The 70,578-nt window shown below is 49.5% G+C and overlaps 2 protein-coding genes across 2 annotated transcripts; both read right to left on the minus strand.

Moving 5' to 3' along the window:
- Nucleotides 1-4,946: 4,946 nt before the first annotated feature.
- On the minus strand, nucleotides 4,947-26,958 carry Trim14 (tripartite motif containing 14). The gene is made up of 6 exons (XM_036179859.1): nucleotides 26,599-26,958; nucleotides 24,740-24,835; nucleotides 14,367-14,600; nucleotides 12,812-12,974; nucleotides 9,148-9,240; nucleotides 4,947-5,926 (listed from the first exon to the last, which is right to left on the minus strand). The coding sequence occupies exons 1-6, from the start codon at nucleotides 26,797-26,799 to the stop codon at nucleotides 5,391-5,393; spliced, it is 1,323 nt and encodes a 440-aa protein (XP_036035752.1). The 5' UTR covers nucleotides 26,800-26,958; the 3' UTR covers nucleotides 4,947-5,390.
- Nucleotides 26,959-27,623: 665 nt separating this feature from the next.
- On the minus strand, nucleotides 27,624-58,040 carry Coro2a (coronin 2A). The gene is made up of 11 exons (XM_036179469.1): nucleotides 57,840-58,040; nucleotides 41,831-41,947; nucleotides 39,198-39,347; nucleotides 37,989-38,168; nucleotides 36,991-37,107; nucleotides 35,476-35,580; nucleotides 34,734-34,830; nucleotides 33,266-33,378; nucleotides 32,867-32,957; nucleotides 31,602-31,870; nucleotides 27,624-30,446 (listed from the first exon to the last, which is right to left on the minus strand). The coding sequence occupies exons 1-11, from the start codon at nucleotides 58,038-58,040 to the stop codon at nucleotides 30,315-30,317; spliced, it is 1,572 nt and encodes a 523-aa protein (XP_036035362.1). The 3' UTR covers nucleotides 27,624-30,314.
- Nucleotides 58,041-70,578: the final 12,538 nt, after the last annotated feature.

Here is a 70,578-nt window from a genome sequence, read left to right on the forward strand (position 1 = left end):
GCCGCCCTGCTCTGACCGTCCGGTGTGCTGGGGGTAGGGGTAGGCGTGATGACCTCCAGGCCTCCCTGTCACAGTGGCCACCTGTGTCCTGCCCATCAGAAAGAGCCAATGAGGTTGTTCCAGCCAGAGAAGGCGGCCCAGAGCAAAAGTAGCTCCTTTAGGTTTTCTGTGTGGCTCTGTTATTGTCTTAATCCTTCAGTTCCTACCCTACAAAGCAACTCCAGGAAGCTGAGGTCTTGATTCCTCTCAGACGGCTGACTTCCCTCCTACCCCTCTGGCCTGGGTTCCTCACAGTACTAAATAGTGGTCACTTTGCTTTAGACTGTCTGAGGCCCTGTGGGCAGAGGCAAGCACTCCTGTCACTGTGAATAAAGGTTGGGAGAGAGCAGTTGATTTCCCTTTGGCAAGTCCTCAGGGTATACTCGGTGTCAGTTACCACAGAGGTCTAGGGACATGGCTCTAAGCAGCCAGTCTCTTCTCAGAGGGCTTGTCCTCAGACGAGGCAGGTGCACACTAACCCATGGGACCGTTGGTCAGTGAGACAAGGTTAGGAGGCGGATGTGAATCAGGGAAGAACACTGAATGAGGGGGTGGCATGTGGGGTGTGGAGCTTGCACCTCTTAAGTGTGAGGGGGAATGGAGAAATCATCCCTGCCATAATCACCAGAGTGTCTTGTCACATATGACAGATTACAAACCCAGACACAAAGACTCCATTGTTCAACTTCTTCAAGCTGCATGAACTTTTTATAGAGGTCCATTGTCACATTTCACTTTGTTCTTTGGATCAGTGCTGAGATTAATCATTTTCTTCTTTTCAAACATCTTCTTGTCCTCATTTTATTAAAAAAACAAAACAACAACAACAAAAAAACCTTTTTTTTTCTCCTGAGACAGGATCTTACTCTATATCCCTGGCTGTCCTGGAACTTGCTGTGTAGACCAGACTGGACTCAGACTCCAAGATCTGCTTGCCTCTGCCTCCTGAGTGCTGAGATTAAAGGTGTGCACCGTCACACGTGACCTGCATTTATTTGTGTGTGTGTGTGTGTGTGTGTGTGTGTGTGTGTGTGTGTACACGCCTACAAAGAGTGACTTGTGGGAATCGGTTCTCTCCCGCCACCGTGTTGGTTCAAAGTGGGAAAGTGGGGTCACCAGGCTTGGCAGCAGTCTCCTTGACCAGCTGACCTGTGCCATTGCCCATTAGTGACTCCCACCACCATTTGTGTGTTTGTGTATGTTTTCAGAGGTCAGATGTCCTGCTTTATCACTGTCCACTTGGCTAAGACAGCATTAGCTGTGCAGGCCTCTAGCAGGCTCCAGAAATCTGTCTCTGCCAGGCCTGGCTTTTCACGTGGGTGCTGAGATCCGAACTCGGGCCCCAGTGCTCAAGCAGCAAGCACTCTTCTCTGTCCAGCCATCCTGAGCCCCTTTCAAGCCCTTTCCTTTTTTAAAGATTTGGGGTTTTTTTTGTTTGTTTTGTTTTGTTTTTCGAGACAGGGTTTCTCCATGTAGTTTTTGGTGCCTGTCCTGGATCTCGCTCTGTAGCCCAGGCTGGCCTTGAACTCACAGTGATCCGCCTGGCTCTGCTGCTCGAGTGCTGGGATTAAAGGCGTGCACCACCACCGCCCGGCCTAGTTTGTTTTTCTGTGTATATGTATATATGTACATTACCAATGGAGGTCAAAAGGGCATCAGATCTCCTTAGTGGAATTACAGTTATGAGCTTCTACACATATGAGAACTGAACCCAGGATTTCTGCAAGAGCAGAAAATGCTCTTAACCTGCTTCTTTTCAAGGTGTGTGTGTGTTTTGATGTTTCCAGGCAGGGTTTCTCTGTATAGTTCTGGCTGTCCTAGAACTCACTTTGTAGACCAGGCTGGCTTTGAACTCAGATCTAACTTCCTCTGCTTCCTGAGTGAAGTCTTGTACCACCACTCCCCGGTGTGTGTGTGTGTGTGTGTGTGTGTGTGTATGTGTGTATGCCCACAGAGGCCACGGGTGTTGGATCCCCTGGAGCTGGAGTCATAAGCAGTTGAGCTGCCTGATAATGGGTGCTGGGTCCCAAACTTGAGTTCTCTGCCAGATCAGTTTGAGCTCTTAACCACTGAGCCATCATTTGCCTATGTTATTTACTGTATCATTTCTATTTGAAAGTGTATATTCAAGACTCTTCTCAGTGTACAGTTAGCCCCGAGAGGTTTATTTGTAAATTAGGACTTCTCTTTTTTGGAACCTTAGAATAACGTCTGGGGTGGTGGGAGTGAGGGGTGTTCTGGTTTGTAGCTGGATTGGTATCTAGGCACATTCCTAGCCTACTCACAGTGGGAAAACTTGGGAAGTTTGGAAGACGCGCCTAAGCACTTGCAGGTGGGCTGTGCAGTGCTGGCCCGTGACACTTCCGCAGACAGGGTCCACTGAGCTGACCTTCACTGTAGAGCGGTGCGGGCACTGACCTGGGAAAGTCTCCCAGAAGTTCCTGCTAGTTTAGCCTTGTAGATTGAGCAGTGGCTGAAGGATGAACTGTGCAGGCTTGGGGGATGCCCGGAAGCTGTGAGGTGAAGGTTTGCTAGGAGTGGCAGGTGGGGAAGGAGGGTTCGGAGCCTTCCATGTTCTTCAGGGAGTGGTGAACAAGGGTTTAGTTGCTCTTTTCTCCATGTATGTGTTTGGTCTTGCCTGCATGTGTGTCTGGTGCCACCAGGAGCCAGAGGGCAGTGTTCAATCTCATGGGATGGATACAGATGTGAGGCACCATGTGCTTGGTGGGAACTGAATCTGGGTCTTCTGCAGGAGCAGCCAGCACACTCTTAACCACTGAGACATCTCTCGAACCTCTACATTTTGTGTGGAGATGTATGGGCAGTGTGCACTCTGTCTAGAGGTCAGAGGACAGGTTTTAGGAGTTGCTTCTCTCCTTCCACCATATGGACCCTGGGGGTTGAATTCAGATTGTCAGGCTTGGAGGCAAGCACCTTGACCTACGGAACCATCTCACCAGCCTCCCCCCCCTTCATTGCCCCCTAGAGAATTTCTGATCAGAACATGATAGAATCTGGCCTGGGCCCTCCACTCACAATCATAAAGACCGTGCTGTCTTGAGCAGACTGTCCCTCACAACACCCAAAGCTTCTATCCACTGACACCTGTATGGGGTTACCACAAGGCCCACGTCACTGACAAAGTAGGATTTGGGGCAGAACAGGTAGCGCTATAGTCAAGAGCCCTGAATCCTCTAAAAACTAGAGACCACAAGATGCCTCCCTGGCGCTAAAGGATGACCACAAACACGTCCCACAGTATTTTTGTGGCTGAGAGTTGGGTTTCTTCCATGAAAAATGTAGGGGCCATTGGGATGGCTCCGCAGGTAGATGGCTGTCGTCATTCTGGTAACCTGAATTCGATCCCCCGAACCCACGTGGTGGAGGGTAAAACTGACTTTCACCAATTGTCCCCTGACATCCACATGTACCATAATACCTAAGGTCCCCTTGCCCCTTCAAAATGCATGTGAAAAAGAACTTGGTTATCTTCATGAGTAGTGAGCAGCTCCCCATCACTGGAAGTGTTCAATTTAGGACCCACTGACTATTTCAAGAAATTTGTGAAGGGGATGGCAGGTGAATGAGGTCTTATCCAGGCCTGATGCTATGCACTTGACTTCCAATGAAGAACACAGTTACAAGGGAGAGTATCCGTATTTTATTAACACATATATTAGAAAACTTGTCATTTAAAAATAGGGTTGTCTCTAGTCAAAATGGTCTGAAACCATGTGCCCAAAGGAAATGATACACTAGCTTCTCTGGGAGAGAGTGCCCAGAAATCACAGCAAGTGGCCCCAGGTCTGAGAACCCTCTAAAGAGCCAGCCCCTGCCTAGCCCAGTCTCAGGAAAAACCATCTGCTGGGGCTGGAGTATAGCTCCACGGAACACACGCTTAGGATGTGCAAGGCCACTGGTTCTAGCCCAGGCACCACGGGAAAATAATTTGTGGTTTTCCTTTGAGGTAAATTCTGTAAAACTAAGAGCATCAAGACACATGCTTTCTACCCTCAAGAACACAGCTGCTGGGTATCCATGGTCCAGCACTCTGACAGGTGCAAGGGAGAATCTGTTGATGTTAACAGATCCTAGCCCGACATAGTTATTAAGGCAATTTCATTAGCTTTGGCTCGTTTGCGCTTCCGGTCAGTAACCCACACTTTACAGGTGGGGGTCACAAGTAGAAAGTGTGTTGCCCGAGGCCACACAGCTGATGGGAAACTAACCTTTCAGCCAGCACAAACCCTGCCCAGAACCGGCCTTTGTGCTTTATACTCAAATCACAGCTTCTCCAAACAATCCCATCCCCCGTGAAGGGTGCGAAACCTGTTTCAGAGACCAGTGAAAGTAATATAGAGGTAGCTTCGGCCCAAGGAAGAAGGTGAAAAAAAAAAAAAACCAAAAAAACTGAGGCAGCTACTACAGAGAGGGAGGGAGATGAGCTGCCATGTCCACAGTACCGCCTGCTGGGAGCACAGACCGACTGCAACACTGGTTCCATTATCTCGGCCAGTCAACTGACTCAAGTGTACCGATTCTGCCACGTGTACAATGGGATCACTTCCCACCTTCGAGGGTACTTTCCGAACCATTTTTGGAAGGAAAAACACGGATGTTCTTAGAAAGCAGCTGGAATGACAGGCCTCTTAGGTTTTTTTGTTTGTTTGTTTTTTGGTTTTTTTTTTTTGGTGGGTGGGTGCTTCTTGGGGCAGATAAACCTGAGTGAGACAGGCAGAGACGGTTTAAGATGCAAAACTGGCCCAGCAGTGATGGCGCAGGCCTTTAATCCCAGCACTCAGGAGGCAGAGCCGGGTGGATCTCTGTGAGTTCAAGGCCAGCCTGGTCTACAAAGTAAGATCCAGGACAGGCACCAAAACTACACAGAGAAACCCTTTCTCGGGGCGGGGGGGGGGGGGGGGGGGATGCAAAACTGAACTAGCTTCTGACTGACGTGTTTGAAAAGACTGCCAGCAGCTGGACGAGGGTAGGTCGTCAAAGAGCAGCAGGCTGGGAAGGCTAAGGAGAAAGGCTTTCCTGTTTTGTTCTTGTACCTCTCAAGAGACCGAGCTAAGTTTCAGGTTGCTCACCCTGGTTTTAGTGTATAAGATGAAGATGGGAGAGGATGCAGGGCAGGAGACGAGAAACCTTTCAAGTGCTCTGGATTGAGGTGACCCAGATAATCAATCTGAAGTGCTGGAGAGCAGTTGGCTCAAATGGGGACCTTTAAGGTGCCTCTGTTAGGAAACTTTCACTGAAATTTACTGTGTGCCAGAAGGTTATAGGCGCTGCATGATGGTGTCGCAGACATAGGCAGCGTGGGGTTGCCTGGACGGAGCCTGTAGACTAGCCTAGGGCAGCCGAGGGATGCTGATGGCCCCCTCCCAGAGGCGCAGGGCCGGATAGAGTGGCTCCTGGAAGGCTGCGTGGAAGGTGTGCAAATGGCTCATGCCACCCGCCACGTCGTAGAAGGCCAGAATGCCAGCTTCGTAGTCCAGGAAGATGCCGAGCCGGTGGGGGTCGCGGCGGGGCTGCAGGCGGCTTCGCTGGCAGTCGTGGAAGGCCCAGTACTCCAGGTCGTAGCGCTTCACGCACCACGACTCGCGGTTGCAGCCCAGGCGGGAGGCGGCGGAGGCCCCGTGGCGCCGCAGGGACGGGTAGGCGGCGCCCACCCACCAGCCCACGCCCGCCTCCTGCACGTCCACCTCCCAGTAGTGGCGTCCGGCTGCGAAGCCGTCGCGGCCCAGCACCTGACGCAGGGCGTCGAATCGTGGCGCGGGGCGCGGCCCCAGGCGGCCCAGCAGCGCGCAGCGGACGGTCAGTCCGTCCGTCGACAGACGCAGGCGACTGTGCATCGTGTCCGGGTCCAGCGTAGGCGTGCGGGCGTCTGCGGAGGGAGCCCGGGAGACTGCGGTCAGAGAGGTGGGCGGGGCCGCGAGGCCGCGAGGCCCCGCCCACTCCCTCCCTTTCCTGTGTGATCCCCAGCCTAGGGTAGGTACCGTTGGGCCAGGCCAGAGGAAAAGATACAAGGCTTAGTACACGCTCCATACGGCTTGACTTTGGATTGTGGAATTTATTGCTAAAAAATAAATAAATAAAAAGTAAGCCAGGCGGTGGTGGCGCACGCCTTTAATCCCAGCACTCGGGAGGCAGAGGCAGGCAGATCTCTGAGTTCGAGGCCAGCCTGGTCTGTAAAGTGAGTTTCAGGACAGCTAAGGGTACACAGAGAAACCCTGTCATGAAAAACCAAAACCAACCTTCCCCTCCCCACCAAAAAGAAAACAAACAAACAAAACAAAAACTTACTGCCGAGAAAGGTGGAGCACACCTTTAATCCCACCACTCGGGAGGCAGAGGCAGCGGTTCTCTGAGTTTGAGGCCAACATAGCAAGGTCTACATAGCATGTTCCAGGACAGCCAAGGCTACACAAAGAGACCCTGTCTCAAAAACTGAAAGAAAGATAGAAAATCCCATGACTATTAGAACTCGGTTGCATGTCCCTTTTATCCCTTAACTTTGAGGGTTATGCTTGGCCATAGGTATTGGTATCATGCCACGCATATTCTTAGGCAATCTGCTTTTTTTTCTTGTTTGTTTGTTTTTGTTTTTGGTTTTTCGAGACAGGGTTTCTCTGTGTAGCTTTGCGCCTTTCCTAGAACTCACTTGGTAGCCCAGGCTGGGCAATCTGCTTTTTAAAACATACTGGCATATTCTTGAACCATATCAAACGTATTTGAGTGGTGATCCTAGTTCGTGTGTGTGTGTGTGTGTGTGTGTGTGTGTGTGTGTGTGTGTGTGTGTAACTTATTTTTTATGGGCATGAGTATTTTTAATGTCCATCACAGTGCAACATGTGCAGTACCTGTAGCGGCCTCGAGAGGGCGACAGATGCCCCGCACTGGTGTCAGAGCCTCCATGTGGGAGCTGGGAACCGACCCCAGTGTTCTGCAGGAGCAGCAATACTCCTAAACACTGAGCCATCTCTCCAGCCTCTGAGGCTGGGCTTTTTCTAGGCTAAAGAGTTGGAAGTTGGAACAGTAGCCGTCCTTTTGGCTTAGTAAATGAGGAGTCAGGAGGAAGACTTGTAGAAGTTTCAACATCTTGGTCTGAGGGAGGTGACGCAAACGTGTCCTTTGGCATGAATTGATCGGTTTGTGCTCCCTTTGTTCTGTGTACTGTTCTTTGAATGCGTTTTAGTTTTCAAACGTTTCTTTTAAAATATGTGGTCAGTGATTCCATTTTGAGAAATTACTCCTGAAGCTATGCAGAAAATAAGGCATATTTATCCACTCATTCACTAATTGAACAGAATCGATGGTTTAGAGGTAGGCCCGATCTAAGTTTGAAGCTCACGTGGGCTACAGAGTGAAACCCTGTTTCGCAAGTGGACAAACAGAATGATGGAGATAAAGAAGAGAGTGAATGTAACAGCAGCTTTAAGTAGGGTTATGTGAGCATAAGTAATGAGCGAAAGCTGCTTGTCTTGATGAAATGAATGTCTGTTGATGTGATGCCCCATGGCCTTTGAAAGAGCCTCACTGAAGTGGAGCATGGTTGCTATACTGGCACAGAAGGTCACCAAAGCTTATAATTTGGTGTGACTTTAAAATACCTGACACAGTTTTTTAGTTTTTTGCTTTTCTTTTTCTTTCTTTCTTTCTTTCTTTCTTTCTTTCTTTCTTTCTTTCTTCTCCTCCTCCTCCTCCTCCTCTTCCTCCTCCTCCTCCTCCTCCTCCTCCTCCTCCTCCTCCTCCTCCTTCTTTTTTTCTAGACAGGGTTTCTTCATATAACAGCCCTGGCTGTCCTGGAACTCACTCTGTAGACCAGGTTGGCCTTAAACTCAGAGATCTGTCTGCCTCTGCCTCCCGAGTGAGTTCTGGGACTGAAGGTGTGCGCCACCACTGCCTGGCAACACAGTATTTTTAAATGTCTGAAGAAGTAATCTGCGGAAACGCTGATGGAAGTTATCCTGGGTAAGATGGCTGTTTTCTTTTTGTTTGAATTCTAATTTCCTTCACAGCGAGTGCACTACATATATAATTCCCTTTGTCTTCCTCTTCATCTCTCTTTCCTCCTCCTTTTTCCCACTTGCTTGTGATGCTAGGAATTAAAGCCAGGTGTGCCTCACACACCAGACCAGCATGTAAATTTTTAGGGGAACAAATAAGAGATGGTTCACAATTTTCCAGTAAATTAAAGGGGCTGGAGAGATGGCTCACAAGTTAAGAGCACTGGCTGCTCTTCCAGAGGTCCTGAGTTCAATTCCCAGCACCCACAAAATGGCTCACAACCATCTGTAATGAGATCTGGTGCCCTCTTCTAGCATGCCGGCATACATACAGGCAGAACACTGTAGTGTATGCATAATAAATAAACTTTTTTTAAAAAAAGTATGTATAGCATGATACCATGTTGTATGTATTCTAACTGTGCCAAATAATAATAATAATAATAATAATAATAATAATAATAATAATACTGCTTTATGTTACTTTATTTTTGGTTTTTTGAGACAGGCTTTCTCTCTGTAGCTTTTGGAGCTTTTCCTGGGACTTGCTCTGTTCTGTAAACCATGCTGGCCTTGAACTCACAGAAATCCACCTGCCTCTGTGTCCCGAGTGCTGGGCTTAAAGGTATGCACCACCAACACGACCCAGCTCTGCTTTGATATTTTAATAGGCACCTCGGTTAGCCATTTGTCCCAAATTTGAGACTTAACACCTACTATATAGCTAAGGCTAGCCTAGAATTTGAGATCTTCCTCCCTGAGCCCCTGAGAACTAGGATTAAAAATTGTATGGACACCGGGCCTTGGTAGTTTATCCCTTTAATCCTAGCATTTAGGAGGCAGAGGCAGGAGGATCTTGAGTTCAAGGCCAGTCTTGTCTAAAAAGTAAGTTCCAGGACGGCCAGGGATACACTGAGAAACCTTGTCTTGAAAAACCAAAAAAAAAAAAAAAAAAACGTATGGAACCACACCTAGCAAAAATCTTTTCAAAACCTTGTTTGGAAATGTGTCTCTTAACAGGAAGTGGGTGGGCTCATTTCCTGTCCCTCCTCCACCCTTGCTCCTCACCCAAGCTCCTTCTCCCATTCCCAGGTCTTACATTTCAAGAAGAGTGATCTCTCTGGGGAAGAGCTGGTTTTCCACAGGGTGCCTGGCTTGGTGCTGGAGGAGCCGGAAAGCTGGCAGTTTATGTCTGTAAGGAATTGTGAGATGTGGACAAACGCCCAGGGACAAAGCAGCACAGACAAACACGCAAAGCGAGACAAAGCGGGAGCAGGTGACCCCCAAGAATCACATGCAAACTTAGAGAAAGATACAGACTTTGGAGGGGGAGGACCCCCAACACAACAGCCTCCCATTGGTGGCAGCAGGGGCCAGCCTCAGCTCTCAGCACAGGAGGACAGGAGGCAGCCTTCCCCAAAGCCCTGCTCCTGTAAGTAGCTCTAACTAAAATCATTGGCGCGCGCGCGCGCGTACACACACACACACACACACACACACACACACACACACACGAGAACTAGTTAGGCAGAGGAAGAAAATCATGGGAATGGAAGTGGGCAAGAGAGGGTAATGGGGGACTGCAGAGATGGTTCGGCCATTAAGAGCCCTGGTTGTGGACCTGCGTTTGATTCCCAGCACCCACAAGTTGGCTCACAACCGTCTGTTCCAGAGGATCTTATGCCCTCTTTTGACTCCTCGGGCACTGTGTGCATGCACAGTCATGCATTGGGGCAAAGTACCCATACACATAAAACAAAAAATAAATCTTAAAAAGAGAGAGAGGGTAATGGGAGGGAATATGGCCAACATATGTGCATGTGTGAAAATGTCATAATGAAACCTATTTGTATGTATAATTAATATGTGCTACTAATAAAGCATTCAAACGGGTAAAATCGATCACACACACAAAGCCCAGCTAAGCCTGCAGAGAGGTCCAGTTCTCAGAAAGAGCAAAGGGAGGAGGTTGTTCCAGCAGGAGGACCCCTTAGGAAACACCTCCTTGGGGACCCCTGCCTGGGTCTTGCCCATCAGGCCTCCTTCATCACCTGGGGAAAGCCTCACCCTCCAGAATGCTAGAGTCTGTCCTGTGAGATCTGCACCAGGGAGCTCCAACGTCTCTCGGGGTTCTCCCCAACTCTAGAAAACTTCCTTCAGCCTGTCACTCTCAAAGCCCTGAGCTTCTTATTCTGGTGACTCTGTCACATTGACACAGATAGAGTTATCGGGGAAGAGGACCCTCAGCTGAGAAAATGCCACCATCAGACTGGCCTGTAGAGAAGTTTGTGAGTTTGTAGGGCATCTCCCCCTCTCCCTCTCTCTCTCTCTCTCTCTCTCTCTCTCTCTCTCTCTCTCTCCCTCTCCCTCCCTCTCTCTCTCTCTCTGTCCTGTTTTATGAGACAGGGTTTTTCTGTATATCCCTGGATGTCCTAGAACTTGCTAGGTAGAGCAGGCTGGCCTCCAACTCACAGAGCTCTGTCTGCCTCTCACACACACACACACACACACACACACACACACACACACACACACAGTGCTGAGATTGAAGGTGTGTGCCACCATGCCTGGTACTGGAGGACATTTTCTCGATTAATGATTTATGTGGAAGCACCCAGGCCACTGTGGGTGATGCTACCCCTGGGCAGGTCGACCTGGTTGGCATAAGAAAGCAGGCTGAGCAAGAAATGTGGAGCAAGGTAGTAAGCAGCACTCCTCTGTGGTCTCTGCATCAGTTCCTGCCTGAGTTCCTACTTTGCCTTCCCTCAGTGATGGCCTGTTAACTGTAATGTGAAACAGATCCTTCTGTCCCCAAGCTGCTTTTGGTTGTAGTGTTTATCACATCAATAGAAATCAAATGAAGACATGCCTGGTTCCCCCAACCCCAGCTCTCCTTACCTTCCTCTCTACTCTATGCCCGTTCCTGTGAGCTAACCCATAACTGCCCTCCAGCATGACCAGCTCACTCTGGCTTCACCTCAGGCTGTGAGCTAACCCTTTTTCTGCCCTCCAGCATGACCAGCTCACTCTGGCTTCACCTCAGGCTGTGAGCTAACCCTTTTTCTGCCCTCCAGCATGACCAGCTCACTCTGGCTTCACCTCAGGCTGTGAGCTAACCCTTTTTCTGTCCTCCAGCATGACCAGCTCACTCTGGCTTCACCTCAGCCTTTGCATTTGTTTTTCCTTTTACCCAGAGCACATTTCCCAGGCATCATGGCAACAGTGAGAACAGAGAACACTTAGATGGAGCTGGTTATATCTGAGCCTGTACAGCAGCCTCCCAAGCAGGATTTCCATTCTACAGATGTGGAAACAGGCCTAGAGAAACCACTGGGCAAGGAGGCAGAATGACATCAGAGCTGTGTGTCACCCCTGGGCTCCCTGTAGGTCTTCAGGGCCTACAGAATGCCACTCCAGTTTGCCCAGTGAGGCCTCCCCAGTGCCCGCCATGCAATGGTTCCTCATCTCCATCTCCTCTGGGTTTTGTTTTTTCCTTCAAGACAGGGTTTCTCTGTGAAACAGTCCTGGCTGTCCTGGATCTCACTCTGTAGCCCAGGCTGGCCTCGAACTCACAGAGATCTGCCTGGCTCTGCCTCCCGAGTGCTGGGATTACAGGCGTGTGCTACCACTGCCCGGCTCCTCTGGCTTTATTTTGCCTCATAGCAGTTCCTGTGGCCCCAAACACATGCTGTCCGTCTTCCCCTCAGAGGGCTGTGAGAGCCACAGAAACAGGCACATGACAGGCACATGGCCAGTACTGAGCGTGAATTACCACCACAGCTGAGGGGAAGAGAGGAAAGGACCCAGTGCCAGGGACTTCAGAGTTAGCCACAGGCTTTGTGGGCACTTCAGGGCTGGACCCCAAAATGTGTACTAGCCTGCAGATGTTTACTGTGGTTGAGGAGGGGCTCCTGCGGCTATCCCGTGAAGCCCCAGGCAAATGATCGGGCAGGTCCTAGATGGAGAAGGCAGAGGTGAGGTGACAGAGAGGGGAGTGAGCTGGAGTTGGTAGAAAGGCCTCTGGTGTGTATCCAGCCGTGTCAGCCACCTGCAGGGATGGTGCCTGCCCTGGGCACAAGAGGCAGGGTAAGAGCCAGCAAGGTATCGGTGTGAGCAGACCCTGGAAGTGGTGGCTGGAGAGCGGCAAGTGGGCCACCGGCTCAGGAAAGGCAGAGGTGGCGTCCGTTGTTAAGGATGAGTTGGAATGGGGCATGGTGGCACACACCTGCAATCTCCTCAGGAGACTGAGTCGGGAGGATTGAAAGGCCAAGGCCAACCTGTGCAACTTGACTCTCTCAAAATAAAAGGAGAGCTGAGGATGTGCCTCAGTGGCAGAGTGCTTGCCTAGGTTCCGTTCCAAGTTTTGGAGGTGGGGTGGGGTGGGCACTAAGCCGGGAGCCCCTAACTGTCCAGCCAGGGCATCATGTGGGGAAGCCGTGACTTAAGTTGTCGGCTGCCTCTGCTTCTCTGGTTTATGATTTGTCAAGTTGCTGGGGCTGAAGTCATCATGAAACAAATCTCTGGGGAGATCTTCAGGAGAGTCTCTAGATGGGGAGGGGCTGTTGTAGGAAATGCTACTCCATGGGCTGGGGTTCCACACTGGATAGAAAGGCAAGAGCAAGCCAAGCGCCAGCACCCATCTCCCAAGCTTCCCAGTTACAGATGCAATGTGACCAGCTGCCACCAGTTCCTGCCACCCTGAGTCCCTCCCCATGACAGGCTGCGGGGAGTAAGGACTCAAAGTCTGTCATTAGGCAACTCACTTTCCTTCAGGCGAGTGTCCATTGGTGTCTGTAAAGTGTCCTGGATGGCTCCCATAAACTCCTTAAAGAAGTTCTTGACAGGCTCGAAGGACAGGGGCACTGGGTGGCTCAGCTCCGAGGGCCTCATCTGCTGTCCCATCTCTGACTTAGTGGCTATATATGCCTGTGTAGACGGGTACAGGGTCAAGATGGCTCCAGGGGCTGCAAGCTGCATCTAGCCTCTACTGCACACCCAAGAAGAAGCGCAGCAAGCCAGGACCCATTCTGCCTGGCCACCATGGTCAGGATGAGCTGTACCACAGAGCAGTGCCCTGGGGAGACTGTGCAGCAGCCTGAGATAGGAGGCAAATGGAGCGGCTGGTATCCCTTCCCCCTCTCCCTCTTTACCCCCCCTTCCCCTCTCTTTCCCTCTCCCTTCCCTTCCCATGGGGTCCCTAGGAGGGCCTGAGCAAGAAGGATAACTAGGCCACTGTGAGGGTCGGCCTCAGTGCAGATTCACTCAATCTTTGCAGACCTGGGTTCCATTCTGTTTTATCTTGTATTGTTGAGACAGGGTTTTATGGAGCCTAGGCTCACCTTGAACTCCTGACCCTCTTGCCTCTACCTCCAAGATGCTGGGATTATAGGCATATTTCACTGTCTCTGACCAGGCCCAGGTTCTGTTCCTACCAGAGTGTGAGCTCTAGTGAGTCCTACTTCCCTTAGCCTACATCTCACCTACCAGAAGCTGTACTACAGATCTCTAGTAAATATTTGAGCTATGATTCATGTGTTGGTTGAACAAGACTGGCCCCCATAGGCTCATATATTTGAGCGGCATTACTTGGGAGGGATTAGGAGGTGTGGCCTTGTTGGAGGAAGTGTGTCACTGGGGTGAGCTTTGAGGTTTCAGATGCTCAAGCCAGGCCCACTGTGTCTCATAGTCTCTTCCTGCTGCCTTTGGATCTGGATGTAGAACTCTCAGCTCCTTCTCCAGCACCATATATGCCTGCATGCTGCCATGCTTCCTGCCATGATGACAATGGACTAAACCTCTGAAACTGTAAGCCAGCCCCAGTTAATGTTTTCCTTTTAAGAGTTACCATGGTCAGCCAGGCAGTGGTGGCACACACCCTTAATCTTAGCACTCAGTGGGCAGAGGCAGTTGAAGCTCTGTGTGTTAGAGGCCAATCTGATCTACAGAGCTAGTTCCAAGACAACCAGGGCTACAAAAACAAACAAACAAACAAACAAACAAACAAACAAAAGAGTTGCCATGGTCATTGTGTCTCTTCATAGCAATAAAATACTGACTAAGTTAATTCACAAAGTGCTTGCAATTTGGGGGCGCTGGGAAATGGTACTGTTAGGACTATTTATAGTTCAAGATATATATTAATTATCTTAATAGTGTATACTCCCTGACCACCTGTGTGGTGGCAATAAAGTCTACATACTAGCCAGGGAAAGCCCTGTGCAGTTCCCCAGTGTGTAAAGATCATGTTTGATGCCACAGTGCCCCAGGTGCATTATGGGTAGCTGGTGGCAGCTGTAAGATCAGAACGCCCAGCCATACCTGCAGCAGCTGGACTGGGTTGGGCTCCAGGCTGATGACCCACACCCTGGTAGAGAAATCATCCATGGCCTCAATTTGCTTCCTGCAAGACTCTGCTTGCTCCCTGTACACCTGGAGGGTGAGCTGTGTGTTCTTATCGATGAATTTTTTGGCTAGTACTTCCTCTTCATCAAGGAGTAATCTGAGTTCTGTGAACTTCTGTGTCAGCCAATCTTTACTTGAGTCTGCATAAGCCTTAAAGAGAAAAAAAAAATCAACTGTAGACAATATACTTGCCAACCAGGAAGTCTAGAATCGAAAATATGTACAGAGTGAGTCTAGCAAGGTGGCCCGTCAAACCAAGAGGCCACTCATAAAAAAAAAATAATAATAATAAAGTTTTCCTAAGCACTGGCAAATAGTTTTGAGACAGGGTTTCTCTGTGTAACCCTGGCTGTCCTGGAACTCACTATGTAGACCAGGCTGGCCTATAACTCAGAGATCTGCCTTCATCTGCTTCTGCCTCCTGAGTCCTGGGATCAAAGATGTGTGCCACCACATCCAGCTGAAGAGCCTTTCCCCGTCCTCCTTCCTTCCTTCTTCCCTCTTTTCCTCCTCCTCTTCTCTTCTCTCTCTATTGTTTAAAAATGTCTTTCAGCCAGGCGGTGGTGGTGCATGCCTTTAATCCCAGCACTCGGGAGGCAGAGGCAGGTGGATCTCTGTGAGTTCGAGGCCAGCCTGGTCTACAGAGCTAGTCCAGGACAGGCTCCAAAGCTACAGAGAAACCCTGTCTCGAAAAACGAAACAACAACAACAAAAAAAGTCTTTCTTTGTAGCCCAGACAACCTCTAACTCCTAATTTTTCAACATCAGCTTCCTTCCTGAGGGTTATGATTGCAGGTATATACTGTCATATCTAGCTTAAAGTTTCTCTGTGAGCTGGGCATTTAGCAAAAATATGCGGCATGCCTTGGGGCCACAGGATATGGTGGTGCACCCCAAAGATGGAGGCAAGAAGATCAGAACTCAAGGTCATCATCAACTATATGGGTAGTTCAAGGCCAACCTGGTTATGTGAGATCTTGTCTAATAAAGCAAAAATAAAAACAAAACCTTTGGAGATGGTATGGGAGGACCTGAGGGAGAGGAAAGAATTTGATCAAAATATATTGTATGAAAAAACATTAAAAATGGCCGGGGCGTTGGTGGTGCATGCCTTTAATCCTAGCACTGGAGAGGCAGAACCAGGCGGATCTCTGTGAGTTCTAGGCCAGCCTGAGCTACCAGAGTGAGATCCAGGACAGGCACCAAAACTACACGGAGAAACCCTGTCTCAAAAAACAAACAAACAAACAAACAAACAAACAAACAAAACCAAAAAAAGGGTAGCAAAATGTCTAAAAATAAACATAGCAAAGACTGCATAAGGGCTTGGAGTGTAGCTCAGCGGTGGAGAACTTGCCTAGCATGCAGAAGGCTCTGGGTTTGATCCCCAGCACCTAACTTTAAAGTATAAAATTATACCCAGAGACACAAAAAGCCTTAACTACTGCTTCTCTTATGGGGACTGAGCAGAAAATGTATTCACCTGTACAAAAGACTTCTGTACTCAGCCTCGGAGCAAGCATTTTTACATAGAGGATAGCTGGACTCAGTTTTCTGTATCGAACACTCAAGTTTGCTAATTCTATAAATCATGTTGAAATCATACAATACAAAATGCATATCATTAAAAAGAATGCCTTGATACGTGCTACAGTATAGAGAAGCCATAAAGACACAACCCTAAGTGAAATAAGCCAGATTGAAATCACGACTGCCTTATGAGAAATATCTAGAAACAAGCCAACACAGTGACAGGAAATAGAGAAGAGGTCACCAGGGGCAGAAGGGGACTGGGCGGAGACTGCTTAATGTCTTCTGCTTCCTTTCTCTTTTCTTTCTCTCTCTCTCTCTCTCTCTCTCTTTCTCTCTTTCTTTCCCTCCCTCCCTTTTGTGTGTGTGTGTGTGTGTGTGTGTGTGTGTGTGTGTGTGTGTGTGTGTGTTTTTCTCTGTGTAGTCCTGGCTATCCTGGAACTCTTTAGACCAGGCTGGCCTCGAACTCATAGATCTGCCTGCTTTTGCCTCCTGAGAGCTGGGATTAAAGGTGTGCTCCACCATATCCTGGTCTTTTTTTTTTTTTAGTTGATTTTTTAAAAAATTATTGTATGTGCATGTCTGTATGTGGGTATGCACTCATGAGTATGGATACAGGTCGGGGACAAAGACATCAGATTTCCTGGATGTGCATGTCTGTGTGTGGGTATGTATGTACTCATGAGTATGAACACAGGTCGGGACAAAGACATCAAATTTCCTGGAGCTACAAGTGGCTGTGAGCCACCTGGCCCAGGAGCTGGGAACAGAACTCAGGTCATCTGTCACTGAGTCATCTCCTGCTCTGTTTTCAGTCTCTATTGTTTTTGTTGTTGTTGCTAGGTGGGGTTCTGTGTTTGTTTTCAATAGGATATATCTCCTTGGCTGGCCTGGTGCTCACTCTATGCCCCAGGCTGGCCTTGAACTCACAGCTCTCCTCCTGCCTTTGTAACAGAGCCCCAGACCTTAGCACAACTGACTCCATGATGGAAGTGCATTCAGGTCATGAAACTTGGCACATAGACAGCACCACCTGATAAAAAGAAAACAAAGCCTGATCCATCAAAGTCCACTGTTCTGGGAAAGTCTCCAAATGCTCTAACCTGCTTTTTAGCTTCTGAAGTTCCGCTTCTGGCTAACTGTTCTTATTAACTGAAGTATGTCAACCCAGAATAAAAGCTCACCCGAGAAAGCCTTGGGGCTACACAGGGATCCCAAACACCCAGTGTAGTCACCGGCTTGTCAATAAAGACTTTCTATTGAGCCAGGCGATGGTGGCGCACGCCTTTAATCCCAGCACTCAGGAGGCAGAGCCAGGCAGATCTATGTGAGTTCGAGGACAGCCTGGGCTACAGAGTGAGTTCCAAGAAAGGCACAAAGCTACACAGAGAAACCATGTCTCGAAAAACAAAAAACAAACAAACAAACAAACAAAATTGGCTTAAACACACGTCTGAGCGGTCTTCTCTGGTGGACACCCCACTGCACCTCACCCAGCCAGAATGGCTATTTGAGATCATGAACAAGTTCTGGAAATAGATAATGGTCACGTTTGCACACAAGACAAATGTAGGTCATGCCCCAGAAAGGGCACTTGAAGAGTCAGCATTATGTATGTATATTTGACACTAGAAAAGGGCATCAGGGCTGAAGAGACCAGAGGACCTGAGTTCGATTCCCATCACCCACAAGATGGCTCACAGCCCCTTGTAACTCTGCTTCCAGGGATCTGTCACTCACTTCCAGCCTCCATTGGCACCATGCACACATGTGGTACACAGCTACACATGCAGACGAAACACCATACAATAGAATAAAATTTAAATTAAAAAGCGAGAATGCTTTCCTATCTTTACTTACACATGAAGAAAGCAGAAACATCTGGAAAAATGAAGTCTAAGAACTGGAGCAGCTCCTTCCCTCATCCAGACATTTGTGCAGCCCACACAGCAGAGTGGGTCCTGTAAGGACCAGGCTTCCCCGTGGCACTGGGTTGTTTGTTTGTTTGTTTGTTTTTCCAGTGCTAGGGTTGAGCCTTGCAGAGGCCAGACAGCCTTTAGCTACTGAGGTGCACACCCTCCCTTTTCTTTTTAAAGACAAGGTTACCCTTATGTAGCCCAGGCTGGTCTCAAACACAGATCCTCTTACCACTGCCTCCCAAGTGGGAGGATTACAGGCCAGTGCCATCATACATGTCCACATGTGCTCTCTTGACAAGACAGCTGTGATTTAGCAAGAGATGGGGAGTTTCTGTGTGTCTCCTACAGAAGCCTTTAAGCAGTCATTAGGTTCTGAGCCCAGCTTGAGAGCCCAGGGCCTTATTTGTAACATGGCGGCAAAGGGTTAGTGGACCTGGCTACTGATGTATCTTTAATGAATAGCCAAGGGAAGAGAAGAAAATATGTTTCTGTCCACAGCCATACCACACTGAATGGGACTGAGTCAGTGTGATCTCAGAAAGGAGGCAGCATGGCCTGGTTGGTACATGGATAGGAGGATGCATGTCCCAAAGCCTTGAGTGATGAAGATGTGTTAGAGGCAACAGAGTGAACCAGGCAGGTCCCTGGAGAGACACCAACAGGATTCACTGTTCCTTCCAGCTGAGCTGAGTTCCAAGCAGTCCGAAGATCCATTTTGTCACAAAGACTATCTCAAATAAAACGACACTGCACTCCCCTGTCTCTGTGGGGGCAGGAGGAGGGAGCTGCTGAAGGGTCAGCAGAGAAGGGGCTGCCAGGAAAGGACAAGGGTGCTGAGTGGTAGGGGATGCAGGGGTGGGGTAGGCAGAGAGAGAAGGAAGGGGGGAAGAGGAGAGGAGAGGGAGATGGGAGAGGAAGTAGAGAGGCAGACTGAGAGGGAAGGGGAGGGAGAAGGGGAGGAGGGAGGAGGGAGGGAGAGAGGGAAGGAGGGAGACACAGAGAGGAAAACCAGGAAGTTGGCTGTCAGTTTGGTGCCCTCGAGTCAAAGTGAAAGTGTGTTCCACACTGAGCTTCAGAGTTTGGAGCTGGCCTGGGTGGGCTGGTGGAGGATAAGCCCCTGCAGAACCTAGTGGAGAAATGCGTAAGGACAACCAGCAAGAAAGGATCTGACCAGCCAGGAAGCCCTGTTCAGGGAGCCCGAGGGATTTAGTGGTTGGGAGGATAGCTGCTAAGTGACTGTCTTCCTTCCAGAGGCAGGGAGTGGGGGTGAGGGGTGGGGGCTTTGAGGAGAAGGCCAGCAGCTGCTTCCTGCACAGGGGGCATGACTGGATAACCTCACTGGGGGCTTTTGCGGGAGGTGCAGCCAAGGTGACAGATAAGCCCTTCTCCAATCCTTCCCAGGCCATTTTAGTTATAGCCATGGCCAGCAAAGGGGGCGGAGGAGTGCCTGTGCCCAGCCATGTGGTGGAGGCCAGTAGTAGAGTCCAGGTCAGCAGCATGGCCTGGCTACATCCTCATGTCCGCATTTCCAGTCTGGCAGAAGTTGGCTTATGTCACCTACACGTCCACAGACACATGTTCTGTTTCTGTTTCTGTGGCTTTCGGGGACTATGAAGGCACAGAGCCAGGAGCTGAGGGGAGTTATTCCAGCCTCAGCCTGTGTGCCTCAGGTCCATCTCGGGCCCTTCCTCAGCTCTGCAGGCTGAGGTTCTTAGACATCCTCCAGTCACCATGAAGCAAAACCAGAGGGAAGGCAGAGGGCAGGGGTGAGGGAGCAGCAGGGTGTGCTTCCCAGCAGGGCGATGTCCCAGGGGTGGCTCACGCAGCGTCCCTCTCACCGGTGGCCTCGGCTGGCTTGAACTTGAGCCATCCCCCTGCCTCAGCTTCTCATGTGGGCTGGACTAAGAGCTCACCATTTTGCCCGGCTTAGACATGCATCTCTAATGGGCCTTTCAGTTCTAACAGATGCACACTCTAAGTCCCTTCCTGTGTTCGCGCCGACAGGCCATCAGCAGTCCTCACCCACACCAACTCTCCCTCTCCTACTTTTCCAGTCATTTATGGAAGCATCAACGTATGTGGAGAAGCGGTGGCGCACACCTTCAGTCCCAGCACTCAGGAGACAGAGGCAGGCAGATCTCTGAGTTCGAGACCAGCCTGATCTACAGAGCGAGTTCCAAGACAGCCATGACTACCCAGAGAAACCCTGTCTTGAAAACAAACAAACAAACAAACAAACAAACAAAAACACAAGCAAGCAAACAAACAAACAAAAAAAACCAAAAAGCAAAACAACAAAAATGCTAAACAAGGGCTGGTGGTCACCAAGCCTGTCACCTCAGTACAATCCTTGGGACCCGCACGGTGGAAGGAGAGACCCAACTCCTGAAAGCTGACCTCTGACCTCCATATGTGAGCTGTGGCAGGCATGCTCACACATACTTTTACACACACACCAATCACATGTAATTAAAAAAAAACAAAAAACCAAAACAAACAAACAAACAAACCACGCCGGGCGGTGGAGGTGCACACCTTTAATCCCAGCACTTGGGAGGTAGAGCCAGGCTGATCTCTGTGAGTTCGAGGCCAGCCTGGGCTACCAAGTGAGTTCCAGGAAAGGCACAAAACTACACAGAGAAACCCTGTCTCAAACAAACAAACAAACAAACAAACAAACCCCTACATAAACAAAGAAATAAAGCAAGGGTCTGGGGAGATGTCCCAGTGGATTATTAAACCCTTGCTGCTCAAGTGTGAGGACCTGAGTTAGGTTCCCAGGACCACCATAAAAAGCTGAGTGAGGGCTGGAGAGACAACTCAGCAGCAGTTAAGGGCACTGGTTAATCTTGCAGAAGACAGGTGGTTCGCAGTAGTCTGTAACTCCATTTTCAGGAGATCCAGTGCCCTCCTCTGGCCTCCATGGGTATTGCAGACATGTGGTGTTCCTACATGCATGAAGGCAAAACACTCATATTCATAAAATAAAAATTTTTTTTTTCCAAGAGCTGGGAATGACAGATGGCACCTGTAATCCCAGTTTTGGGGAGGTGGAGATAGGCAGACCACTGAAGCTCTGGCACAAGACCAGTCATCCCAGCTGAAGCTGGGAGTTCTGGGTTCAGTGGGAAAGCCTGTCTGAAAAACTAAGGAGGGAGAGGAAGACACTTGAGGTCCTGAGTTCAATTCTCAGCAACCACATGGTGGCTCACAACCATCTGTAATGAGATCTGGTGCCCTCTTCTGGTAAGCAGATAGAATACTGTATACATGATAAAATCTTTTTTTTTTTTTTTTTTTTTTTTAAAGACACCTGAAGTTGACCTCTGGCCCCTTGATCACATACACACATATACACACTCACCTGCATGAACACATGTGTACACATATACACAACGGTAACCTGGAAGACACAGGCTGGTAAAATTCTATCCCCCAACAACAAATAAACTTCCTTGCACAAAATGTGGGTAATTCAGAAAGCACAGAGTTGTGTTGTCCATGTCCAGTACAAGTAAGAGGAGACTCTAGGGCTGCATCTAGCCAGGCTACCTCTGCCACATGAATGTCCTGGCCCCTGAAGAGCCTCGGCAGGGAAGCACACAGCCTTAGAGGGTGTGGGCTGGAGATTGATAACTACCACTTGAACTGTCCCCTAGAAAGGAGTGGTGATGGACTGGGTCACTGGCTTCTTCCGCATAGACTTTGGACCATATCTGAACTTTATTGATCTGTTTGGTTACTTTCCAAACTAGAGAAAGCTGTCCTCAGACCTCTAAATTCAGAGTAGTCCTATCTGCCACAGACGAAGCCTGCCAGCGTTCCACAGAATGCTTGTGCCCTGTCTCAATGTAAAAAGCTGGGGATGTAGCTCAGTGGTAGAGTGTTGCTCTTGCAGAGGTCCCGAATTTGGATCCTAGCGCCCATATTGGGCAGCTCACAACAACCTGTAATTCCAGCTCCAAGTGGTCTAAAGCCCTATTCTGGCGTTTGTGGGCACCCAATATATGTGACAGACACAAATGAAAATAAATTAAAGCTGGGCGGCGGGGGCACACACCTTTAATCCCAGCACTAGGGAGGCAGAGGCAGGTGAATCTCTGTGAGTTTGAGGCCAGCCTGGGCTACAGAGCGAGTTCCAGGTCAGGCACCAAACACTACACAGAGAAACCGTGTCTCGAAAAACCAAAATAAAATAAATTAAAACCATACAGAGTTCGACTGCTATGTGTTGAGTATGTTGAATACTGTAGCCACTGATAAAAGAAAAGGGTCTAAATAAGCCCCATGGTCATGGCTATGGAGACTTAACACCATGGGGGTAATGTCCTTCAAGCTAGCCTCGAACTTGTGATCCTTGGGTCTCAGCCTCCCATGTTCTAAGTGTCTGGATGTTTTTTCGTTCTTTCTGAGACAGAATCATCCCACATTGTATGGCCAGGCTGTCCTCCAACATACCATGTAGCTCAGGCTGTCCTCAAATTTGTACCAAACCTCCTGCTTCAGTATCGTGAGTTCTGGGATTACAGGCATGAGCTTCCACACCCAGCTAAAGAGCCTAAACAATTTTGTAAACCGGGGTCATCAATTATTCAAGATCTATTATCAGTTATGTTAATCCTAACCATGGCGACACATGACACACACAAATGCACATTTATAATAATAATAATAATAATAATAATAATAATAATAATAAAAGTATAGCTCTGCCCATAGACCTCATGTGCTGGGTTGACACAGACACTATCAGATCCTATGCTTGGCCCTGAAGGACAGATATGTGTCATAGAAATAACCCTCAGGCACTTAAGTGAAGGAACAGGACATTTCTCCATAGGATCTTTGTGGCCTCCTGTGATTCTAGAATTGAAGTAAAATGTTTAAGAGTTGCTGACACTAGCTTCTCTGCTCCCTGTGACACTCCTGCGCACTGGTTGCCTGGGGACACTTTCCTGTGTTCACTTGCCAGGTCCTTTTGAACTGACTTATCTTCTTGAGTCCAGAGGCTTGCTTTTTTTTAAACTTCTGTTTCATGTACTGTTATTGTATGTGTGTGTTGTATGTGAGAACATGTGCATGTGGATATCAGAGGGCAACTTTCAGCAGTCTGCCCTCTCCTTCTGTGGGATCTGGGGCTTGAACTCAGTTTGTCAGACTTGGGCAGCAAGTCTGAGCCTTCCTGCTGGCCCCTCCTTTTTTGTGAGACATAGTCTTGCTATTCAGCCCTGGCCTGGAACTCAGTAGTTGATCAGACTGGCCTCAAACTTGGGCTGAACCTCTCTCTTCAAAATGCTGGGATGGCATGATGCCACCATTCCCGGCCAGTCCTGCTCTTGAAGACTTGAAGGAGGGTCACTACTAATAATTAAGCTAGAACCACCAATGTGATCTGTGAAGATCCCAGAACACTAGGACATGTGGCACCCTGACCAATAATGAAATTTAGCAACTGGGGAGCCAATTCCACGCTCTAGTGTGGTGGCGGTGGTGCATACCTGTTATCCTAGCAACTCAGAAGGATAAGGCAGGATTGTGAGCTTGAAGTAATCCTGGCCTATGTAGTGAGACCCTGTCTCAATTAGTCAGTCAGTCAGTCAATCAATCAATCAATCAGTCAATCAATTGATCCTTGTGGTTAAGATCTGCAATCTCCAATACTCAGGAGGCTAAGGCAGGAAGCTCACAAGTTCAAGGTTAGCCTAAGGTGAAGTAAATTCAAGGCCAGTCTGATTAGCCTACTAAGACCCTGTCTCAAAACAGGAATGTTTCCCATGCTCCTGTAAATTATTCATCACTCGTGTTCCCTTATGTAACCCAATTAAACTCATTGGTACCCACATACACACAGAGGGTCACTAGCTGGGCATCACTGGGAGGGGACAAGGGAGGGAAATGGGGTGAATATGACCAAAATATATATACATGTCTGAAAATGTAGGAAGCCCATCATCATGCATAATTCATATATGCCAATAATAAAATGCTTTTTTAAAGGAGACTTTGCAGAGACTCCAATTTTAATAAAAAATTCACATTTTCAGAAGCATCCCGCCCCTCAAATGAAGAGAAGTCTGGAAACGTATACCGAGGTGGAAAAACACTTGCCTTGCAGGTGCGTGGCCCTGGGTTCAATCTGCAGTACCACAGTAAAAGAAAGAAATAACATTGTGGCAGGCGGTGGTGGCATACCCTTAATCCCAGCACTCAGCAGGCAGAGGCAGGCAGATCTCTGAGTTCGAGGCCATCCTGGTTTATAGAATGAGTTCCAGGACAGCCAGGGATACACAGAGACACCCTGACTCAAAAAACCAAAAAAACAAACAAGTAAACAAGTAGGTAAATACCATTGTATGAAGGGGTAGGGCTTGAGAGTTTGTATCTATGGACTATACTTGGACTCTGTTTCTCTCAGCCAAAACCCTTAAGAATTGTTTGCCTGTTCTGGGAGATATTCTGCTTTCCTTAAGGCAACTGGGGAGTGGGAGGATGGTGGGCCAGTTCCTCTGGTCTTGCTGAGAAAAGATTGAGCCCTGGCATTGGTGGAAGTGAAGATGCTGGCCTGCTGCTTGGGGAGCTGTGGGGCAGAGGCTGAGTCTCCACAAAGCTGGTAAAACAGACCTTCAGAGCCACTCCCCTGCACAATGCTTCCTTTGAGATCTTGTACTGAAATTCCTAATTCTGCATTCTTTCAAAGAAAACCCCTTGTAGGTGCCCCAAGCCCAGCCAACTCTGACACCTGTTTTGAGGTCAGCTCTTGTTTTTCTGGACCTCCACACTAGGATCACCAAATTCTGGGGGAATACATTTGCACGGAGAAGGGGAGACGGGCGCACTTGCCTTGAGCCTTTCCCCGGTGTCTTCTAAGTGGGCTATGCTGTCAACATGCTGCTTCTTCTTGGTTGCCAAACACTCTACACAGTCCTGGATGAGTTTCTGCGATGGCGTCAGGAGAGAAAGGAAAACTGTCACCCTCAAGCTCTCATCCTGCTTTTCCCTTTATTATCTTTTTCCTATCACATTTTATCTATCTACAGGGTGGAGGCCGGGGCGCTGGTGCCATAGCCTGCATGTGGAGGTCAGAGGATGATTTGCAGAGTCCCTTTCTCTCTGTGGCCTTGTGCAAACAGCGATGCTGTGGAGACTGAGATCCTAGTGCCTGGCCAACAGCACATGCTCAGTACAGGTCGGTTTTGCCACTTTACCAAGTCTTTGCTGCAGTGGTGAACGGCTTTACCGGAAGAGGGAACTGGGGCAGGGAAGGGGGTCATGCTCATCTACTGTGACACCTAAGCCACCTACTGCCCAAGGTGGCCCAAGGTGGCCCAAGGATACCCCAGCCTTCTAGTTTGAACCGTCCACTTCCAGCCACAGGACTTTGTCTTGGGACCCTAGGAAACCTTACTTACCCCTCAATGGTGCTTCCCCAAGGAAGGCTTCCTTGGCTTCCTGCCTCAAGTTCCATCTTTTGTTCTGGCCCGCACTGACCACTACCTTGGGCTCCCTGCTATGATATTTACCACACGCCATTGTTTCCATTCTCCCCCTGACCATTCAGGTAAGGGGAGGATCTGACCTACGACAAGGCGTCGTGCTAAATGGGCATCTGATGAATGAATGGCTCTAAACGGGTAGAGGAATGAGTGAGGGATATGTGGACGCTTTGGAGAGATGAACCCCCCAGACGGACAACTGAGGGAGAGAGACGCTTGCGCCACATCTCTAGAAAATAGCCTTGGATTTCAAAGCAGCAGTATCTGAGGGTCATGATTACAGTCATTCATAGGTACCAAAAGGAAGGTTCTGGAAGCACGGGCATTTCTTATGAACCCAGGACTCCACTAACCAGACTGGTGAAGTCAAGGGAGAGAAGAAGGGTGGTGCTGCCGGGCAGAGTTCAAAAGACCTCTTGGAGACAGAAATAATAAAGTCAGCTTTGTGGAGACAGAAGGTTTTGCCTAGCCTGCCTTCCGGTTCCGAAGAGCCAGGCCTGCCAGGTGGGGTCCTGCTCATTGGTTATCCACAGATAACCCTAAGACTGTGATAACGCCTGCCTGCGAGAGGGGGGCAGTGGTGTGTTTGCATAGAAGGAGGAGCCGGATTCACGGCAGGAAGACCGCCTTATGGAGTTTGCAAAACAGTACAGGCACGGGTTGAGAATGGCGTTTTATGAACTCCACTGTCCAGAGACGTTTCTGTTTTCTTTTTCTGCACGCACAGCTCCAATCCGGTCTTTTGACATAGTCTCGCTGTGTAGCATAGGCTGGCCTTAAAACTCTCAGTCTCCCTGCCTCACCCTCCCTGGTCGGGGGGTGGGGGGTGTCAGGCCAGGGACCCGAAGCCCTCCGCTGTGTTCACTAAACCTCAGGTTTTCTTTAAGCGGGCGGCAACGTCGGGGAGCGGCCCTACCAGAAGCGGTAAAAGACATCTGAGGCCCAGCCTGAGCTTCTCAGTACCCCCCATCTTCTGAAGCTTCACTGGTGGCTTGGCTGCCTTTGCCCTTCCACGGGGTTCTACCTCCAAACCTTATGTCTACCACCTAGGGGACCTCAGGGAGGGCCTGCTGAAGTTTCCAGAGCCTAACGTGATTTGGCAGTGAGACCTGGGCTGGCTCTCCTTCGTCCGTTATTTCTGCATTTACTTCGTAAGCTCAATCTCCGCCCGCCCAGCCCTGCGGTGAACGCCCCGCATCTCCCCACCTGCACGCGCGCAGCCTCCTCCTGGGCCAGGCCCACCGGGTGGCCGCGGTGGGCCCCCAGCACCGGGCACAGCGTGCACACGCAACGGCCGCAGCGGTGACAGAAGAGCTCAGCCAGGCGTTCGCTGTGCTCAGGGCAGCGCCAGCCGCAAGCCGCGTTGGGCTGGGCCGGTGTCGGCGCGCCGGCTGCTCCGCTCTCCATTTGCAGTGGCAACCGCGGCCCTCTCTGCAGTGTAGCCGGATGGGGTTGCTGCGAGAATCGAAACCTTGCTCCGGGCGGGGCTGGCGACCCAACTCCCAGAGACGGGCTGGAGGGGGTTGGGCAGGGTGATGACCCGCTGGGGAGCGGTGCTTGGTTCCGCCTAGCGCTGGATCTGCCGCACAGCATCCTCCACTCTTCCGCCCCATAGAGGAGGCGGCCACCACAACAGGAACGCAGGGGCTCGCTTGGATGGGCTAACTGGCAGAAGGTGGGCTTCCCACTTGGTGATGCTGGTCTAGGGGTTTTCGGCAAACTGCTGGAGTGGAGGTGCCTGATAGGTGTGGCCTGCCCTAAGGGGCCCGCATTTCCCACACTCCCACTTTCCCCCTTTTCTGTAGCGCTCCTTCTCTGGGGTCAGCCTTGTGAGTTTGGAATAGATTTCCAGGAAACGTCAATGAACTCCAGGCTAAAATTCTGAGGATGCTCCGATCCCTCCCGCCCTGGTGACTGGGTAGTCCATCCTCTATTTCCAGATTAGGGAACTTGCAGTTCTCTGCTTTGGGGCATAGCTGCTGTTCACTGCCACCCACCACTTCGGAGTTTTGGTTTATCTCCTTCTTCAGGATGCTTCCCTTTTCCAGAGCAGCCTGACCACTATGCCCCATTCTGTCCCCCACATTCTCTTATCTACGACTGAAAACACTTTAAGGGTATTAGGACCTTACCCGCCACTTTGTCAGCAGGGGTACCTGGTCCAAATGCCGGGTGCTAAATCGCTACTTGTAGAGCAAATTAACAAAAGGAAATCTTCATGCATCACAATATCGAGTTGGTGTTTTATTATTATTTTGGTTGAGGCAGGGTCTCACACTCTTTGTCCATGCTGGACGGAAATTCAATCCTTCTGCCTCAGCCTTCCAAGCGCTCGGATTACAGGGGCGGGGGGGGGGGAATTATCACCCAGTGTTGATTGCTATATTCTTCCATTGCACAATTCTGCATCTATTTTTACTTTTATTTAATTTTTTTTTTACAAAGGTACAAGGAATTTAAGAAACATTAAAACAATCATTCAAACAGCTTCAGGCACGGTTTCATATGAAAAGCATAGATTTCTCACTTCCTGTTTCCCTCTAGGGCACGCCCTCAAGTTTTGTTCCAGGAAGCAGAATTATTCTAGAGCTAACCCATCAATTGCTCATCTCCAAGTGCTCTCCTCATCCACACAAAGTTCCTGAGTCAACAGAAAGGAAGCTCCCAAGGCATGAAACAAGGAGATGAGGGGCTGCTCTGCCACTGGGTGAACACTGCCTTCGTGGGCACTGCTGTTCCATCAACTCACGAACATAAAAACATAATCTTAAAAAAAGATGACTTTAAAAAAATATCTGATAAAAATTACCTATCCCTTTCCCTTGCTATGAAATAATTTAAATAATTTATTCTAGATGTAAAAAAAGAAAACACAGAAAAAACAACAAATAAATTTGTTCATAGCCACCTGTGACCTGTTCTTGAATATGAGGTCTGGGTCTAGGTCCCTTACAGTGGGGAGAGCTTTTCTTGGGGTGGGGTGGGGGTGGATTGTACAGAGACATAATGGGAAGCTCTGTGGATCTCGCCCCCAGCCACACATAGGTGGCAGCCAGTGGCTTTGGGCTGGTTTCTTCACTCTGAGGCTGTCCTGCTTTCTGAACGTGGGGCTGGAGGTGGGGGCGGGAGCTGTACAAAGTGTGATGTACTACTAGTCACAAGGGCAAGGAGGGAGCCCCAGTCCAGGAGCTCTAGTTCCCATCAACAATTGGGACTTAGCCTTTTTCTCGGGAGCACAGGTAAGGCCAGCACAGCTGGTTCACCATCGGGGATAGAACCCTAGCCTAATGATGATGGATGGATGGAGCACAGGACTCTGGTGTGTGCAGACAGTCATGATGGCAAGGGGCAGGGCCATGTGGGAGTCTTGGGACAGTCCCACTCAGGCAGAAGACCAGCCTGAAGTGTCTCCATCCCCACTGTACTGACTTCACCTGGGCAGCTTGTCCAGAAGGCCACCTCTTCCACTGAAATCAGCTTCAGTGGGGTGGGTCTAGTCATCGTATGTCCAGCTAGAGGGATGCTAATAGATACAATGGGTTGAAGTCTGTTAATCTGGGTGGCTCCTGCAAATCCCACTTGAGCTCCAGAGCGACCCTGTGTGATGGGGAAAACATTGCCTGTCCAGAGGGGAGCGGCAATGTGTGTGTGTGTGTGTGTGTGTGTGTGTGTGTGTGTGTGTGTGTGTGTCTGGAAAGCTTTAGAAGTAAGGTTTGTCCCAAATTCTTCTCAGGCAGGCACCAGCTGGGCTGCTGTCCTGAGCACCAAGAAAGAAAGAGCCTCAGAACAGGGTGCAGGACACGCAAGGGAGGGCACAGGCTTTCAGACCAGAAGGTCCCACTTCCTCACCTAGTGCAGTCAACCAGAGCCCTTCCTGGTGGGTAGTCACAGGGCTTGGCTACATCCCATTCTGCCCCCCACCCCAACAGCCCCACTTCTCAGAGGCCTTTGGATAACCTGGATGGAAGTTTCCATCTGCCCCCCTGGAGGCGGCAGGCTCTGGAATCAAGACATGGACACAGGTCGGTGTCTCCACCTATGGGATTATCTACCCCCATCTGGCTGACTGTGGTCGGAAGGATGGGTTTGGCCGCTTGTCTGTGGTTTAGAATTGGGCCACACTTTCACTCACTGCTTTCAGACTGAGCCCCTGCACTGGTGTGAGTTTCTTCATTAAGCCCAGGTCATCCACCCACAGGCATGGTCAAAATCAAGTATTTGGTGGCAAGTCACAGAGAGGGCAGCTCTGTGGAACTTCCTCCATGTTCAGATGGAAAAACTGAGACCAGAGAGAGAGAGAAGTACTTGGCAAGAGGTCACCAGGGAAGTCTGGACATAGCTGAGGTCAGAACCAGTGGATTCCTACTTTGGGGACCCAGAAGGACAGGACCGCAGTCCAGCCCTGCCAGTAAACAGATCTTATGTGTCTCTCTTTCTGGGCCTCAGCTTCTTCACCTATAGAATGAGGGAATTAAGCCAGGTCAGTGGTTTTCAAACTTCTAAAAGATAATTTAGCAGTCAAAGTACATATTCCAAAGTGGGCTGATGGAGATGGGGAACATCTGTCAGAATGAGACCATGGACCCAAACCACAGGCAGGTTGACCTAGCTAGTCCTTCCAGATGTTTCTACCAAGCTTTTTCCCTCTGGGAGGTCAGAACGCCTCACCAACCCTTAAAACCAGAATTCAGCAGAGGGCAGGGTGCAATCTAAACCATCCAGGGCATAAACAACTGCAGCTGTGAGAAGGCAACAGGAAAGCGGCACCATGTCCCACTGGGGTCTCTTTCAGCGACTGAGAATTTTGTTTTCTGGTAGAAAATATAGAAATAGTGGTTTTTCTCGGGGACCTATGGTTTGGTCTGGACCTCCCCACAGAGCCTAGTGGTGTCCCTGAGGGCAAGGGTGGCGGAGACCTCCGCTCAGAAATGTCCTAAGCCCATCCGCAGGTTTTTGATCTCCAGTTCCAGCTGCTTGGTCTGAACCTCTCTCTGCATCAACAGCTCCCGGAGCCTCCGGATCTCCTCCTGTTGCCGGTAGAACATCTGCAGCAGCTGAGGAGGCACAGGACAGAGGTCAAGGTCACCTGGGTGGCCAGGATAGGCAACCGCCCAAAGGCTAAGCCGCAACCGATCTTTGACTTGAGAGTGGTTAGATTATCAAGGGACAGTCATAGCTCCGCTCCGTCACAAAAGCCTTGCTCACTTTACCCAATAAATTTAGTTCAGATGTATTTGTGTCCCATTTCTCCTTCCCAGTCCCCCGAGGGGTAGAGCAAAGGGTATGTGGGCCCCAAGAATGGAAACGTGGGTTTTCACCACCCCTGGACTGTGTGGTCAATATGAATAACTTGGCAGGGTCTAGAATCACCCATGGAGTTTCTAGATGGGGTTAACAGAGAGGAAGGTCCACCCTAACTGGGGGTGGCATTATCCCACAGGCTGGGGTCCTGGACTGAATAGGAATGAGAAAGTGAGCTGAGCATTCCCCTCTCTGTCCTGACTGTGGATGCAGTGTGAGCCGCTGCCCTAAGCAACCGTGGCTTCCTCACCATGATAGGCTGTGCCCTGGAACTGTGAGCCCAAACAAACTGCATGCAAATGGCCTCCGGTCAAGTATTTTGTCACAGCAGCAACAACAAAGAGTTGCTAATACAAGCAGGTTACCTCACCTGCCCTAAGAGTCAGTTTTCTCCTTTGGGAAGTGAAAACTAACCCCTTCCCATAACTGTTACCTCTGCCTCAAACAGCCATTAGATGTTGGGCACCCCCTGAGGGTCTCTGTTATTTCCCCAAAATGTCTGTGACATCACTCAGAGTGGCAGTATTAGCACCTCCTCTGGCGGTGTGGAAACTGAAGCTGAAATTGTCCCATTGGCATTTTGTCCACAGCATATGAAAGTAACTATTATATCAGCCTGGTATACAGCAGATGCTTAATATGTACTGGTTCTAAAATCGGGCCTCAAAATCCCAGAGTACCGGTACCAGGGCCGTAATGGCACCAAGTCATAGCTTTTGCATTTTACAGACTGTCCCCACCACTGTATGCACATCCATCATCTTGGTATACGGCAGCTGCTCAGAGCCCATGAGGTGACTAAATTTGCCAAGTCCAGGCCAACCAGTCAGTGCGGCAGGCCACTAAGTCCTCATTTCCCTCCCAGCCCACCACGCTCTCCCATCCTGCAGGCCTCTCTCCCCTCCCACCTCATTTTCTGTCTTTGGTGGGGGGCATTCAAAAACATCAAAGCCATTGGTGAGCCAGGACTTCTCCAGCTTCTGCTCCGTGGCCCACTTTGGTGCCTTCTCTTCTAGCCGAGAGCAAGGTATCTGGCCATCATTGGTGGCCAGCTGTGCCTTGGGTTCCGAGGGTCTGGGTGAAGCCTGGACCACAGAATTAGAGAGGAGTCTCTCTGGAGGCAGTGGCTGCGAGTCCAGCGGCTCAGAGCCAGGTCTCAGGGACATCATGATGGGCTCTGGAAGGAAAGAAGAAGGCTGTGAAGAGGCATGAGTGGCCATGAGTAGATGGGTTTGGGGAGGGCATGGGCACAGGCAGGCACTCAGAGACATACCACTGTAGATGCCAGGGCAATCAGGTACCAACATGTGCAGCCATGTGTGGGGAAGGGAAGCTAGCATGTAGGAACAGCATAGTATATATAGTGGAGTGGCATCCGGGTGCCTCAAATGAAACTTGCTTGCCCTTGTTCTCTCCCTGCTAGACAGGGTCTTACTCTGTGGTTCCAGGTGGCCATGAACTCAAAATCTTCCTGCCTCAGCTTCCCCGAGGGCATGAGCTGTTGCTCTGCCTGGCCTTGTCTTTGCTTTTATAAGGAGAGGCCCACCCACGGTGTCCTCTGCCATCTATTAAGCACAATATTTTTTATGACATCTTCAGGAAAGTCTTGCAGATACAGAGAGGAGATGGTGTGTGCGTGCTGTGTGTGTGCGTGTGCGTGCTGCGTGTGTGTGTGTGTGTGTGTGTGTGTGTGTGTGTGTGTGTGTGTGTGCTGCCTAAGGGTCACACATAACTGGGAAGTGGTACAGTAGTAGGAGGCCTCCCATGCTCTGGGGATGCATGTAGTAAAGTGGGGGTGCTGTGAGGTATGGAGGTGTGGAGGGAGCCTGCACAGGAGCAGGGCAGAGTTGGGTCAGACAGTGGTCTGCTGCCTAGAGAATCTTGGGTCACAGAATAACCACAGAGGAAATAGTGAAGGTGGGGAGGAGTGTGGATGGGCCACCCGGATACTTTGCATAGTCACAATGACATGTTTTGATCAGGAGGAGTTTAGGGACTAGGTGGAATATATATATCTTTCTTGGCATTATATATAAACAACTACTGGGAGTTGGCTGACAAGGGCCTCTTCTCTAGGGCACAGCCAAATAAAACTCCAGGCCAAACCCCTTAGCTACTTGGGACCTCTGGGACTCATTTTCCTACCTAGCGGCCTGCTCCCCAACTCCCTCACCTCCATTCATTCCACTGAGCCACTCTCGGGCTGTCAGGGAGGGCTGGGCTGCTGCCGTGGGTGGGTAGATGTCTTCTTGGTAGGATTCTGACTGCAGGAGAAATGGGCACAGTGAGGGCGGCACTGAGCCTTGGAGTCTGGTTCTCCTGACCCCTGCTGAGCGAGGAGCCCTGCGGGCCAGAAAACAAGGGCTCTCCAGAAGCCGGACAAGGTCCAGTGTTTCAGGCTCCAGGGCTGTTTTACTGACCTTGAGAAGGGCTTTCCCTTGCAGGAGGCACCCTCAGTCACACCCCCACAGCATGGGCCTCGGATCTCGGATTCTGACATCTGGGGTCTGTGTTCTTCTAGGTGGGTAACCCCCCACTTCCTCCCCTCCCCAGACAGTCCCATCACACTTACCCTCCGGGGCACAATCATGGACACGGGCTCAATGAGGCTTTTGGTTGTGATCAGCTTGTAGAAGCGGTAGATCTCACAGGAAGACACATCGAGACCTCTCTTTGGCATGATACCTGTGGCCAGATGGCCAAGAAGAGATGAGAAATCCTGCCTGGGTTAGAGCTGAGACCCAGTGGGGAGGGCAAAGGCAGACTGCACACCTGTGATCAGAGACTGCCTTCCCCTGTCATCTCCCCTCAGCCAACAGCTCCCGAACATCACCTATGCCGGGTTGCCCTGAGCTGGGAAACAGAGCTGAAGGATTTCATAACCAGGCCTCCACCTTCAAGTTTAAATTTTTAAAAAAAGCCAGGCGGTGGTGGCTCATGCCTGTAATTTCAGCACTTGGGAGACAGAGGCAGGTGGATCTCTGTGAGTTCGAGGCCAGCCTGGTCTACAAAGTGAGTTCCAGGACAGCCTCCAAAGCTACAGAGAAACCCTGTCTCGAAAAACCACACACACACACACACACAAAATTTTAAAAAGATTTATTTTCATTTCATATGCTTTGGTGTTTTGCCTGTGTGCATGTCTGTGTGAGGATGCCAGATCCTTTGGAATTGGAGTTACAGTGAGTTGTGAGGTGTCTTCCAGGTGCTGGGAATTGAACCCAGGTCCTCTGGAAGAGTAGCCAGTGCTCTTAACCACTGAGCTGTCTCTCCAGCCCCAGGGTTTAATTATTTTAGCTGGATCCTAAAGATGGTCTACTCTGCTCAAAGGCCTCCACTTCCATCCTCATAGACCTAGAATCTAAATGCTTATTTTCTATTTTATTTTATTTATTTATTTTTGAGACAGGAGCTCATGGAGCCAAGGCTGGCCTCAAACTTGCTATGTAGCAGAGAATGGCCTTGAACACCTGACCTCTCTTGAGTGCTCAGATTACAGATGTGTACCCAACACCGAGTCTAATTTGTTTGCTGGTGTTTTGAGGCAGAGTCTTGCTGTTATACAGTCCAGGCTGGCCATAAACTCCTGCTACTCAGGCCTAGGATTACAGACATGTGTCACTATACCTAATATGGCCACTCCAGTTCTTTCTTTCTTTTTTTTAATTTTCTTCCTTTTGTTTATTTTACAGGTCCCACCTAAGCCTGCCATGATCTCAAACTTGTTATATAGATGAGGATGACCTTGAACTCCTGATCCTTTTGCCTCCCTCTGACAAATGCTTTGCACTGTCTTAGAAATCTGGTAACACAAGAGGTACCATCTGATGTAGCCCTTTGGGCTTCCAGAGCCAAGAGCCCCAACATGCCTTGCTTGTCATAAGTCCTCCAGTCTGGGGTGCGGATGTAGGCATCAAGAAAGAGATAGATACAGCCCACGCACTGGCGCCCCGTTGCTATACCCTTCCTGCCTAAAGTCTTCCCGCACCCAGGCCCAGCCCAGGGGCCCTGACCCTCCATGGCTTTGGAGTCCCACTCACCAATCCCCTTCTGTGGGTTGTAGGAACGGTACTCAGTCAGGTAGCTCAGGTAAGGCTTCTCAGTGCTCACTTCATAGTATCGGATGTTCCCATCTCCCTGAGGAGGGGAACCAGGAGGGTCAGAGCCCGGCCATCAGTGTTTCACTGGCCTGACTTTCAGAGTGGACAGCTGATGGACCCATCTCATACAGGGACACCAGGGAGCCTAAGGCTGCGTCTGTGACCAACAACCCCAGCCCACCCATGTCCCTCTAGTACAGAAGCCCTGGGGACACTCCCATGTGACAACCACTGAGGAAGTCAGGATGCCTGGCCTCAGGGGCCATCCTGTGGCTCTTAGCTCTGGGGGCATTTCTCACTGACAGAGTCACTTGGAGGTGCCATTACTGGCACACTGAGTAGGGAACACAGGCTCTAGATATAGGACACCCCCACCCATGAAGGACAATTCTGCTTCAAATCCAAAGACTCCCCTATTGAGAACTACCACCTGGACCAGGAATTTGTGGGGAATAAGCTAGGTAGGTGGGGGTCACATCAAAGCCTGGGCTTTAGGGGGCCCTAAGGCGCTAGGAAGGGAGGGGCAGGTATTCTCTCAGGGAAGAGGCTATCCACTAGTGCCTGTCTCCACCCTGCACCTCCAAGGACTCTAGGTTGTTTTCTGAGCATCCACAGAGCTAAGCTTAGGATAGTTCTGCCTCCCATATCAGGGGTCCAGAGGGCTAACCCCCCCCAGGCTGACCTTCCCCACAATGTACAGTATGCTGGTATCCGGGTCGTAGAAGGGGAACAACACACCCGAGGAGCCATCCAGGTCCTCCTCTGTAAGGGGCACAGAAAGGTTGTCCTGCAAGGGAAGGGAGACCATCAGGACAAGAGGGTCACTCCCAGAATCCCCAGTGGTGCTGCCCTGGGCCTGAGTGTGTCTGAGAGTGAGTGGGTGTTGGTATATGAGATACAAAGCTTGCTTTTTTTGTATCCTGTACATGTTTTGGAAAGAGGTTCTCATTCTCAAGACCAATCTGTGAATTTTTCTCTGGTGGAAAGGGTATTTTAAAGGCAGGACTGCCTATCCTATCTTGTCAGCCTTTTATAAAAAAGATTCATTTATTTTATTTTATGAATAAGGGTATTTTGCCTGCATGTAAGTCTGTGTACCATGTGCACACAGTGCCCAAGAGACCAGGAGAGGGCGTCAGACTCTCTGAAACTGGAGTTACAGCTGTGAGCTGCCACACGGATGAACCAAACCCTGGTCCTCTGCCAGAGCTACAAGTATTCTTAGCCCCTGAGACATCTTGGTATCTATGTCAGCATTTTGTCTTAACAAAAGTCTTTGTTTTGTTTTGAGACAGCATTTCTCTGTGTAGCCCTGGATGTCCTGGAACTCGATCTGTAGACCAGGCTGGCCTAGAACTCAGAGATCCGCCTGCCTCTGCCTCCAGAGTGCTGGGATTAAAGGCATGCTCTATAAGCACCTGGCTTTAACAGGTCTTTTAAACATTTTTTTTTTTTTTTTTTTTTTTTGAGACAGAGTTTCACCCTGTAGCTCATGCTAGCCCTGAACTCAGAGCAATTCTCCTTGGGATTATAAAAATGACCTACTACACTTAATTTTTTTTCTTTTTCCAGCATTGAAAATCAAACCCAGGGCTTCATAATACTAGGAAAACACTGAGCTACATCTACAAGTCTCTTTCAAAATTGAGAACTGAGAGATGGTTTTGACTGGCCTTGAACTCGATGTCCCTAAGCCACTCCAGTGAATGGGCTTTCACATGCCATTAATATGTAGCAAAATATGACCTTGAACTCTGGATCCCCTTGCCTTCATCTCCAAGCTAAGTCTGCCTTCCAGTTTATTAACAAATGGAGACATTGCTTTGTCTAGCAGGTAGGAGGCCCTGCGTTCTGTTCTCCGCACTTCAAAACACTAACAGAACAGCACTGGCCACCTCCCAGCCACACTGGGCCACTATCCACACTTAATGCTCTCCCAGCTGTTCCCTCCCCAGAGCCTCCCTTGGGACCCCACCTCTGTCTGTCCTGAATGATGAGAGGCACAAGGCTAGCTGGCTGGTCCCATCTCGGTTACTCATTCCAGCCCCATCCCTGCTGTCTGCTGACTGAGCGTGAAGCTGAATGAGATGGTACCCAGTGAGTGGAGTGAGGTTGAGGCAGGCTGCAGAGTGATTGATGGTGAGTGACGGGCGGCTGTGCGGGGGCTGCAGTGAGGTGGGGGTGGGTGGAGCCTCACCTGGTCCCACAGGGCCATCTGCCGGTTGTTCCATCGGGAGGTACCCGTCGAGAGCAGCTTCTTGAGACTCCCCAGGAACAGCACCTTGTTGGCCCGGTGCCCCTTGTAGCTGGCTTCCTGGAGGGAGAAGTGTGGTCAGCGTTGGAGGGCTATGAGGGAGGGGACTCCCAGCTGCAGGTGGGAGTCCTGGCTCCCCACTTGGCTCCTGCAGCAACCCTGGCTGTAAGGTTTCCTTTCATCATCTGTGACGCCACTGGACACCTCTTCCAGAAAGGTGTCCCGAGTCCCTTCCTTCCAGTGAAATCTCCCCATTCTGTTGAGAGCTGCTTCTGAACAGAGTCAGGCAAATCTCTGCCCTCTCCATTCTTTTCTTGAGACAGGCCCTCAAGATGTAGCCCAGGCTGGCCTTGGACCCTCACTCCTGTCTCAGGGTACAACGCATTGCCACCACACCCTGCACCCTTGCACTCTGTTGAGAATCATAGTGATCACTTGCCCTGAGTGAGGCACAGGGACACAGTGGACACTTGAGTTGTCCTATTTAGCTCCATTGAGGAAGGACAAATGGTCTGTTGCAGCTTCTGAGCAAACAGAGGCTCAGGAAGCAGAAAGGGCTGTCCTAAGGTGGCTTCTGAACCCTGGCCAGTAACAGAGCCCCACGTGTCTTCATTGTTATTTCCTTTCTCTGGCCTTGGTTTTCTCATCTGTAGAGAGAATACAGCAAATCTCAACATCCCCCACACCCCCACATGCTGAGGCCAGCTAGGGATGCTGCCTGGCAATGCTGTCACCCATTCTTTTTTTTTTTTTTTTTTGAGACAGGGTTTCTCTGGGTAGTTTTGGTGTCTGTCCTGGATCTTACTCCGTAGACCAGGCTGGCCTTGAAATCACAGAGATCCGCCTGGCTTGGCCTCCAGAGTGCTGGGATTAAAGGCGTGTGCCACCGCCTGGCTGTCACTCATTCTTAAAGTAGCCCCCAGCTGTGGCCCAGTACTAACCTGGAGGACAATCCCTCGTCGGGGTTCGACAACCCGAATCTTGCGGTCCTTACAGGTGGTGGCCAGCAGGCTGCCATTGGTGTTGAAGGACATGGAGAGGATCACATCTTGGTGACAGGTGATTGTCCTCACAGGGTTTGCAATTACAGACTCCTTTGTGTCCAGGTTCCACACCATCACCTGCTCGGCAAAGTGCTGGCACTGAGCACAGTGGCCACTCCACCCAGCCCCCAGAGTCACACAGCAGCAGGCATCGGCTTGAAACACAGTATTCCCAGGAGGGAAGGTGCAGCTGGCAGCCAGGCCCCAGCTCGAGGGGTGTGGCCGAGGCTGTCTGAGCAGCAGGGGGTGCTGGGAGTCAGGCTGTCTGGTAGTAGGAGAAAACTACCCACCTCTGAGCAACAAAAGATTTATGCTGGGAGGGCCCGGGGCATGGGGGTCAGTCAGGAGCAGCACACCCCACTTTCTGTGCGTAACCAGGGCTGCCGAAGGAATCCGGAGCCACAGCCTAAGGTACGAGTAGCATCCCCAGAGACATAGCTGCACACACTCTCCACATCGACAGATAAACAAGCATTTCTGACCAGACCCTCCCAACAGCTCCAGTCTCTTTTGGATCGATCTGAGAGGTTCCTGAGGTGCCTCTGCAAATCCCAATAGAGTCAGCAGAGGAAGAGGTGGAAACCATTGCAATGCTCCCCCAAACCCACTGTCTGCAGTCTGGGGCTCAAGAAACTAAGACCCAAGGTGAATCCCGAGACATTCTCATACAAGTCAGAGATGAGGTGCTGCAGGCCTTGGCTCCAGTGCTGGGAACTGTTCTGATCTCCGAGGCCCACGGCCTCGGGGCACTAGGAAAAGTGTCCGGTGGGCTCAGTCCAGCCCCCGAGGCAAAGTGCAGTGGACGCACTGAAGTGTGCCCTATCTTGTCTACCTAGAACCTCCAGCGGGATTTATTTAGCAACAGGGTCTTACCAGGTGTAGTTGGTTGACCCGAGGTCACAACTAATGAAGGAGGTTTCTCAGTCTAAATAGGTGAGAGGAGACAAGGACATACAGGGACCTGGCTACGACGGCAGAAACAAGCTGTGGAAGCAGGCGGCTGCTGACACCTTGCCTGAGTCTTTCTAGTCCAAAGGGCTGTCAGAGAAGCTTCTAGACAAACGCCAGTTTGTGGTGGTTTTCTCTGTCCAGGAGCCTCACACTCACCTTGTAGTCATAGCCAGCGCTGAAGAGGATGTTGGCGGCAGTGGGGTGCCACTCCACTAGCCCGACTCTGCGCGAATGACCCACTAGTTCTTTCCTGTAGGTTGTGAGGTTCCTGGTCAACAGCTGCTTGGGGATGTTCCAGATCTTGATCTGGAGGGGAGACACAGGAAGGAGTGTGAGCTGAGGACATTCTGGGGCTGCTGCTGTCCTCAGCTGTGGATCAGGTAGTGGCAGGCAGAAGGACCCTGTTGTGGCTCTCCATTGCCACCGCCACCACCCAGTGGAGGGAACATTGGAGTCTCCCAAAGGCCCGCCACCAAGTGTGGCTGACCTTGACCAGAAGGGAGGCTTCATTCTCAAACCTGCCCCGGGACTTTGACCATCCCCATGACCTGAGGTGAGCAGGTAGGGCAGACTGAAGATGCAGGGGGGCTGCCATGGTAAAGTGTAAGGTCTCTGTCATGGAAGAAGCCCGAGGAGAGCAGCCTGGGGACATGGAACTCAGGAAGTGCTTGTGTAAGCTCCTTCCATTCTGCTGGGTTCTCAGGCTCCAAGTCGGTGATCAGATCATACCCCAAAGACACGCAGGTTTCCCAGGAGGCTTTGCTTGCAGCTCAGGGACATTTATTTCCTGGTTTTGGTTTTTGATATCAGGCCATGAACTCTACTTGCTTCATCTGCTAGACACACAGAGCTGAGCCTGGGGTGGGGCTGGAGGGAGACAGGTTCTGGGCTTATTTATGGAGGGGGAGGTGTGTCCTGAAGGAGGAGGAGCCAGGAGTACTTCACAAGGATGCATTTACATGGACTAGGTCTGTTGCAACTCTGGGCTCCATCATCCTGCCCCACCCCTCCCCCAGCATCCAGAAGGGACAGCAGCAGGCCAGAAGCATTTCAGGAAGATCAGGCAGGGTGTGGTGGCGCACACCTGTGATCTCAGCACTAGTGGGTCTACAGTGGGAGGATTGTAAGTTCGAGGCCAGCCTGAGCTACGTTGTGAAACCCCATCTCAAGAAACACCTCCCCCCAAATTAAACAACAGCAACAAAACACCCCATTTCTGGCCCCCCCAGTATCTTTCAGGGGATCTTCAGAGCGGGCCTGAAAGGGCAGGCATCAGGAGACAGCCTTGCTGCCTCACCCACCCCCCACTGTCTTGCAGAAGCCCCACTAGCCAGAGACCAGCAGCATTCTCGGGCTTGACAGTCCCTTCATACTTAGGTGTCTCAGCGATCTCCTACGTGGAACTTCTGCTTCAAGCCACTCTTGCTATATAACCCGGGCTGGCCTTGAACTTGAGATCTTCCTGCCTCGTCCTCCTAAGAGCTGGGACTGCAGGTATGGTGCACCACACCCAGCCCTGAGAGTTTTCTGCCTCAGTTTCTCTCCTGCCTCCTAGTCTGCTTCCTTCCATACTGATTTCTCTTTTCCTTTTTGTCTAAGCTGCCAGGCAGCCCTGAGCTAAATGAGGAGCTATTTTGGCATCCTGCATCACTGACATTTCTAGTAGTTCCTCAGTTCTGCTATGTATGTGTAGTCATTTCTCTTGAGGGAAGTGTAGAGGCAGAGAACAGGCTCTGAAGTCTGAGAGGCCCCAGTCTGAAGCCAGCTCTGGCCTGTGCTGTGTAAACCTTGGGCAAGTTACTGTACCTTTCTGATCCTCAGCTTTTCTATGAGAGAAATACCCTACCGTGTAGGGGTGCTGGGAAGACTGAGTGAAGGGGTCAGTGGGATGTGGTCAGAATACAGTGGGGTCACAAGAGATGCGGACTGTGGCTTTTATATGTATCTGATTACATTTCACTTATTCATCGAGTGTGATTTAGGGCGCACACTTGCCACTGTGTATTTATGGAGGTCTGAGGACAACTTGTGGGAGTCAGTTCTTTCCATTCACATGAGCCTGAGGGGATCAAACTCGGGCTGCCAGTCTTGAGGGAAGCCCTTTACCGGATGAGCTGGGTCTCAGGACCACCATACTTCATTTGTTCACGACTGGGCCTTTTGTCACAACTACTCTATCTTTGAAGCAGGTGCCAGAGGGGTAATAAATAATGCTGAACATCTTGGGGACAAGCATGTGCTTCTGGCATGGAATTTGAGCAACTCACTGGAGGTTGGGTGTAGCAAAGCTCGCTAAGCTCTCAGCTTTTCAGGAAACTGGGGCAGGAGGGTCACTTGAATCTAGGAGTTTGAGATTACCCCCAGTAACACAGAGTTGTGTTGATCCACTCAGGTGCTGGCGGGCTTGGCCTCTTGGGGTGTTTGGGGGGGTCTATGTTTATAAGCCCCTCCCTTGTCCTTCATTCACCCACTGTGACATGGAATGGCCTGATATTTCTGGTCCCTTCACAGCATGTCACAGAAAATGAGTCTCACTGGGTCTTCATGAGATGGGCAGAAGTATTACACCCATTTTATGGGAGGAAAACTGAGGCCCATAGAGAGGCATCATGGGCCCCAAGTCCCACACACTCATGATGTCTCCTCCACCTCTCCTGCACTGTGAGGCCATCAGTGAGATAAAGCCAGGCACTGGACAGTGATGGCTTAGGAACCTGGCCGCCATCTTCCTCCCAGCACTCACCCCCAACCCCCACCCTGGCCCCCATAAGCACTGCACTGGCATTCACCGTGGCATCTTCGGAACAGGAGGCGATCTCAAAGTCATTAAAAGGATTCCACTTGATGTCCAAGACGTTCCCTCTGTGTCCGCAGACCTTGGGGTAGTGAGGGTCCAACTTTCCCGTCTGCAAAACAGTGTCACAGGCATTGTAGAGAAGGCTGGAGTCAGTCAGTCAGTCAGTCAGTCAGTCAGTCAGTCAGTCAGTCAGTTATCACCGAGAGAGCAGGAAAATGTAAGGGGCAGATCCAAGGTGGCATACCTCCCCATGCCCTGGGGTGACCCTAGGGGAATCAATTCACTTTTCTGACTCTTCCTGTCCTCCTTGGTATGGGGGAGGATGCAATGAGTGTTTCACAGGCTGGACTGAGGACCATGGGAATGGTCTGGCCCAGTGCCCAGCAGGTGCTCAGTGTGGGCATTTTCCTTCCTACACAGCTGCAGGAACAAATGTGGTACAGTCCTTTCTGCTAATGGCCTGGCAGTTCCTCAAAAGTTAAATGCTAAGAGGTACCATGTGACCTAGCAGTTCTCTTCCTAGACATACCCCTGAGAGAAATGAAAACATGGATCCACTGGGAACTCATTCATCAGCAGCACCGTCTACGACAACTGAAAGTTGGAGGCCACCCAGATGCCCACCGAGTGTCGGGCAGAACGCACAGTGGGCAGCACAGTTATGTGGTGGAATATTATTTAGCCGGAAAAAGGAACATTGTCAATGAATCTTGGAAGCATTATCCTAAGTGAAAGAAATGGGCATAAAGAGCTACTTATCAACAGGTAAGGTGGCACACACCTGTGTTCCAGCACGGAAGAGACTGAGCAGAAAAATCAAGAGTTGAGGTCAGTCTGGACTCAAATAAACACAAAACCAGATATTAGTTAGGCATTGGTGGCATGTGCCTGCTTTCTCAGCAACTTAGGAGGCTGAGGCAGGAGGATCTTTTGGGCCCAGGAATCCAAAGGAAGCCTGGGCAACACAGTGAGATGGTCACTCACATGTACATGTACTATCTAGGGATCCCACTTGGACGATGTTCAGACATGGGTTCAGTGTGTGAGCAGTTTCGCCCTGCCGCGTACCTGGTACCCAGAATCCTGATGACTGCATTTGAAAAGCCCAGTGCCGAGGGTGGGGGTGGCTCTCTCCCTTCCTCTTTCCTTTCTGCTTTTATTATTATTATTTTAAAATTTTGTTTATTTTATGTGTATGGATGTTTTGCCTGCATGTCTGTCTGTGAACTGTGTGCCCATGGAGGCCAGAAAAGGGCCCTGGATCCTTTGGGACTGGAGTTTTAGATGGCTGTGGGTCACCATGTGGATCCTGGGTATCATCCAGGGTCCTCTGGAGGAGCAGCTAGTGCTCTTAACCACTGAGCCATCTCTCCAGTCCTGTCCCCAGCTTACCTTGATCTCTGGATCCCCTTACTGCTACCTTCTGAGCTCTGAGACTGCAGGTGAGGACGACGGGCCTACTGTATCACGCTTAGCTTTGATTGTTTTGGTCTGATTATTTCATTTTGATTTTTCCTTCCTTCCTTCCTTTAAAAAAACTTTTTATTTTAGACAATCTTATTCTATAGCCCAAGCTAGCCTGGAACTCTCTGTAGACCAGGATGGCCTTGAACTCATAGCAACCCTCTTGTCACAGCCTCTGGAGTGTTAGGACTACAGGCATATGCCATCAGGCTTCTCTCTAGACATTAGGGGCATTATTTGACACATTTGAAAAAACAATGTCCCATGTGGAATACTGCAATGCTAAATTTACTGGCTTTATATAAGAAATACGCTAAGGAAATTGGTATTATGCATGTAACTTACTCTCAAATGGTTCAGACAAAACAAACATTAAGCCAAGCCCAGCGGGACAGGCTGCTTATGAAGCTGAAGCAGGAAGATGACAAGTTCAAGGCCAGCCTGAGAAACTTGGTGGGTCTCCAAGTTTCACAAAGTGGAAAACAGGGTAGGGACTATAACTCAGCAGTAGAGCACCTGCCTAGCATGCTGAAGACTCTGGGTCCTTACCACCACCAAGGAATAAGGATGTGCAAGAATCAGGCTGGCACTGTAACCATTCCTTCCTTGTCGGACTCCAAAGGGTCAGATGAGACAGCCCAACAGGGGGAGGGGAGCTGGAGTAAATGCTGAGCAACAGCAGCTACAGCTGTGACCATCTCTATGACCACAGCTGTGACCATCTCTATAACCACAGCTGTGACCATCTCTATGACCACAGCAGTGACCATCTCTATAACCACAGCAGTGACCATCTCTATAGCCACAGCTGTGACCATCTCTATAGCCACAGCTGTGACCATCTCTATGACCACAGCTGTGACCATCTCTATGACCACAGCTGTGACCATCTCTATGACCACAGCTGTGACCATCTCTATGACCACAGCTGTGACCATCTCTATAACCACAGCTGTGACCATCTCTATGACCACAGCTGTGACCATCTCTATAACCACAGCTGTGACCATCTCTATGACCTCAGCTGTGACCATCTCTATCTCAAAGCCAAGAATGAAAAGCAGAAGAAAATGCACTAGCAGCTGTAGTTGCAGATGATGAGACGCACAGACTTCTTTTATATCATCAACTCCTTTCCTTTTCTTTCTTTTTTTTTTTCAATAGGATCTTTTGTATTTCAGGCTGGCTTTCAACCTGTTAGGTAGCCAAGGCTAGCTTTCAACCTGTTATGTAGTCAAGGCTGGTTTTGTACTTTTAATCCTCAACTCTGCTTCCTAAATGCTGGGGTTATGTGACCACACTGTCTTTGTTATTTTTTAAAGCAATTTTCCATATCTTTGACAATTAAAACAAAAACATTTATTTCTGTAATCTCAGCACTTGGGAGGCAGAGGCAGGACTGTCTCTAGGCTGAACATGGTCTGGTCTCCTAGCAAGTCCCAGATCAACCAGGGCTGTGAAATGAGAATTTGTCTTAAACAATACAAATGGAACTATAAAATTTCTGAAAAGATGGTCTTTCTAGGATTAGCCAAAAAATTTGTTCTACAAGTTCAAAGCATTTTTAGAGAGTAGGAGTGGTGAGCTTACAGGCCAGGCTTTCTAATGCTGTACCTGTGGCAGGCATCACTAATGGATCACAGTTCTTTTAAGCTCAGACTAGAGGAGGGTCGCTCCCGGAGTCATGGGGACTTAGAGGAACGAGCTAGGCTAGAGTCCAGGCCTCTGCCCAAAAAATTAAAGTGAATCTCTAGTGGACTTCCTGTGTCCTGAGGAGTTCTAGTCTTCTCTGAATTGTGTCCTTACCCAACTTCCTACATTCTTTCCCTTTTCTTGTACCATTTCCGGCAAAGGGCATGGCAGTACAGAATCTTTTGCTATAGGCCTGATTGCTCTGGGCCTTTATCTCTGTTCCCTGGCCCAGAGCCATGCCCTCATTTCTGCCCTGCAGGTTTCTCAGGAAATGCTAATTGTCAGTCAGGTCTAGGGCTAACCCTAGGCAAGCTGCCAAGAGGCCACTGATACCACACCCTCACCTCCCGCAGAGCCTGCAGCTTCAGGGCTGGGTTGACCACTGGAGCTGAGCTCCTCTGGGGTCCTCAGAGCACAAGTCCCATCAGTCCATTCTCCTCCTCCACCCGCAGGGGCTGGCTGTGTCGCTGAAGACCCGGGCATTAGTGACATTAGTCTGAAGCTATTGACTGGGCTGCTAAAAGCCTGTCAGGGAGGGACACTCATAATGAGGAGGCCATTTCTACCCTTTGTCTATTAGATCAGGACTCAGTCAGGGATAGGCCTCTGGTGCACTGGGACACAAGCTTTAAGTCAGGGGTGACTCTCAAACCACAGAGAAGCCTGGCGGGTCACAGGAGTAGGCTGCCAAGCCTGTAGAGGCTTATGAGCCACCAGGGGGCAGGTGGGAAGAAGCTAAGATCCCTACAAGGCAGAAAGGAGGGGATAGGGCAGCAACAGATCCAGTTCCTGGGATGGGATAGGCTGCACAGAGCCACGGCACAGGGCTACAACAGCTTCAAACACCCCCTGCTGCAAGGTGGAGACTGGGAGGCAAGGATGGGAGAAGAGGCAGAGAGGCCATGGGGTAGAGCTGTGGTTCAACGGACTCTGGCTTCCTGGGGTTGGACCCTCACCCCACTATACCGCTCCTTACTGTTCAAGCCGGGCCTCTGGGCTCTGCTCAGGGCCATAGTTTCTCTCTCTACAGAACAGGGGCAGCAGAAAAATTCACTCGTAGTGGGGGTGTGAGGAGACATGTACAGATATGGGCTGAGAACTTGGCCGGGGCACAACACTTTACAAACCAGTCCGCATCACTTCATCTAAGCCCGTCACAACTATCCAACTAAAGCTCTGTAGGGTGCAGGGGAGGGAACTCGAGGTGGCATACATGCTAGGCGGCCTCTACTACCACTGGGCTACACCCAAAACACACCCAACTTTAATTGTTGCTTGGTATGTTCTAGGGCCCTGGGATATACTTAGTGTGAGAACAAACTGTTCCGGGGGTGGGGGTAGAGTTAAACACACATACAAATGTGCATACATGCATGTCTACACACACACACACACACACACACACACACACACATATGTGCATGTACATGTAGCCACATATGTGCATATAGGAAGACATATGTACATTCACGCATGCATGTACACATGCATACACTTGCATACATGCACAAAAAGACACAGAGGGACAGACATATGCATGAATATATGTATACATGGATAGAAAGACAGATACATGCACAGAGATACACATACATATGCACATGGACACAGACAGACACACACACATACATGTGCTCAGGAACATAGATACACTACTACCTCCGTTGGCTTAAGAAGCGGCAGTCTGTCTCTGAGAACCCAGTGGACTTTCTTTCCTATTACCTATTGTCCAGCACAGTCTTGGGAATCATGGGGTCCTCAGGCCCTGAGCGCCTTTGATCTGGTCCCTGGGCAGCAATGTCCCAGGGCTTACCTCCTGGGCGCAGCCTGTTTTCTCCTTTCTTTCTCCATACCTCACCCAAAGTCCACACCCCTAGTGCCCTGGGAGGTTCTGGTACAGGCCCAGAAGCCCATTCTGTTCCCATGTGGAGGCTCCAGGCAGTTTCTGCCCACACCTTCCATTCCCCTTTGTACCCCAGTAGGCTTTGGTTGCCAAGGCTGCAGGGTAGGTTGTGAAACTCACCCTCTGGCCTCCCTCCACGGGCTCCCTCCCTGCACAGTGCGCAGGGGAGAGGTACCTTGCCTGAGATGGCACCCTTTCTGGGCCTCGAATCTCTGCTTGGGACAGCCTAGAGCTCTGGTAACACCTAGGACAGGAGGCTGTGACAAGGTCAGACATTTCCCAAGCCGGGCCCTCCCCTGCTCTTTCAGTAGGGCGCTGGGCTATGCTGTCTTTCACCCATCCGGGTGCTCCCGGCCTGGCCTGGCTGCGATCCCTGGTAACCAGTGAGGAGCCAGTGCATAAACAGCCAATGCTCTTCAGGGACTTAAGAGAACAGGCAGCTTTCTAGTCACAGCCAGCCCTCTCATCTATGGCGCACAGGGCACTGGCACTGAATCTGGACAAGGGGCAATACTTCCTCCCAGCAGTGTGGGTGAGGCCCCAGCATGCACAATACCCCTTCACCCATTATGAGAAAAGGGCTGCTGTGCTGTTGAGTTCTAAGGGATGGGGCACAGGTGGGTTCCTGTCCCTTTCTCTACCTTTAGTGCCTGCTCAGAGGTACTGCATGTGGCCAGGGGTGGTGGCCCACACCTGTAGTCTCAGTCTTTGGGAAGATGAGGCAAGGAAGACCACAAGCTTGAGGCTAGCCTGGGCTACACAGGGAGGCCCTGCCCTAAAGATAAAAGAAAAGAAAAAAGCAGGATGTCCAGATAATCTGTATTTCCAATGCTCAGCAAAGGTGTGTTTACACTATATGTGGCTTTCATGCAACATTGTAATGGGGGAAATTATGTGGTCATGGTGGCTCACACCTGTAACTCCAACACTCTTTGAGACAGGAGGACTGCCTCTTCTTCAAGGCCATATGGGACATAGAGTGAGTTCTAGACTAGCCTGGGCTACAGTGCTAGACCTTGTCTCAATATCCACCCACCCACCCACCAGGAAGAAAAACAGTTGTGAAAAGTTTAATTTGCTTTGTTCTTAAGCTAAGCTCTTGCTATGTGATCCAGGTGAGGCTTAAACTCTCAGCAATCCTCCTGCCTCAGTCTTTGGATTACTGAGTTTATAGGTGTGTGCTGTCACAACTACCCTGTAGTTTCTGAGAACATTAAGTACACAGCTAGCTTATGATCCAGCAACTGTCTTGGGCATTCACCCAGAGAACCGGTTACAGAGGGGCACCTCCACTCAGAACCAGCTTGAGCGGAAATCAACAGACAGCTTGCTTAGTTTTGTTGTGGGACAGGATCTCCCTCTGTAGCCCAGGTTGGGTTGATCTGCTTCAGCTTTCCAAGTGCTGGGATTACGTGTGTGGACTATATTTCTAGACTACCAAGTATGTGTGTGCACTCGTGTGTGTACGTGCGTGTTCTTGTGTGTGTGTATTTGTGCGTATGTGCGTGCAGGTGTGTGTGTAAGAGAGAGAGAGAGTGTGTGTGTTGCTAGGGTTCAGGTCCAGTGCCTCCTGTATGGTAGGAAAGGACTCTCCATCAGCTTCATCCCTAGCTCCTACTTTTAGTGAACGAACAGTTAAATACCTCATCAAGACAAGCAACCGAGACAATACACACATGGAAAATTGAGGGTACATGAGAAGATAGAGAAGCCCCCTTAAAGATCTAGTTTGTCAGGCTGGAGACATGGCTCAGCGGTTAAGAGCACTGTCTGCCCTTCCAAAGGTCCTGAGTTCAATTCCCAGTAACCACATGGTGGCTGACAACCACCTGAATTGAGATCTGCTGCCCTCTTCTGGTCAGCAGGGATACATGCGGACAGAATAATGTATACATAATAAAATAAATAAATCTTAAAAAAAAAAAAAAAAGATCTGGTTTGTCTTTCCTGATGGCTGAGAGTCTGGGGTCTTGTGACAGTATTCCTTCTTCATCTTATACAACACACCTCAGGATTTTATTTACAAGAGAAAATTCTTTGAGAAAAGTAAACAACCCAGGTCATATATCTTATTTAGCTCTAAACTGCAAATTTTAAGCTTCACTTCATTTTTAAATCTTGTAAATTACATCCTTTGAGAGCTGTAACAGCACAAGATCATAAACCCAGCTGTGGTAAAAACAGGTGAGGGTAACTTTCCCTGAAAACCCCCCCACATCATCGTGTGGTGTCCTGTCCCTTTTGGATAGTTGTCCGGCTGGCCGGCATACAGATGGATGTCCAGAGAACCGTGTGCCTGAGTGAAAACAGCCAAGTTCAGGCAGGGTGTGTGTGTGTGTGCACGCGCTCAAGTGCAGCTCCGGGCTACACTGGAGTGCTTGCTGAGGGACTAAAGGGGCCTCAGGGTCAGTCCCCAGTGCCAAATGATTCAAACTCCACGGTTGCAGGACTGTGCGGACCTGTCTACACAGCCTGTGAATGACAAGAGTCATGAAATGGAGAATGACAGATCAATGCTAGTCAGGGGCTAAGGCGGAAGTGGGGTGCTGAGGAGTGGCTGTGTAAGGGGAAGGCAGGGAGAGGTCTGTATGGTGACACATATACTCTAGGGTGACCTGGACACCCTCATCAAGGTTGGGATACATCAAGGCTGCAGTACTATTGGTAGTGGGGAGTCGGTCAAAAGGCATTCAGGGTCTTTGCACTTGCCTCTGGTTCTGCCTGAACACTTTCTTTAGTGTCTAGGGACATGTCCTAAAGAAGGCCTTCCTGGACCATCCTGTGTGAAGCAGACCCTCCCTAACCATGTCATCATCCACCATACAAACTTGATAGCCATTGACTGAACATGGTGACATTCTCATCAGTAGTAAGCGCAAATTAGAAAGAATCTGAGTACTAAAAACCAGGAACCAATCAGTTCATTTTCTTTTATCCGCTCTGGGGACTGAGTCCATAGCCTTGTGTACTCTCCTACCCAGCTACACCCCTGCCCTAACTAATTCCTTGATTAGTGAAGAATGCAGACCGTCTGATGGACAGAGCCTTTTAGAAGTACCCAGAGCTTGGGAGAAACTTGCAGCAAATGAGGAGCTTCCAGGCCCCTCTACCCCGATCTGTAAACAATTCTTCCAGCAGTGACCTGCAAGTCTCTGACTCATTCTTCTCCAGCTTGTAAACCTTCATCTCCCTAGAACTCATTTTCGGTGTCTCACCCCGGCAGGCAGTCAAGGTCCTTTTCCCAGGGCCCAATCTGCTTCTCCTGGGCTTGTTGCTCTTTCCTTCCTCACTTTCAAAGACTGCTCATCAGTTCTGCTCAAACTGTGTTTTGAACTGTTCTCTTGAGCACTCCACAGCTCTGTCGGGTCCTTCCTTCTGCCATTTAGAACCACACGGCTTAGCAGCATGAACAATGGTTAATTTACCCAGTCAATGAAAAATCTGCAAGCGCCAACTCTGAGTCAGCAACCCAATATGGCAGTTAAACGAAGCCTGCCCCTCCCCCTACCTCATAACATTGGGAGGGAGGAGCAGAAGCCCTGAGTAGCTAGGGCAGACCAAAGCAAGAAACAAGAGAGTGTGTGTGTGTGTGTGTGTGTGTGTGTGTGTGTGTGTGCGCGCGCGCGCGCGTGTGTGTGTGTTGTATTTTAGGAGAGGAGAATGTACTGGGCCTGGGGAATAGGCCTTTATGAAATCCCTGAACAGGGGAGGTGGAGGCAGGCAGATCAGCTCAAGTTTCATCTTGAGCTACTGAGTGGTTACTCATGAACATAGTAAATATTCCAGTTATTCATGCTGACTTTTATGAGTCCTTCAATAATACTCTGTAATTTCTCTAAGGCTGGCTTGTTTATTTATAGGTATACTTTGGTTTTTGTTTTGTTTGTTTGGTTTTTTGGTTTTGGTTTTTGGAGACAGGGTTTCTCTGTGTAGTTTTGGTGCCTGTCCTGGATGTAGACCAGGCTGGCCTTAAACTCACAAAGATCCACCTGGCTCTGCCTCCAGAGTGCTGGGATTAAAGGCGTGCGCCACCACCGCCCGGTTTTCAAATGCTATTTTTTAAATAATTGACTAATATTCTGTTTACATTTTGTAATTTATTTATTTATTTATTTATTTATTTATTTATTTATTTATTTATTTATTGTGTGTTTGGACACATGCCATAGTACATATGTGCAAGTAAGAGATGTTTTTCAGGAGTCAGTTCTCTCCTTCAACCATTTGGGTGCCAGGGACTGAGCTCAGGTTGCCAGGGTTGATGATGACAGACACCTTTACCCACGAGTCAGCTCACCAACCATCATGGACCATTACTTTTCAACAGGATGCTCATAACTATCCCCTTTTATGTGGGTCACGTTGGCACTTTTTACCAAAGCTAACAGTCCAACAGTGGACAAGAGGACACCACTGTCCCATAATATAGCGAACCAGAAGGGTACAACACTGAGTGTGTAATATCCCTACTGCAAATACACAGATGAGTCTAATCATGAGGCCACAGCCTGACAAATCTAAATTTGGTCACAATCTACAAAATACAAAACATTTAAGATCCTTAAAAGAAGACAAGGAGACAATTACATATAATGTGGGGTCCTGAACTGGAGTCTAGCTCAGGTTGGAAACGGTGTAAGGGTTGGGATGATGAATGGGATTAGAATTATGGGCTGGATGCTCTCATACCATCATAGCTTGTTAAATTTCCAGGAAATAGTTAGAGAAAAGAATGGTCCTGGCCGGACGGCGCATGCCTTTAATCCTAGCACTCGGGAGGCAGAGCCAGGCAGATCTCTGTGAGTTCAAGGCCAGCCTGGTCTACAGAGTGAGATCCAGGACAGCCACCAAAACTACACAGAGAAACTTTGTCTTGAAGGAAAAAAAAAAGAATTATCCTGTTCTTATAGTAGATGACTGATGAGTAGTATTTAGGGGTGAAGGGTTAGAACTATAACTGTAACTATAGCACCATGCACACACACACACACACACACACACACACACACACACACACACACACACACAAAAGCGCTCACGACAATTTGGCGAGGGTTAATCACTGGAAAGCCACATATAAGATAACCAGGAGTTCATTCAACTGCACTTGCAAATTTTCTGTGTTTACAGCATTCCACAATTACCTTTTATTCCTAGTACTAAACTTTGGGTCTGGAGTGGTTCTCAAAGGTCTGTGCTGAAGATGAGGTCCCAGGTAGGCGTGACTGGGATGTGCTAGTCTTGAGGAAGTAGAGCCTCACAGGAGGCCTTTAGCCTGGAGCTATGCCCCTCCCCCCCCACCCCCGCAAGGAGCCTGGGGTGGGAGGTGTAGACTCTTCCAGGTTTCCGGAGATTGGGGCAGGAGGGTTGCAAGTGTGGGCCTAGTGTGGCCTATGCTGGGAGATCCTGTCTCACAAAAGAAAAGGGATGGTGGCGCTGTGGGCTTTTGCTTGCTGGTGATTGGTGAGCAGAGTTATCTGGCACGTGCTTCCCCTGTGATGTGCCGCCTTCCCGAAGGCCCAAAAGTAACAGGGCCCGTGAGGACAGACTGAAACTGCTCCAACCGAGCCTTAGCCACCTCTTCCTGCATCCACGGGGATAACTGTAAGTGCCCCCGTTCAGCTGCTAAATGATTTCCCTAGCAAGCCCCTTTATATTCTGGCATAAATCCACCTTGATCCAGTTGTAACTTCCTTCCTTTTTTTGAAACACTGTCTCTTCACGTGTCCCAGGTTGACCCTGGACTTGCTATGTCACCTTTGAGGTCGGAGCCTCCTGCTGCCTCCACACGCCAGATGCTGGGATTATAGGCATGTTCCACCAGTTTCTGCAGTGCTGGGATTGGACCCGGAGCCTCAGGAACAGCAGGCAAGCAAGCACTCTCCTAACTGAGCCTCTCTCCCAGCCCAGATGTGTCTTCTCTGCAGTTAGAATGCCCTGGCTAATCAGGTTTCGTTCCTCTTCTGGAGTGCAGCTGATCTCACATTTCTTAGTCTGTCCTTGTGTGGTTCTGGAATCAACCAGAAGGTTACAGGGGCTTCCCAGAACACTATAGGGAGCAGCCCCTTTCCCCGTTTCTGGAAGAGTTCAGAACAGTTTAGAGTAATCACTTCCTAGGAAGCTTTGTAGAACTTTTTTTTAAAAATGGTTGTCTCATTTTCTTCTCTCTCTCTCTCTCTCTCTCTCTCTCTCTCTCTCTCTCTCTCTAAAAATTATTTATTTTATGTGCACTGTGTTTTTCTTGCATGTATGTCTGTGTGACCCCCTAGAACTGGAGTTATGGACGGTTGTAAGCTGCCATGTGGGTTGCTGGAATTGAACCTGAGTCCTCTGGAAGAGCAGCCAGTACCCTGGCATTGTTCTTATGTGTATTTATATGTGTAAAATGCAACAAATGTGCCCCAGAGTGCATGGACTTGAAATGTTCAGTCACGTGAACATTTGGGCAATAAATCAATAGATAAACACGACCGGGCCCCCCCAGGTCACGGCAGGAGACATCGCCAGAGTGTAGGAACCTTTGAGGTGCTTCACAGCCACTCCCGGCTGCAGGAGGGACGAGTGTCTAGGTGTTCATGGTATTCCCTAACTTGTTTTCCTTTGGAAATTTTCCACTTAATTATTCAGTCCTTATGGTACAACTGTTTTTAATTTCAGGGAAATGGAATGGCAGAGTCTGAACTTGGTCATTTCAATGTGAGACTGTGTTGTAGGCAGCTATGTATGTTAAGATTGTGGGCAGTAACTTACCTACTGACACAGGGGTTTTTCCACTTGGTAATAATATGAACAATGCTCCCACACTCACTGGCTCGCTTACTCTGTCTTCTGTTATTTTTTTGTTTTTTGTTTTTGTTTTTTGAGAAGGTCTCGTGCAGCCCAGGCTGGCCTGAATCTCCTTGTGTAGCCGAGGATGATCTTACATCTACTCTGGTAACCTCACTTGCGAGTGCTGGGATCACAGGTGCATATGTACAATGATGCAGGGTTTATGCAGCACTGGGAATGGAGCTCCTGGCTTCATGCACGTTAGCAGCAACAGAGTCACATACATCCTCGGCTGGGTGTGGCAGCTCGCACCTGCAATCCCAGCCCTCGGGAGGCAGAGGCAGGATGGCCGACATGATTCTGAGGCCAGTGTATGTTACAGAGTAAGGCCTTGTCTCAAAAGGGGGTGAGGGGCGGTGTGTGAGAGATGGCTCAGTGGTTAAGAGTGAAGGCCACTCTCGGAGAGGACCCAAGAGTTTGTGGTTTGCAGCGCCTAAATCAGGCAGCTAACAACTACAACTCCAGTTCCAGGGACTGAGCCTCTGGTTTCCACATACACAGACAGACAGACAGACAGACAGACAGACAGACACACACACACACACACACACACACACACACACACACACATTTAAAGCAAACATCTTTTTTCTATTTTCACGATTTACCACCTCTTTCTATTATTTCTTTGAGGGAAGTGTTTATCGCTCAGTTTGTTAATGGTTACAGGGTCGTCCAGGCTTTTGATTCCTACTTGAATCAGGAATGTCAGGAGTCTGCCCATTTCACCCACACTTCCAGATGACTGCCCTCCACTTGATCACATCAGGGGCCTCCTGGCCTTCACAGCTCTCCGCTGGGTGAACGGCGTCTGTGCTCCCAGTGTCTCTGGGTGATCTCCCTCGCTCTCAGTCAGTTTTTCCAGAGGCTGCTCAGTTTATCTTTCAGGGTTGTTGGTTGTTGGTTTTTTCACTAAAAAATATTTTCTAATGCATCTTTGAGCTATCATGCCTTGATTTCTGCTTTTTTAAAAATGTGTGTGGTGTGTGTGGTGTGTGTGTGTGGTGTGTGTGTGTGTGTATGTGTGTGTGTGTTGTGTGTGTATGTGTGTGTGTTGTGTGTGTGTTGTATGTTTGTGTGTGTGTGTGTATGTGTGTGTGTGTTGTATGTTTGTGTGTGTGTGTGTGGTGTGTGTGTATGTGTGTTGTGTGTGTATGTGTGTGTGTGTTGTGTGTGTGTTGTATGTTTGTGTGTGTGTGTGGTGTGTGTGTGTGTTGTGTGTGTATGTGTGTGTGCACGCGCGCGTGTGTGTTGTGTGTTGTGTTGTGTGTGTATGTGTGTGTGTGCACGCACGCATGTGTGTTGTGTGTGTGTTGTGTGTGTATGTGTGTGTGTTGTATGTTTGTGTGTGTATGTGTGTGTGTGGTGTGTGTGTGTGTGGTGTGTGTGTGTTGTATGTTTGTGTGTGTGTGTGGTGTGTGTGTGTTGTATGTTTGTGTGTGTGTGTGGTGTGTGTGTGGTGTGTGTGTATGTGTGTGTGCACGTGCGCGTGTGTGTTGTGTGTGTGTGTTGTGTGTGTATGTGTGTGTTGTGTGTGTGTTGTATGTTTGTGTGTGTGTGTGTTGTGTGTGTGTATGTGTGTGTGCACGCACACATGTGTGTTGTGTGTTGTGTGTGTATGTGTGTGTGTTGTATGTTTGTGTGTGTGTTGTGTGTGTGTGTGTGTGTGTGTGTGTGTGTGTGTGTGCAGCTACTCGTGGCTATAGGCACTGTGAGTTGCTGAAAGTGGGTCCTGAGAATCAAACTTGAATCCTCCGGAATGGCAGCAAGGGCTCTTAACGGCTGAGCCATCTCTCCTGCCCTCATTTCTGCCGTTTATCATCATTTTTCTTTTCCTGAGCTTCCTTTGAGTTTGCTCTATTTGTTCCCCCACACACCCCTACCCCCAGCTCTTAGGCTGAATGTTTCCTCACTAATTCAGCCTTCTCCTTCTCTAATGGAAGCATCAGTGTTGTGCCTCCCGGGCTGGATCAGTCCCCTGGATGCCAGGGGTTTTTAGATACATCTGATTATCATTTAGTTCCAAGTATTTTAAATTTGCATTTCACAGGGGATTCAGCACAGGAGTTGAGCACGTACATAGCATGTAGAAAGTTTGATCTCTAGCACTATTTAAAAAAAGAAAAAGAAAAAATTGGGGCCAGGGAGATAGCTCAGCAGGTAAATGCACTACCTGCATGTATCAGGGTTCTCTAAAGGAACAGAACTCATCAAATGTATATATCCACACAAAGGGGTTTATTGGAGTAGCTTACAGGCTGTGGCCTAGCTAGTCAGGGGACCCTTGAGGGCATCTCTTGGCGTTACCATGTCTTGTGATTAAAATCAATGGGAAAATATAACAACCCAATCCAGGCAGGACGACAAAGGGCCCAGATGCTTCAGGCCGTACAAGCCTGACAACCTGAGTTCAATTCCCAGAACCCACATAAAAAGCTAACATGGCCGGGTGGCGGTGGCACACACCTTTACTCCCAGCACTCAGGAGGCAGAGGCAGGTGGATCTCTGAGTTTGAGGTCAGCCTGGATGGACTATAGAGCTAGAACAGCCAAGGCTACAAAAAGAATACCTGTCTCCAGAAAACAAAAGCTAAAGTGTTAGGTGTGACAGCCCACAACTTTAATCCCAACACTGGAGAAGCACACTGACTGGAGTCAGCTTGGTCTACCTAGCAAGAACCAGGCGATCCCAAGGCTACTTAATGAGACCTTGTCTAAAATAAACCTGAAAAAAAAGCAAACAAACAACGCCCCCGCCCAGACAAACAATCAAACAGACAAAAGCTGGATGTGGTGGTGCTCATCTGTATCCTAGGAGATGGAAGAAGAAGACGAGAGGATCATCTAGAAGCTGGAAGGCCAGGTAGCCTGGAACAAGCTGCACAATAAGAGGCCCACCTCAACAAGCCGAGAAGAGAACTGACCCCTGGAAGCCGCCCTCTGACTTCCACATCTGCGCCGTGGCATGCCCCTACACACGGAGGAATGTGTGCACGCTACATAAATACGTAAGTTTTGACAGAAATTTTCAATTTGATCCCCCTTTGGCTTATAAATTATTGGGAAATGTGACTCACACTTGTAACTCACACTCGGGAGGTGAGCTGAGGCAGGATGAGGTCAAGGCCAACCTTGGCTACACAGTTCAAGAGCTGGCCTACAGGAGACCTGTCACAAAGAAGCAAGCAAGCAAACACTCCAAATGAGTGGGGACGGACTTGTCATTAACTTGTCTACTGTCACTGGATTCTAAACTCGCCGCACTGTGAAAGCTATCTCTGAGCTCATTTCACTCGGGGCTTGGACTGCGCAGGTCCTCCAGTGGTCTAGGTCTGTTTCTTACCTTTCCGCAGGCTCTTGCTCACCAGTCTCTGTGACTTCCCAGTTGTCTGATCTAAGTCTGTGGGCTGCTTTCCTGAGGTCTGGCTTCCCCAATAGCCAAGATCCGCTATTAGGGTCATCTATCTGAGGTTGTCATTCTGTGGATCCAACACTGAGTAACAATGGCTCACGCTCCTCAGCTGGCTCTAAGGATAAGTGTTCTCCCTTCTGCCTGATGTTTACCTCTCCAGCGCAGGATCTAGCCCAACACGTTTCTGTGCCTCCCATCCCCACCTCTCAGCAAGGGGAGGCGCCTGTGGCAATTTTCCCAATTTCACATGAGCCCAGCAATGTGCTAAAAATTATATTTCATTATGCATACAGTGATCTGTCTGTCTGTATGCTGCCAGAAGGGGGCACCAGACTTCATTGTAGATGGTTGTGAGCCACCATGAGGTTGCTGGGAACTGAACTCAGGACCTCTGGAAGAGCAGCCTGCCTTTGAGCCTATATTTCATTCAAGAAAGAAAAATGTAGAGTAAGCACTGTTCTGCCTGGAGGAGAGAAGGTCCTAGAAGTGACTAGGCCAGCTGCCAAACGGTCAGCTCTCAGGATGATGATTTTTTTTCCCCAAGAAGGAGACGAAGACTCAGAGACCTGGCTGTCAGAAGCTCGCACACTAGGAAAGCAGGCCAGGCCTTCAGTCACATCTGGACTGGGCTCCCTACCTGTTCCACCTGTCCCGCAGGCCTCTAGAGACGAGTCTGGGCCCTGTGGTCACTAGGGGCCTTACCTGGTGCAGTGGGATGACGAGGAAGGCCCCCCCGCCGGCGCATTCAGTGACCACAGCGATGAAATGGGGGTTCACGGCACAGAAGTGGTTGTCATGGACGCTGCGTGTGATGGGCACCGAGTCATAGCAGTTCTCTTTGCTGGCGGGCTTGCCGTAGACATGCCGGAACTTGGAGCTGCGGTACTGGGGGTGCCATGACATCTGCAGGGGGTAGGAGGGACCAGTGGTGTGAGGCTCACTTGCCTCATCATGGGACATACTTGAGATGACTTAACTGATGCAGCTGGGCCAGTGGTCAGGTCTCATCCCTGGTCTTTTTGAGGCGAGGTCTCAGTATGTAGATCAGGCTGGCCTGGAACTCATGACTGTTTTGCCTTAACCTCTTGAGTGCTAGGATTATAGGTTGTGCCACCAAGCCTGGTGACAGTGGCCAATTCTACAAAGGTAGTGGTCTACTATGAAGGACAGCCAGGTGAACAGACTATCACTGTAGTCATGGAGGAGGCTGTGAGTCATTATGATTGACCTGTTTGCTGATATATTAAGACTTTTCAGTGTTTTCAAGGATGGACCCCCAAAAGCAAGAGGGACCACAGAATCTCGCTACAGCCCCACCCCCAACTCTTCTCAAGAGAACATCTCTCCTGCCAAACTAAATGAGAACCAGTGTGTTTTCTGTAGCCAGCCAGTCTGGCCTCCAGTTCCAACTTTGCCTCACTATAATGGACAAAAGGCTTAACCCTTGAGTCTCCATTTTCTTGTCTATAAAATGGGATGACACACTGGGCAGTGGTGGCCAGCCTGGGCTACAGAGTGAGATCCAGGAAAGGTGCAAAGCTACACAGAGAAACCTGTCTTGAAAAGCTCCCCACCCCCCCAAAAAAAAGGATGACACAAGGACCTGCCTCACAGACTTGTGCCTCCCCTCTGGAAAGGGAGCCGCTGGCCTCCATGGATGAAACCACCCAGTGAAGAGCAATGTGACTGCCAATACCCAGCTGCCCCACCCCATCCTTATTTCCACTGTCAAGGTTTGTCCAGACCTTTGAAATGGGGGAGAGGTTACAGAAGTAGGGGAGATGGCATCCAGTAAGGTCAGGCCCCCTGTGTGCAGCATGGGAGTGTCTGTATTGCGTGACCGTGTGCACACCTGGGCACGAGCCCTGCAATCACCAGGGAGCTCCTGGGGCCCTGGCCTTGTCTCAGGTGTGCTCAAGGACCCCGCCTTCATGGGTGGCTTTGACGACTCAGCAGTTTCACTTGCCCTGCTAGCAGACACTAGGCAGGACCTACATCCCTCCACAGCAGCCTTCTCGGGACTCTGCTGCCATTCTGTGTGCGCCCAGTGGCTTGATGCCATGGGATCAGGCTGGGGGCTGGAAATCTCCACCCTAAAAAGGCTTTAGTTGACTCTAGGTGCAACACCCCTGGGGGTGGTGGTGGTATTTCCCAATGTTTGGCTGTGGAATGGGGACTGTCTCATCCCCTACAGCTCTCCTGAGAGGTAGGTGGGAGTACTATCCCCGTTTGATGATGGTAACTGGAGATGCAGGGGAAGCCAGGTGACTGGTATGAGCAGCAACTGTGGGAAGTCAAAGCTGAACGTCTTCCTGTGATGTGTGCACGTGCACTTGTGTAGGTGATGTTGCTGGGGTTACAGGTCGTCCAGGCTTTTGATCCTACTTTGAATCAGGGAATTGCCAGGGAGGTCTGCCCATTTCACCACACTTCCATATGACTGCCCTCCACTTGATCACATTTCAGGGGCTCCTGGCTTTCACAGCTCTCGCTGGGTGAACCGGCCTCTGTGCTCCCAGTGTCTCTGGTGATCTTCCCTCACTTCAGTCAGTTTTTCCAGGGGCTGCTCAGTTGGCTATCTTTAACACGTGAGTGCTCTCGCCTGTTGGATATGTGTAAGTTCAGCTAGGACATATAGAAGTTAGTGAGAAGTGAACATATTCATTTCTAATCGTCATAGATGTCTTGGGAGTCTAATGAGTGCCGTTTGATTGTTCTGGTTTTTTAAGAGAAAAATGATGTGTGAGTGTAGATGGCTAATAGTGTGACTCCAAAGGAATGAGCTCAAGGTAAAAGTATAAAAATGATTTGAATAAACGGCATGAAATGAGGGCAGGAGAGTATGGGTGCTTTCGAGCCGTTAATGGAGTGACCTGTGCTGGTGCTCGAGTGTTGTGAGTGTGATGTCATATAGTGTATTGATTCTCATGATTTGGTCCCTCACTTTCGCAACTCACTCGCTGTATGTGTTGTGTGTGTGTATGGTTTTTTGTGTGTGTGTGGTGCTGTTAGTATGTGTTAGCCTACGGTTGGGTGTGATGGGTACTGGCTACACAGCTACCAGGCGTACGACACACACACTGTGATTCGTAGCACACACTGAATCAATGATCACGACACTCAGTCATGAATACATTGACAGATAACTGACACACATACACACACACTCACACTGACACCACCACACTGATGATACACACTACACATGAATACACATGCTATTGGCCCCATCATAATACAACAACACACCACAACACACACAACACAAATCAACAGCACATCGGGGTGGCCCTGCACACACACACTAGGTGCTGGTAAACATACACTAACACAACAACAACACACACACACACACACACAAACAAACCAAATACAACACCACACACGAACACTCCACACATACACACACAAAATCACACACACCAAACATACACAACACACACACATACACAACACAAACACACAACACTACATGTGATGCGTGCGACACCACACATACACAACACAAACCACACAACACAACAATGCGTGGCGGTGCACACACAACACCAACATACACACACACAACACACAACACAACACACACACATACACACACAAACACAAACAACACCTGTTATTAGTTCTCAAGGACACACTGTGTGTATGTGTCGTACCCACCACATACACACACAACACCACTTGTGCACGCGCGCAGTGTGTGTATGTGTGTGATGGTGTCAATGTTGTGTGAGTATGTGTTGTACATGTTTGTCTGTGGCTATGGTGGCTAGTGTATTGTGTGTGTGTGGTGGCACACACACCAGACCACACACACCACACACACACACACCACACACACACACAAACATTACAACACCACACACAACACACACACACACATTATCAACAAGTCGCGAATCAGCAGACCTACGTGTCATGTGTGTGCTGTCGCACGACAACGCAACTGTGGTCTGGTGTGGTGTGTTGTGTTGTGTGTTGTGTTGTGTGTGTGTGTGCACGCACGAACAGTGTGGTTGTGTGTTTGTGTGTGTATGTGTGTGTGTGTGCATGTTCACATGTGTGTGTGTGTGTGTGTGTGTGTGTGTAGGGTGATGTGTGTGTGTGTTGTGTGTGTATGTGTGTGTGTGTGTGTGTTGTTGTGTGTGTGTGTGTGTTGTGTGTGTGTGTATGTGTGTGTGTGTGCATGCACACATGTGTGTTGTTGTGTTGTGTGGTATTGTGTGTGTGTATGTGTGTGTGTGTATGTGGTGTGTGTGATGTGGTGTGTGTGTGGTGTGGTGTATGTTGTGTTGATGTTTTTGTTGTGGTGGTGTGTGTGTGTGTTGTGTGGTGTGTGTGTGTGGTGTGGCAGCTACTCGTGGCTATAGGCACTGTGAGTTGCTGAAAGTGGGTCCTGAGAATCAAACTTGAATCCTCCGGAATGGCAGCAAGGGCTCTTAACGGTGAGCCATCTCTCCTGCCCTCATTTCTGCCGTTTATCATCATTTCTTTTCCTGAGCTTCCTTTGAGTTTGCTCTATTTGTTCCCCACACACCCCTACCCCAGCTCTTAGGCTGAATGTTTCCTCACTAACTTCAGCCTTCTCCTTCTCTAATGGAAGCATCAGTGTTGTGCCTCCCGGGCTGGATCAGTCCCCTGGATGCCAGGGGTTTTTAGATACATCTGATTATCATTTAGTTCCAAGTATTTTAAATTTGCATTTCACAGGGGATTCAGCACAGGAGTTGAGCACGTACATAGCATGTAGAAAGTTTGATCTCTAGCACTATTTAAAAAAAGAAAAAAAGAAAAAATTGGGGCCAGGGAGATAGCTCAGCAGGTAAATGCACTACCTGCATGTATCAGGGTTCTCTAAAGGAACAGAACTCATCAAATGTATATATCCACACAAAGGGGTTTATTGGAGTAGCTTACAGGCTGTGGCCTAGCTAGTCAGGGGACCCTTGAGGGCATCTCTTGGCGTTACCATGTCTTGTGATTAAAATCAATGGGAAAATATAACAACCCAATCCAGGCAGGACGACAAAGGGCCAGATGCTTCAGGCCGTACAAGCCTGACAACCTGAGTTCAATTCCCAGAACCCACATAAAAAGCTAACATGGCCGGGTGGCGGTGGCACACACCTTTACTCCCAGCACTCAGGAGCAGGAGGCAGGTGGATCTCTGAGTTTGAGGTCAGCCTGGATGGACTATAGAGCTAGAACAGCCAAGGCTAACAAAAAGAATACCTGTCTCCAGAAAACAAAAGCTAAGTGTTAGGTGTGACAGCCCCACAACTTTAATCCCAACACTGGAGAAGCACACTGACTGGAGTCAGCTTGGTCTACCTAGCAAGAACCAGGCGATCCCAAGGCTACTTAGTGAGACCTTGTCTAAATAACCTGAAAAAAAAGCAAACAAACAACGCCCCCGCCCAGACCAAACAATCAAACAGACAAAAGCTGGATGTGGTGGTGCTCATCTGTATCCTAGGAGATGGAAGAAGAAGACGAGAGGATCAGCTAGAAGCTGGAAGGCCAGGTAGCCTGGAACAAGCTGCTCAATAAGAGGCCCACCTCAACAAGCCGAGAAGAGAACTGACCCCTGGAAGCCGCCTCTTGACTTCCACATCTGCGCCGGTGCATGCCCCTACACACGGAGGAATGTGTGCACGCTACATAAATACGTAAGTTTTGACAGAAATTTTTCAATTTGATCCCCTTTGGCTATAAATTATTGGAAATGTGACTCACACTTGTAACTCACACTCGGGAGGTGAGCTGAGGCAAGGAGGTCAAGGCCAACCTTGGCTACACAGTTCAAGAGCTGGCCTACAGGAGACCTGTCACAAAGAAGCAAGCAAGCAAACACTCCAAATGAGTGGGGACGGACTTGTCATTAACTTGTCTACTGTCACTGGATTTCTAAAGCACCATGCACACACACACACACACACACACACACACACACACACACACACACACACAAAAGCGCTCACGATTTGGCGAGGGTTAATCACTGGAAAGCCACATATAAGATAACCAGGAGTTCATTCAACTGCACTTGCAAATTTTCTGTGTTTACAGCATTCCACAATTACCTTTTATTCCTAGTACTAAACTTTGGGTCTGGAGTGGTTCTCAAAGGTCTGTGCTGAAGATGAGGTCCCAGGTAGGCGTGACTGGGATGTGCTAGTCTTGAGGAAGTAGAGCCTCACAGGAGGCCTTAGCCTGGAGCTATGCCCCTCCCCCCCACCCCCGCAAGGAGCCTGGGGGTGGGAGGTGTAGACTCTTCCAGGTTTCCGGAGATTGGGGCAGGAGGGTTGCAAGTGTGGGCCTAGTGTGGCCTATGCTGGGAGATCCTGTCTCACAAAAGAAAAGGGATGGTGGCGCTTGTGGGCTTTTTGCTTGCTGGTGATTGGTGAGCAGAGTTATCTGGCACGTGCTTCCCCTGTGATGTGCCGCCTTCCCGAAGGCCCAAAAGTAACAGGGCCCGTGAGGACAGACTGAAACTGCTTCCAACCGAGCCTTAGCCACCTCTTCCTGCATCCACGGGGGATAACTGTAAGTGCCCCCCGTTCAGCTGCTAAATGATTTCCCTAAGCAAGGCCCCTTTATATTCTGGCATAAAATCCACCTTGATCCAGTTGTAACTTCCTTCCTTTTTTTGAAACACTGTCTCTTCACGTGTCCCAGGTTGACCCTGGACTTGCTATGTCACCTTTGAGGTCGGAGCCTCCTGCTGCCTCCACACGCCAGATGCTGGGATTATAGGCATGTTCCACCAGTTTCTGCAGTGCTGGGATTGGACCCGGAGCCTCAGGAACAGCAGGCAAGCAAGCACTCTCCTAACTGAGCCTCTCTCCCAGCCCAGATGTGTCTTCTCTGCAGTTAGAATGCCCTGGCTAATCAGGTTTCGTTCCTCTTCTGGAGTGCAGCTGATCTCACATTTCTTAGTCTGTCCTTGTGTGGTTCTGGAATCAAGGTTACAGGGGCTTCCCAGAACACTATAGGGAGCAGCCCCTTTCCCCGTTTCTGGAAGAGTTCAGAACAGTTTAGAGTAATCACTTCCTAGGAAGCTTTGTAGAACTTTTTTTTTAAAATGGTTGTCTCATTTTCTTCTCTCTCTCTCTCTCTCTAAAAATTATTTATTTTATGTGCACTGTGTTTTTCTTGCATGTATGTCTGTGTGACCCCCTAGAACTGGAGTTATGGACGGTTGTAAGCTGCCATGTGGGTTGCTGGAATTGAACCTGAGTCCTCTGGAAGAGCAGCCAATACCCTGGCATTGTTCTTATGTGTATTTATATGTGTAAAATGCAACAAACGTGTCCCAGAGTGCATGGACTTGAAATGTTCAGTCACGTGAACATTTGGGCAATAAATCAATAGATAAACACGACCGGGCCCCCCCAGGTCACGGCAGGAGACATCGCCAGAGTGTAGGAACCTTTGAGGTGCTTCACAGCCACTCCCGGCTGCAGGAGGGACGAGTGTCTAGGTGTTCATGGTATTCCCTAACTTGTTTTCCTTTGGAAATTTTCCACTTAATTATTCAGTCCTTATGGTACAACTGTTTTTAATTTCAGGGAAATGGAATGGCAGAGTCTGAACTTGGTCATTTCAATGTGAGACTGTGTTGTAGGCAGCTATGTATGTTAAGATTGTGGGCAGTAACTTACCTACTGACACAGGGGTTTTTCCACTTGGTAATAATATGAACAATGCTCCCACACTCACTGGCTCGCTTACTCTGTCTTCTGTTATTTTTTTGTTTTGTTTTTTGTTTTTTGTTTTTGTTTTTTGAGAAGGTCTCGTGCAGCCCAGGCTGGCCTGAATCTCCTTGTGTAGCCGAGGATGATCTTAAGTCTCCTCTGGTAACCTCACTTGCGAGTGCTGGGATCACAGGTGCATATGTACAATGATGCAGGGTTTATGCAGCACTGGGAATGGAGCTCCTGGCTTCATGCACGTTAGCAGCAACAGAGTCACATACATCCTCGGCTGGGTGTGGCAGCTCGCACCTGCAATCCCAGCCCTCGGGAGGCAGAGGCAGGATGGCCGACATGATTCTGAGGCCAGTGTATGTTACAGAGTAAGGCCTTGTCTCAAAAGGGGGTGAGGGGGCGGTGTGTGAGAGATGGCTCAGTGGTTAAGAGTGAAGGCCACTCTCGGAGAGGACCCAAGAGTTTGTGGTTTGCAGCGCCTAAATCAGGCAGCTAACAACTACAACTCCAGTTCCAGGGACTGAGCCTCTGGTTTCCACATACACAGACAGACAGACAGACAGACAGACACACACACACACACACACACACACACACACATTTAAAGCAAACATCTTTTTTCTATTTTCACGATTTACCACCTCTTTCTATTATTTCTTTGAGGGAAGTGTTTATCGCTCAGTTTGTTAATGGTTACAGGGTCGTCCAGGCTTTTGATTCCTACTTGAATCAGGAATGCCAGGAGTCTGCCCATTTCACCCACACTTCCAGATGACTGCCCTCCACTTGATCACATCAGGGGCCTCCTGGCCTTCACAGCTCTCCGCTGGGTGAACGGCCTCTGTGCTCCCAGTGTCTCTGGGTGATCTCCCTCACTCTCAGTCAGTTTTTCCAGGGGCTGCTCAGTTTATCTTTCAGGGTTGTCGGTTGTTGGTTTTTTCACTAAAAAATATTTTCTAATGCATCTTTGAGCTATCATGCCTTGATTTCTGCTTTTTTAAAAATGTGTGTGGTGTGTGTGTATGTGTGTGTGTGTTGTGTGTGTATGTGTGTGTGTTGTGTGTGTGTTGTATGTTTGTGTGTGTATGTGTGTGTGTTGTATGTTTGTGTGTGTGTGGTGTGTGTGTATGTGTGTTGTGTGTGTATGTGTGTGTGTGTGTTGTGTGTGTGTTGTATGTTTGTGTGTGTGTGTGGTGTGTGTGTGTGTGGTGTGTGTGTATGTGTGTGTGCACGCGCGCGTGTGTGTTGTGTGTGTATGTGTGTGTTGAGTATGTGTTGTATGTTTGTGTGTGTATGTGTGTGTGTTGTGTGTGTGTTGTGTGTGTGTATGTGTGTGTGTGCACGCACGCATGTGTGTTGTGTGTGTGTGTTGTGTGTGTGTATGTGTGTGTGTGCACGCACACATGTGTGTTGTGTGTTGTGTGTGTATGTGTGTGTGTTGTATGTTTGTGTGTGTGTTGTGTGTGTATGTGTGTGTTGTGTGTGTGTTGTATGTTTGTGTGTGTGTGTGTTGTGTGTGTGTTGTGTGTGTGTATGTGTGTGTGTGCATGCACACATGTGTGTTGTGTGTTGTGTGTGTATGTGTGTGTGTATGTGTGTGTGTGTATGTGTGTGTGTGTATGTGTGTGTGTGTGTGGTGTGTGTGTATGTGTGTGTGTTGTATGTTTGTGTGTGTGTTGTGTGTGTGTGTGTGTGTGTGTGTGTGTGTGTGTGCAGCTACTCGTGGCTATAGGCACTGTGAGTTGCTGAAAGTGGGTCCTGAGAATCAAACTTGAATCCTCCGGAATGGCAGCAAGGGCTCTTAACGGCTGAGCCATCTCTCCTGCCCTCATTTCTGCCGTTTATCATCATTTTTCTTTTCCTGAGCTTCCTTTGAGTTTGCTCTATTTGTTCCCCCACACACCCCTACCCCCAGCTCTTAGGCTGAATGTTTCCTCACTAACTTCAGCCTTCTCCTTCTCTAATGGAAGCATCAGTGTTGTGCCTCCCGGGCTGGATCAGTCCCCTGGATGCCAGGGGTTTTTAGATACATCTGATTATCATTTAGTTCCAAGTATTTTAAATTTGCATTTCACAGGGGATTCAGCACAGGAGTTGAGCACGTACATAGCATGTAGAAAGTTTGATCTCTAGCACTATTTAAAAAAAGAAAAAGAAAAAATTGGGGCCAGGGAGATAGCTCAGCAGGTAAATGCACTACCTGCATGTATCAGGGTTCTCTAAAGGAACAGAACTCATCAAATGTATATATCCACACAAAGGGGTTTATTGGAGTAGCTTACAGGCTGTGGCCTAGCTAGTCAGGGGACCCTTGAGGGCATCTCTTGGCGTTACCATGTCTTGTGATTAAAATCAATGGGAAAATATAACAACCCAATCCAGGCAGGACGACAAAGGGCCCAGATGCTTCAGGCCGTACAAGCCTGACAACCTGAGTTCAATTCCCAGAACCCACATAAAAAGCTAACATGGCCGGGGTGGCGGTGGCACACACCTTTACTCCCAGCACTCAGGAGGCAGAGGCAGGTGGATCTCTGAGTTTGAGGTCAGCCTGGATGGACTATAGAGCTAGAACAGCCAAGGCTACAAAAAGAATACCTGTCTCCAGAAAACAAAAGCTAAAGTGTTAGGTGTGACAGCCCACAACTTTAATCCCAACACTGGAGAAGCACACTGACTGGAGTCAGCTTGGTCTACCTAGCAAGAACCAGGCGATCCCAAGGCTACTTAGTGAGACCTTGTCTAAAATAAACCTGAAAAAAAAGCAAACAAACAACGCCCCCGCCCAGACAAACAATCAAACAGACAAAAGCTGGATGTGGTGGTGCTCATCTGTATCCTAGGAGATGGAAGAAGAAGACGAGAGGATCAGCTAGAAGCTGGAAGGCCAGGTAGCCTGGAACAAGCTGCTCAATAAGAGGCCCACCTCAACAAGCCGAGAAGAGAACTGACCCCTGGAAGCCGCCCTCTGACTTCCACATCTGCGCCGTGGCATGCCCCTACACACGGAGGAATGTGTGCACGCTACATAAATACGTAAGTTTTGACAGAAATTTTCAATTTGATCCCCCTTTGGCTTATAAATTATTGGGAAATGTGACTCACACTTGTAACTCACACTCGGGAGGTGAGCTGAGGCAGGATGAGGTCAAGGCCAACCTTGGCTACACAGTTCAAGAGCTGGCCTACAGGAGACCTGTCACAAAGAAGCAAGCAAGCAAACACTCCAAATGAGTGGGGACGGACTTGTCATTAACTTGTCTACTGTCACTGGATTCTAAACTCGCCGCACTGTGAAAGCTATCTCTGAGCTCATCTCACGCGGGGCTTGGACTGCGCAGGTCCTCCAGTGGTCTAGGTCTGTTTCTTACCTTTCCGCAGGCTCTTGCTCACCAGTCTCTGTGACTTCCCAGTTGTCTGATCTAAGTCTGTGGGCTGCTTTCCTGAGGTCTGGCTTCCCCAATAGCCAAGATCCGCTATTAGGGTCATCTATCTGAGGTTGTCATTCTGTGGATCCAACACTGAGTAACAATGGCTCACGCTCCTCAGCTGGCTCTAAGGATAAGTGTTCTCCCTTCTGCCTGATGTTTACCTCTCCAGCGCAGGATCTAGCCCAACACGTTTCTGTGCCTCCCATCCCCACCTCTCAGCAAGGGGAGGCGCCTGTGGCAATTTTCCCAATTTCACATGAGCCCAGCAATGTGCTAAAAATTATATTTCATTATGCATACAGTGATCTGTCTGTCTGTATGCTGCCAGAAGGGGGCACCAGACTTCATTGTAGATGGTTGTGAGCCACCATGAGGTTGCTGGGAACTGAACTCAGGACCTCTGGAAGAGCAGCCTGTCCTTTTAACCTTTGAGTCTATATTTCATTCAAGAAAGAAAAATGTAGAGTAAGCACTGTTCTGCCTGGAGGAGAGAAGGTCCTAGAAGCAACTAGGCCAGCTGCCAAACGGTCAGCTCTCAGGATGATGATTTTTTTTCCCCAAGAAGGAGACGAAGACTCAGAGACCTGGCTGTCAGAAGCTCGCACACTAGGAAAGCAGGCCAGGCCTTCAGTCACATCTGGACTGGGCTCCCTACCTGTTCCACCTGTCCCGCAGGCCTCTAGAGACGAGTCTGGGCCCTGTGGTCACTAGGGGCCTTACCTGGTGCAGTGGGATGACGAGGAAGGCCCCCCCGCCGGCGCATTCAGTGACCACAGCGATGAAATGGGGGTTCACGGCACAGAAGTGGTTGTCATGGACGCTGCGTGTGATGGGCACCGAGTCATAGCAGTTCTCTTTGCTGGCGGGCTTGCCGTAGACATGCCGGAACTTGGAGCTGCGGTACTGGGGGTGCCATGACATCTGCAGGGGGTAGGAGGGACCAGTGGTGTGAGGCTCACTTGCCTCATCATGGGACATACTTGAGATGACTTAACTGATGCAGCTGGGCCAGTGGTCAGGTCTCATCCCTGGTCTTTTTGAGGCGAGGTCTCAGTATGTAGATCAGGCTGGCCTGGAACTCACGACTGTTTTGCCTTAACCTCTTGAGTGCTAGGATTATAGGTTGTGCCACCAAGCCTGGTGACAGTGGCCAATTCTACAAAGGTAGTGGTCTACTATGAAGGACAGCCAGGTGAACAGACTATCACTGTAGTCATGGAGGAGGCTGTGAGTCATTATGATTGACCTGTTTGCTGATATATTAAGACTTTTCAGTGTTTTCAAGGATGGACCCCCAAAAGCAGAGGGACCACAGAATACTCGCTATAGCCCCCACCCCCAACTCTTCTCAAGAGAACATCTCTCCTGCCAACTAAATGAGAACCAGTGTGTTTTCTGTAGCCAGCCAGTCTGGCCTCCAGTTCCAACTTTGCCTCACTATAATGGACAAAAGGCTTAACCCTTGAGTCTCCATTTTCTTGTCTATAAAATGGGATGACACGCTGGGCAGTGGTGGCGCACGCCTTTAATCCTAGCACTCGGGAGGCAGAGCTAGGCAGATCTCCATGAGTTCGAGGCCAGCCTGGTCTACAGAGTGAGATCCAGGAAAGGCTCAAAGCTACACAGAGAAACCCTGTCTCGAAACCCGCCCCCCCCCCCAAAAAAAAGGATGACACAAGGACCTGCCTCACAGACTTGTGCCTCCCCTCTGGAAAGGGAGCTGCTGGCCTCCATGGATGAAACCACCCAGTGAAGAGCAATGTGACTGCCAATACCCAGCTGCCCCACCCCATCCTTATTTCCACTGTCAAGGTTTGTCCAGACCTTTGAAATGGGGGAGAGGTTACAGAAGTAGGGGAGGATGGCATCCAGTAAGGTCAGGCCCCCTGTGTGCAGCATGGGAGTGTCTGTATTGCGTGACCGTGTGCACACCTGGGCACGAGCCCTGCAATCACCAGGGAGCTCCTGGGGCCCTGGCCTTGTCTCAGGTGTGCTCAAGGACCCCGCCTTCATGGGTGGCTTTGACGACTCAGCAGTTTCACTTGCCCTGCTAGCAGACACTAGGCAGGACCTACATCCCTCCACAGCAGCCTTCTCGGGACTCTGCTGCCATTCTGTGTGCGCCCAGTGGCTTGATGCCATGGGATCAGGCTGGGGGCTGGAAATCTCCACCCTAAAAAGGCTTTAGTTGACTCTAGGTGCAACACCCCTGGGGGTGGTGGTGGTATTTCCCAATGTTTGGCTGTGGAATGGGGGACTGTCTCATCCCCTACAGCTCTCCTGAGAGGTAGGTGGGGAGTA

This window comes from Onychomys torridus, chromosome 2 (genome assembly GCF_903995425.1).
Source record: "Onychomys torridus chromosome 2, mOncTor1.1, whole genome shotgun sequence".
NCBI lineage: Eukaryota > Metazoa > Chordata > Mammalia > Rodentia > Cricetidae > Onychomys > Onychomys torridus.

Coding starts and splice junctions, on each gene's coding strand:
- Coro2a (XM_036179469.1), bottom strand. CDS start 58,040: ATGTCATGGCACCCCCAGTACCGCAGCTCCAAGTTCCGGCATGTCTAC. Junction 41,948..57,839: donor TCGTCATCCCACTGCACCAG/GTAAGGCCCCTA, acceptor ACTGTTTTGCAG/ACGGGAAAGTTGGACCCTCA. Junction 37,108..37,988: donor GACGAGGGATTGTCCTCCAG/GTTAGTACTGGG, acceptor TTCTCCCTCCAG/GAAGCCAGCTACAAGGGGCA.
- Trim14 (XM_036179859.1), bottom strand. CDS start 26,799: ATGGAGAGCGGAGCAGCCGGCGCGCCGACACCGGCCCAGCCCAACGCG. Junction 24,836..26,598: donor AGGAGGCTGCGCGCGTGCAG/GTGGGGAGATGC, acceptor ACGCCATCGCAG/AAACTCATCCAGGACTGTGT. Junction 14,601..24,739: donor ACACCGGGGAAAGGCTCAAG/GCAAGTGCGCCC, acceptor TTTCTCTTTAAG/GCTTATGCAGACTCAAGTAA.